Genomic DNA, 72,089 nt, shown 5'->3' on the forward strand with positions numbered 1-72,089 from the left:
AAAAACCATGAGACTTCCCGCTCGCCGCGATATGAGGCCCGATTCCTCTGCAATGCGTGCAGAGCAATTCCTTGTTGCACATCACACATGAAAGGAGCCTTGATTTCCTTGGTGGCACTCCAGAGAAACCCCAAGAACACTGTTTCAAGGCTAGAGGGATCCTGAGGTCACTGTAGCAACACGAAAGAGCTCCGAGGACCAAAAATCAACTCGAGATGAGAGGTTAGTCCCTGGCTTCGACTCCAGAGGAATACCACCTCACCACAAGCACCTCAAGAGGAGGCTTCTCTCAGCTCTAGGTATGTGAGAGGGACCCTGACTTTGCGGCCTCAAGTGGAATGGATACTGCGATGCCCTGACGCAAAATAAGGTGGGATATCCCTGCAATGACTTGAATGCAGGCTCGTCTTGAATCTCCCAAGACGAAACGATGTTTGAATCCCCTGTGGAGACCACAGAGAAAGACCTAGTTCCCCACTTCATCGCGACCGGAGACCTCACATCCTTGGAAAACTCCAGAGGTACGCGGAGATCAGTTCCTCCAAAGGAGACGATGCCTGACTCCTCGTGAAACTTGATAGGAGTCCCAGGATTCCTGTGGCACGTGGAAAGGGACCCTTGGTCTCCCGCCTCAGCTGGAGAGGCGTCCCAATTGCCCTGCCAAGCCTCGAGGAGAATCCCGAGTTGTCCCTCACAACTAGGCAGGAGTCCTGACGTCGTTGAACAAACACGTGGGTGGATGGGCCATCCCCGTCGTAACTCGAGATTATACCCCAGGTTCCCGCCGCAAGTCGAGCAAAACCATGAGACTTCCCCCTCGCCGCGAGATGAGGCCTGATTGCCCTGCCCTGCATGCAGAGCAATTCCGTGTTGCACATCACACATGAAAGGAGCCTTGATTTCCTTGATGGCACTCCAGAGAAACCCCAAGAACACTGTTTCAAGGCTAGAGGGATCCTGAGGTCACTGTAGAAACAAGAAAGAGCTCCGTGGACCAAAAATCAACTCGAGATGAGAAGTTAGTCCCTGGCTTCGACTCCAGAGGAATACCACCTTACCACAAGCACCTCAAGAGGAGGCTTCTCTCAGCTCTAGGTATGTGAGAGGGACCCTGAGTTTGCGGCCTCAATTGGAATGGACACCGCGATGCCCTGACTCGAAATAAGGCCGGATATCCCTGCAGTGACTTGAATGCAGGCTCGTCTTGCATCTCCCAAGACGAAAGGATGTCTGAATCCCCTGTGGAGACCACAGAGAAAGACCTAGTTCCCCACCTCATCGCGACCGGAGGCCTCACATCCTTTGAAAATTCCAGAGGTACGCAGAGATCAGTGCCGCCAAAGGAGACGATGCCTGACTCCTCGTGAAACTTGATAGGAGTCCCAGGATTCCTGTGGCACGGGGAAAGGGACCCTTGGTCTCCCGCCTCAGCTGGAGAGGCGTCCCAATTGCCCTGCCAAGCCTCGAGGAGCATCCCGAGTTGTCCCTCGCAACTAGGCAGAAGTCCTGACGTGGCTTAACAAACACGTGGGTGGAAGGGCCATCCCCGTCATAACTCGAGAATATACCCCAGGTTCCCGTCGAAACTCGAGAAAAACCAGGAGACTTCCCCCTCGCCGTGAGATGAGGCCCGATTCCCCTGCACTGCGTGCAGAGCAATTCCGTCTTGCACATCACACATCAAAGGAGCCTTGATTTCCTTGATGGCACTCCAGAGAAACCCCAAGAACACTGTTTCAAGGTAGAGGGATCCTGAGGTCACTGTAGCCACACAAAAGAGCTCCGTGAACCAAAAATCAACTCGAGTTGAAAGGTTAGTCCCTGGCTTCGACTCCAGAGGAATACCACCTTACCACAAGCACCTCAAGAGGAGGCTTCTCTCAGCTTTAGGTATGTGAGAGGTACCCTGAGTTTGCAGCCTCAAGTGGAATGGACACCGTGATGCCCTGACTCGAAATAAGGCTGGATATCCCTGCAGTGACTTAAATGCAGGCTCGTCTTGCATCTCCCAAGACGAAAGGATGTCTGAGTCCCCTGTGGAGACCACAGAGAAAACCTACTTCCCCACCTCATCGCGACCGGAGGCCTGACATCCTTTGAAAACTCCAGAGGTACGCGGAGATCAGTGCCTCCAAAGGAGACGATGCCTGACTCCTCGTGAAACTTGATAGGAGTCCCAGGATTCCTGTGGCACGTGGAAAGGGACCCTTGGTCTCCCGCCTCAGCTGGAGAGGCGTCCCAATTGCCCTGCCAAGCCTCGAGGAGCATCCCGAGTTGTCCCTCGCAACTAGGCAGGAGTCCTGACATCGTTGAACAAACACGTGGCTGGAAGGGCCATCCCCGTCGTAACTCGAGAATATACCCCAGGTTCCCGCCGCAAGTCGAGAAAAACCATGAGACTTCCCCCTCGCCGCGAGATGAGGCCTGATTGGCCTGCCCTGCATGCAGAGCAATTCCGTGTTACACATCACACATGAAAGGAGCCTTGATTTCCTTGATGGCACTCCAGAGAAACCCCAAGAACACTGTTTCAAGGCTAGAGGGATCCTGAGGTCACTGAAGCAACACGAAAGAGCTCCGTGGACCAAAAATCAACTCGAGATGAGAGGTTAGTCCCTGGCTTCGACTCCAGAGGAATACCACCTTACCACAAGCACCTCAAGAGGAGGCTTCTCACAGCTCTAGGTATGAGAGAGGGACCCTGAGTTTGCGGCCTCAAGTGGAATGGACACCGCGATGCCCTGACTCGAAATAAGGCCGGATATCCCTGCAGTGACTTGAATGCAGGCTTGTCTTGCATCTCCCAAGATGAAAGGATGTCTGAATCCCCTGTGGAGACCACAGAGAAAGACCTAGATCCCCACCTCATGGCGACCGGAGGCCTCACATCCTTTGAAAACTCCAGAGGTACGCGGAGATCAGTGCCTCCAAAGGAGACGATGCCTGACTCCTCGTGAAACTTGATAGGAGTCCCAGGATTCCTGTGGCACGTGGAAAGGGATCGTTGGTCTCCCGCCTCAGCTTGAGAGGCGTCCCAATTGCCCTGCCAAGCCTGGAGGAGAATCCCGAGTTGTCCCTCGCAACTAGGCAGGAGTCCTGACGTCGTTGAACAAACACGTGGCTGGAAGGGCCATTCCCGTCGTAACTCGAGATTATACCCCAGGTTCCCGCCGCAACTCGAGAAAAACCATGAGACTTCCCCCTCGCCGCGAGATGAGGCCCGATTCCCCTGCACTGCGTGCAGAGCAATTCCCTCTTGCACATCACACATGAAAGGAGCCTTGATTTCCTTGATGGCACTCCAGAGAAACCCCAAGAACACTGTTTCAAGGCTAGAGGGATCCTGAGGTCACTGTAGCAACACGAAAGAGCTGGGTGGACCACAAATCAACTCGAGATGAGAGGTTAGTCCCTGGCTTCGACTCCAGAGGAATACCACCTTACCACAAGCACCTCAAGAGGAGGCTTCTCTCAGCTCTAGGTATGTGAGAGGGACCCTGAGTTTGCGGCCTCAAGTGGAATGGACACCGCGATGCCCTGACTCGAAATAAGGCCGGATATCCCTGCAGTGACTTGAATGCAGGCTCGTCTTGCATCTCCCAAGACGAAAGGATGTCTGAATCCCCTGTGGAGACCACAGAGAAAGACCTAGTTCCCCACCTCATCGCGACCGGAGGCCTCACATCCTTTGAAAACTCCAGAGGTATGCGGAGATCAGTGCCTCCAAAGGAGACGATGCCTGACTCCTCGTGAAACTTGATAGGAGTCCCAGGATTCCTGTGGCACGTGGAAAGGGACCGTTGGTCTCCCGCCTCAGCTGGAGAGGCGTCCCAATTGCCCTGCCAAGCCTCGAGGAGAATCCCGAGTTGTCCCTCGCAACTAGGCAGGAGTCCTGCCGTCGCTGAACAAACACGTGGGTGGAAGGACCATCCCCGTCGTAACTCGAGATTATACCCCAGGTTCCCGCCGCAAGTCGAGCAAAACCATGAGACTTCCCCCTCGCCGCGAGATGAGGCCCGATTCCCCTGCACTGCGTGCAGAGCAATTCCTTGCTGCACATCACACATGAAAGGAGCCTTGATTTCCTTGGTGGCACTCCAGAGAAACCCCAAGAACACTGTTTCAAGGCTAGAGGGATCCTGAGGTCACTGTAGCAACACGAAAGAGCTCCGAGGACCAAAAATCAACTCGAGATGAGAGGTTAGTCCCTGGCTTCGACTCCAGAGGAATACCACCTCACCACAAGCACCTCAAGAGGAGGCTTCTCTCAGCTCTGAGTATGTGAGAGGGAACCTGAGTTTGCGGCCTCAAGTGGAATCGACACCGCGATTCCCTGACTCGAAATAAGGCCGGATATCCCTGCAGTGACTTGAATGCAGGCTCGTCTTGCATCTCCCAAGACGAAAGGATGTCTGAATCCCCTGTGGAGACCACAGAGAAAGACCTAGTTCCCCACCTCATCGCGACCGGAGGCCTCACATCCTTTGAAAACTCCAGAGGTATGCGGAGATCAGTGCCTCCAAAGGAGACGATGCCTGACTCCTCGTGAAACTTGATAGGAGTCCCAGGATTCCTGTGGCACGTGGAAAGGGACCCTTGGTCTCCCGCCTCAGCTGGAGAGGCGTCCCAATTTCCCTGCCAAGCCTCGAGGAGAATCTGGAGTTGTCCCTCGCAACTAGGCAGGAGTCCTGACATCGCTGAACTAACACGGGGCTGGAAGGGCCATCCTCGTCGTAACTCGAGAATATACCCCAGGTTCCAGCCGCAACTCGAGAAAAACCATGAGACTTCCCCCTCGTCGCGATATGAGGCCCGATTCCTCTGCAATGCGTGCAGAGCAATTCCTTGTTGCACATCACACATGAAAGGAGCCTTGATTTCCTTGATGGCACTCCAGAGAAACCCCAAGAACACTGTTTCAAGGCTAGAGGGATCCTGAGGTCACTGTAGCAACACGAAAGAGCTCCGAGGACCAAAAATCAACTCGAGATGAGAGGTTAGTCCCTGGCTTCGACTCCAGAGGAATACCACCTCACCACAAGCACCTCAAGAGGAGGCTTCTCTCAGCTCTAGGTATGTGAGAGGGACCCTGACTTTGCGGCCTCAAGTGGAATGGATACTGCGATGCCCTGACGCAAAATAAGGTGGGATATCCCTGCAATGACTTGAATGCAGGCTCGTCTTGCATCTCCCAAGATGAAAGGATGTCTGAATCCCCTGTGGAGACCACAGAGAAAGACCTAGTTCCCCACCTCATCGCGACCGGAGGCCTCACATCCTTTGAAAACTCCAGAGGTATGCGGAGATCAGTGCCTCCAAAGGAGACGATGCCTGACTCCTTGTGAAAATTGATAGGAGTCCCAGGATTCCTGTGGCACGTGGAAAGGGACCCTTGGTCTCCCGCCTCAGCTGGAGAGGCGTCCCAATTGCCCTGCCAAGCCTCGAGGAGAATCCCGAGTTGTCCCTCGCAACTAGGCAGGAGTCCTGACATGGCTGAACAAACACGTGGGTGGAAGGGCCATCCCTGTCGTAACTCGAGAATATACCCCAGGTTCCCGCCGCAACTCGAGAAAAACCATGAGACTTCCCCCTCGCCGTGATATGAGGCCCGATTCCCCTGCACTGCGTGCAGAGCAATTCCGTGTTGCACATCACACATGAAAGGAGCCTTGATTTCCATGATGGCACTCCAGAGAAACCCCAAGAACACTGTTTCAAGGTTAGAGGGATCCTCAGGTCACTGTAGCAACACGAAAGAGCTGGGTGGACCAAAAATCAACTCGAGATGAGAGGTTAGTCCCTGGCTTCGACTCCAGAGGAATACCACCTTACCACAAGCACCTCAAGAGGAGGCTTCTCTCAGCTCTAGGTATGTGAGAGGGAACCTGAGTTTGTGGCCTCAAGTGGAATCGACACCGCGATGCCCTGACTCGAAATAAGGCCGGATATCCCTGCAGTGACTTGAATGCAGGCTCGTCTTGCATCTACCAAGATGAAAGGATGTCTGAATCCCCTTGGAGACCACAGAGAAAGACCTAGTTCCCCACCTCATCGCGACCGGAGGCCTGACATCCTTTGAAAACTCCAGAGGTACGGGGAGATCAGTGCCTCCAAAGGAGACGATGCCTGACTCCTCGTGAAACTTGATAGGAGTCCCAGGATTCCTGTGGCACGTGGAAAGGGACCCTTGGTCTCCCGTCTCAGCTGGAGAGGCGTCCCAATTTCCCTGCCAAGCCTCGAGGAGAATCCGGAGTTGTCCCTCGCAACTAGGCAGGAGTCCTGACGTCGCTGAACTAACACGTGGCTGGAAGGGCCATCCTCGTCGTACATCGAGAATATACCCCAGGTTCCCGCCGCAACTCGAGAAAAACCATGAGACTTCCCCCTCGCCGCGATATGAGGCCCGATTCCCCTGCACTGCGTGCAGAGCAATTCCTTGTTGCACATCACACATGAAAGGAGACTTGATTTCCTTGGTGGCACTCCAGAGAATCCCCAAGAACACTGTTTCAAGGCTAGAGGGATCCTGAGGTCACTGTTGCAACACGAAGGAGCTCCGAGGACCAAAAATCAACTCGAGATGAGAGGTTAGTCCCTGGCTTCGACTCCAGAGGAATACCACCTCACCACAAGCACCTCAAGAGGAGGCTTCTCTCAGCTCTAGGTATGTGAGAGGGACCCTGACATTGCGGCCTCAAGTGGAATGGATACTGCGATGTCCTGACGCAAAATAAGGTGGGATATCCCTGCAATGACTTGAATGCAGGCTCGTCTTGCATCTCCCAAGACGAAAGGATGTCTGAATCCCCTGTGGAGACCACAGAGAAAGACCTAGTTCCCCACCTCATCGCGACCGGAGGCCTCACATCCTTTGAAAACTGCAGAGGTACGCGGAGATCACTGCCTCCAAAAGAGATGATGCCTGACAACTCATGAAACTTGATAGGAGTCCCAGGATTCCTGTGCACGTGGAAAGGGACACTTGGTCTCCCGCCTCAGCTGGAGAGGCGTCCCAATTGCCCTGCCAAGCCTCGAGGAGAATCCCGAGTTGTCCCTCGCAACTAGGCAGGAGTCCTGACGTCGCTGAACAAACACGTGGTTGGAAGGCCCATCCTAGTCGTAACTCGAGAATATACCCCAGGTTCCCGCCGCAACTCGAGGAAAACCATGAGACTTTCCCCTCGCCGCGAGATGAGGACCGATTCCCCTACACTGCGTGCAGAGCAATTCCGTCTTGCACATCACACATGAAAGGAGCCTTGATTTCCTTGATGGCACTCCAGAGAAACCCCAAGAACACTGTTTCAAGGCTAGAGGGATCCTGAGGTCACTGTCGAAACAAGAAAGAGCTCCGTGGACTAAAAATCAACTCGAGATGAGAAGTTAGTCCCTGGCTTCGACTCCAGAGGAATACCACCTTACCACAAGCACCTCAAGAGGAGGCTTCTCTCAGCTCTAGGTATGTGAGAGGGACCCTGAGTTTGCGGCCTCAAGTGGAATGGACACCGCGATGCCCTGACTCGAAATAAGGCCGGATATCCCTGCAGTGACTTGAATGCAGGCTCGTCTTGCATCTCCCAAGACGAAAGGATGTCTGAATCCCCTGTGGAGACCACAGAGAAAACCTACTTCCCCACCTCATCGCGACCGGAGGCCTGACATCCTTTGAAAACTCCAGAGGTACGCGGAGATCAGTGCCTCCAAAGGAGACGATGCCTGACTCCTCGTGAAACTTGATAGGAGTCCCAGGATTCCTGTGGCATGTGGAAAGGGACCCTTGGTCTCCCGCCTCAGCTGGAGAGGCGTCCCAATTGCCCTGCCAAGCCTCGAGGAGAATCCCGAGTTGTCCCTCGCAACTAGGCAGCAGTCCTGACGTCGCTGAACAAACACGTGGCTGGAAGGGCCATCCCCGTCGTAACTCGAGAATATACCCCACGTTCCCATCGCAATTCGAGAAAAACCATGAGACTTCCCCCTCGCCGCGATATGAGGCCCGATTCCCCTGCACTGCGTGCAGAGCAATTCCGTGTTGCACATCACACATGAAAGGAGCCTTGATTTCCTTGATGGCACTCCAGAGAAACCCCAAGAACACTGTTTCAAGGCTAGAGGGATCCTGAGGTCACTGTAGCAACACGAAAGAGCTGGGTGGACCACAAATCAACTCGAGATGAGAGGTTAGTCCCTGGCTTCGACTCCAGAGGAATACCACCTTACCACAAGCACCTCAAGAGGAGGCTTCTCTCAGCTCTAGGTATGTGAGAGGGAACCTGAGTTTGTGGCCTCAAGTGGAATCGACACCGCGATGCCCTGACTCGAAATAAGGCCGGATATCCCTGCAGTGACTTGAATGCAGGCTCGTCTTGCATCTCCCAAGACGAAAGGATGTCTGAATCCCCTGTGGAGACCACAGAGAAAGACCTAGTTCCCCACCTCATCGCGACCGGAGGCCTCACATCCTTTGAAAACTCCAGAGGTACGCGGAGATCAGTGCCTCCAAAGGAGACGATGCCTGTCTCCTCGTGAAACTTGATAGGAGTCCCAGGATTCCTGTGGCACGTGGAAAGGGACCCTTGGTCTCCCGCCTCAGCTGGAGAGGCGTCCCAATTTCCCTGCCAAGCCTCGAGGAGAATCCCGAGTTGTCCCTCGCAACTAGGCAGGAGTCCTGACGTCGTTGAACAAACACGTGGCTGGAAGGGCCATCCCCGTCGTAACTCGAGAATATACCCCAGGTTCCCGCCGCAAGTCGAGAAAAACCATGAGACTTCCCCCTCGCCGCGAGATGAGGCCTGATTTCCCTGCCCTGCATGCAGAGCAATTCCGTGTTGCACATCACACATGAAAGGAGCCTTGATTTCCTTGATGGCACTCCAGAGAAACCCCAAGAACACTGTTTCAAGGCTAGAGGGATCCTGAGGTCACTGTAGCAACACGAAAGAGCTCCGAGGACCAAAAATCAACTCGAGATGAGAGGTTAGTCCCTGGCTTCGACTCCAGAGGAATACCACCTCACCACAAGCACCTCAAGAGGAGGCTTCTCTCAGCTCTGAGTATGTGAGAGGGAACCTGAGTTTGCGGCCTCAAGTGGAATGGACACCGCGATGCCCTGACTCGAAATAAGGCCGGATATCCCTGCAGTGACTTGAATGCAGGCTCGTCTTGCATCTCCCAAGACGAAAGGATGTCTGAATCCCCTGTGGAGACCACAGAGAAAGACCTAGTTCCCCACCTCATCGCGACCGGAGGCCTCACATCCTTTGAAAACTCCAGAGGTACGCGGAGATCAGTGCCTCCAAAGGAGACGATGCCTGACTCCTCGTGAAACTTGATAGGAGTCCCAGGATTCCTGTGGCACGTGGAAAGGGACCCTTGGTCTCCCGCCTCAGCTGGAGAGGCGTCCCAATTTCCCTGCCAAGCCTCGAGGAGAATCCGGAGTTGTCCCTCGCAACTAGGCAGGAGTCCTGACATCGCTGAACTAACACGGGGCTGAAAGGGCCATCCTCGTCGTAACTCGAGAATATACCCCAGGTTCCCGCCGCAACTCGAGAAAAACCATGAGACTTCCCCCTCGTCGCGATATGAGGCCCGATTCCTCTGCACTGCGTGCAGAGCAATTCCTTGTTGCACATCACACATGAAAGGAGCCTTGATTTCCTTGGTGGCACTCCAGAGAAACCCCAAGAACACTGTTTCAAGGCTAGAGGGATCCTGAGGTCACTGTAGCAACACGAAAGAGCTCCGAGGACCAAAAATCAACTCGAGATGAGAGGTTAGTCCCTGGCTTCGACTCCAGAGGAATACCACCTCACCACAAGCACCTCAAGAGGAGGCTTCTCTCAGCTCTAGGTATGTGAGAGGGACCCTGACTTTGCGGCCTCAAGTGGAATGGATACTGCGATGCCCTGACGCAAAATAAGGTGGGATATCCCTGCAATGACTTGAATGCAGGCTCGTCTTGCATCTCCCAAGATGAAAGGATGTTTGAATCCCCTGTGGAGACCACAGAGAAAGACCTAGTTCCCCACCTCATCGCGACCGGAGGCCTCACATCCTTTGAAAACTCCAGAGGTATGCGGAGATCAGTGCCTCCAAAGGAGACGATGCCTGACTCCTTGTGAAAATTGATAGGAGTCCCAGGATTCCTGTGGCACGTGGAAAGGGACCCTTGGTCTCCCGCCTCAGCTGGAGAGGCGTCCCAATTGCCCTGCCAAGCCTCGAGGAGAATCCCGAGTTGTCCCTCGCAACTAGGCAGGAGTCCTGACATGGCTGAACAAACACGTGGGTGGAAGGGCCATCCCTGTCGTAACTCGAGAATATACCCCAGGTTCCCGCCGCAACTCGAGAAAAACCATGAGACTTCCCCCTCGCCGTGATATGAGGCCCGATTCCCCTGCACTGCGTGTAGAGCAATTCCGTGTTGCACATCACACATGAAAGGAGCCTTGATTTCCTTGATGGCACTCCAGAGAAACCCCAAGAACACTGTTTCAAGGCTAGAGGGATCCTCAGGTCACTGTAGCAACACGAAAGAGCTGGGTGGACCAAAAATCAACTCGAGATGAGAGGTTAGTCCCTGGCTTCGACTCCAGAGGAATACCACCTTACCACAAGCACCTCAAGAGGAGGCTTCTCTCAGCTCTAGGTATGTGAGAGGGAACCTGAGTTTGTGGCCTCAAGTGGAATCGACACCGCGATGCCCTGACTCGAAATAAGGCCGGATATCCCTGCAGTGACTTGAATGCAGGCTCGTCTTGCATCTCCCAAGATGAAAGGATGTCTGAATCCCCTTGGAGACCACAGAGAAAGACCTAGTTCCCCACCTCATCGCGACCGGAGGCCTGACATCCTTTGAAAACTCCAGAGGTACGGGGAGATCAGTGCCTCCAAAGGAGACGATGCCTGACTCCTCGTGAAACTTGATAGGAGTCCCAGGATTCCTGTGGCACGTGGAAAGGGACCCTTGGTCTCCCGTCTCAGCTGGAGAGGCGTCCCAATTTCCCTGCCAAGCCTCGAGGAGAATCCGGAGTTGTCCCTCGCAACTAGGCAGGAGTCCTGACGTCGCTGAACTAACACGTGGCTGGAAGGGCCATCCTCGTCGTACATCGAGAATATACCCCAGGTTCCCGCCGCAACTCGAGAAAAACCATGAGACTTCCCCCTCGCCGCGATATGAGGCCCGATTCCCCTGCACTGCGTGCAGAGCAATTCCTTGTTGCACATCACACATGAAAGGAGCCTTGATTTCCTTGGTGGCACTCCAGAGAATCCCCAAGAACACTGTTTCAAGGCTAGAGGGATCCTGAGGTCACTGTAGCAACACGAAGGAGCTCCGAGGACCAAAAATCAACTCGAGATGAGAGGTTAGTCCCTGGCTTCGACTCCAGAGGAATACCACCTCACCACAAGCACCTCAAGAGGAGGCTTCTCTCAGCTCTAGGTATGTGAGAGGGACCCTGACATTGCGGCCTCAAGTGGAATGGATACTGCGATGTCCTGACGCAAAATAAGGTGGGATATCCCTGCAATGACTTGAATGCAGGCTCGTCTTGCATCTCCCAAGACGAAACGATGTCTGAATCCCCTGTGGAGACCACAGAGAAAGACCTAGTTCCCCACCTCATCGCGACCGGAGACCTGACATCCTTGGAAAACTCCAGAGGTACGCGGAGATCAGTGCCTCCAAAGGAGACGATGCCTGACTGCTCGTGAAACTTGATAAGAGTCCCAGGATTCCTGTGGCACGTGGAAAGGGACCCTTGGTCTCCCGCCTCAGCTGGAGAGGCGTCCCAATTGCCCTGCCAAGCCTCGAGGAGAATCCCGAGTTGTCCCTCGCAAGTAGGCAGGAGTCCTGACGTCGTTGAACAAACACGTGGCTGGAAGGGCCATTCCCGTCGTAACTCGAGATTATACCCCAGGTTCCCGCCGCAACTCGAGAAAAACCATGAGACTTCCCCCTCGCCGCGAGATGAGGCCCGATTCCCCTGCACTGCGTGCAGAGCAATTCCCTCTTGCACATCACACATGAAAGGAGCCTTGATTTCCTTGATGGCACTCCAGAGAAACCCCAAGAACACTGTTTCAAGGCTAGAGGGATCCTGAGGTCACTGTAGCAACATGAAAGAGCTCCGTGAACCAAAAATCAACTCGAGATGAGAGGTTAGTCCCTGGCTTCGACTCCAGAGGAATACCACCTTACCACAAGCACCTCAAGAGGAGGCTTCTCTCAGCTCTAGGTATGTGAGAGGGACCCTGAGTTTGCGGCATCAAGTGGAATGGACACCGCGATGCCCTGACTCGAAATAAGGCCGGATATCCCTGCAGTGACTTGAATGCAGGCTCATCTTGCATCTCCCAAGACGAAAGGATGTCTGAATCCCCTGTGGAGACCACAGAGAAAGACCTAGTTCCCCACCTCATCGCGACCGGAGGCCTCACATCCTTTGAAAACTCCAGAGGTACGCGGAGATCACTGCCTCCAAAGGAGATGATGCCTGACAACTCATGAAACTTGATAGGAGTCCCAGGATTCCTGTGCACGTGGAAAGGGACACTTGGTCTCCCGCCTCAGCTGGAGAGGCGTCCCAATTGCCCTGCCAAGCCTCGAGGAGAATCCCGAGTTGTCCCTCGCAACTAGGCAGGAGTCCTACCGTCGCTGAACAAACACGTGGTTGGAAGGGCCATCCCAGTCGTAATTCGAGAATATACCCCAGGTTCCCGCCGCAACTCGAGGAAAACCATGAGACTTTCCCCTCGCCGCGAGATGAGGACCGATTCCCCTACACTGCGTGCAGAGCAATTCCGTGTTGCACATCACACATGAAAGGAGCCTTGATTTCCTTGATGGCACTCCAGAGAAACCCCAAGAACACTGTTTCAAGGCTAGCGGGATCCTGAGGTCACTGTAGCAACACGAAAGAGCTCCGTGGACCAAAAATCAACTCGAGATGAGAGGTTAGTCCCTGGCTTCGACTCCAGAGGAATACCACCTTACCACAAGCACCTCAAGAGGAGGCTTCTCTCAGCTCTAGGTATGTGAGAGGGACCCTGAGTTTGCGGCCTCAAGTGGAATGGACACCGCGATGCCCTGACTCGAAATAAGGCCGGATATCCCTGCAGTGACTTGAATGCAGGCTCGTCTTGCATCTCCCAAGACGAAAGGATGTCTGAATCCCCTGTGGAGACCACAGAGAAAGACCTAGTTCCCCACCTCATCGCGACCGGAGGCCTCACATCCTTTGAAAACTCCAGAGGTATGCGGAGATCAGTGCCTCCAAAGGAGACGATGCCTGACTCCTTGTGAAACTTGATAGGAGTCCCAGGATTCCTGTGGCACGTGGAAAGGGACCCTTGGTCTCCCGCCTCAGCTGGAGAGGCATCCCAATTGCCCTGCCAAGCCTCGAGGAGAATCCCGAGTTGTCCCTCGCAACTAGGCAGGAGTCCTGCCGTCGCTGAACAAACACGTGGGTGGAAGGACCATCCCCGTCGTAACTCGAGAATATACCCCAGGTTCCCACGGCAACTCGAGAAAAACCATGAGACTTCCCCCTCGCTGCGAGATTAGGCCTGATTCCCCTGCACTGCGTGCAGAGCAATTCCGTCTTGCACATCACACATGAAAGGAGCCTTGATTTCCTTGATGGCACTCCAGAGAAACCCCAAGAACACTGTTTCAAGGCTAGAGGGATCCTGAGGTCACTGTCGAAACAAGAAAGAGCTCCGTGGACTAAAAATCAACTCGAGATGAGAAGTTAGTCCCTGGCTTCGACTCCAGAGGAATACCACCTTACCACAAGCACCTCAAGAGGAGGCTTCTCTCAGCTCTAGGTATGTGAGAGGGACCCTGAGTTTGCGGCCTCAAGTGGAATGGACACCGCGATGCCCTGACTCGAAATAAGGCCGGATATCCCTGCAGTGACTTGAATGCAGGCTCGTCTTGCATCTCCCAAGACGAAAGGATGTCTGAATCCCCTGTGGAGACCACAGAGAAAACCTACTTCCCCACCTCATCGCGACCGGAGGCCTGACATCCTTTGAAAACTCCAGAGGTACGCGGAGATCAGTGCCTCCAAAGGAGACGATGCCTGACTCCTCGTGAAACTTGATAGGAGTCCCAGGATTCCTGTGGCATGTGGAAAGGGACCCTTGGTCTCCCGCCTCAGCTGGAGAGGCGTCCCAATTGCCCTGCCAAGCCTCGAGGAGAATCCCGAGTTGTCCCTCGCAACTAGGCAGGAGTCCTTACATGGCTGAACTAACACGTGTGTGGAAGGGCCATCCCCGTAGTAACTCGAGAATATACCCCAGGTTCCCGCCGCAACTCGAGAAAAACCATGAGACTTCCCCCTCGCCGCGAGATGAGGCCCGATTCCCCTGCACTGCGTGCAGAGCAATTCCGTGTTGCACATCACACATGAAAGGAGCCTTGATTTCCTTGATGGCACTCCAGAGAAACCCCAAGAACACTGTTTCAAGGCTAGAGGGATCCTGAGGTCACTGTAGCAACACAAAAGAGCTCCGTGGACCAAAAATCAACTCGAGATGAGAGGTTAGTCCCTGGCTTCGACTCCAGAGAAATACCACCTTACCACAAGCACCTCAAGAGGAGGCGTCTCTCAGCTCTAGCTATGTGAGAGGGACCCTGAGTTTGCGGCCTGAAGTGGAATGGAGACGCGATGCCCTGACTCGAAAAAAGGCCGGATATCCCTGCAGTGACTTGAATGCAGGCTCGTCTTGCATCTCCCAAGACGAAAGGATGTCTGAATCCCCTGTGGAGACCACAGAGAAAGACCTAGTTCCCCACCTCATCGCGACCGGAGGCCTCACATCCTTAGAAAACTCCAGAGGTATGCGGAGATCAGTGCCTCCAAAGGAGACGATGCCTGACTCCTCGTGAAACTTGATAGGAGTCCCAGGATTCCTGTGGCACGTGGAAAGGGACCCTTGGTCTCCCGCCTCAGCTGGAGAGGCGTCCGAATTGCCCTGCCAAGCCTCGAGGAGAATCCCGAGTTGTCCCTCGCAACTAGGCAGGAGTCCTGACGTCGCTGAACAAACACGTGTGTGGAAGGGCCATCCCCTCGTAACTCGAGAATATTCCCCAGGTTCCCGCCACAACTCGAGAAAAACCATGAGACTTCCCCCTCGCTGCGAGATGAGGCCCGATTCCCCTGCACTGCGTGCAGAGCAATTCCGTGTTGCACATCACACATGAAAGGAGCCTTGATTTCCTTCATGGCACTCCAGAGAAACCCCAAGAACACTGTTTCAAGGCTAGAGGGATCCTGAGGTCACTGTAGCAACACGAAAGAGCCCCGTGGACCAAAAATCAACTCGAGATGAGAGGTTAGTTCCTGGCTTCGATTCCAGAGGAATACCACCTTACCACAAGCACCTCAATAGGAGGCTTCTCTCAGCTCTAGTTATGTGAGAGGGACCCTGAGTTTGCAGCCTCAAGTGGAATGGACACCGCGATGCCCTGACTCGAAGTAAGGCCGGATATCCCTGCAGTGACTTGAATGCAGGCTCGTCTTGCATCTCCCAAGACGAAAGGATGTCTGAATCCCCTGTGGAGACCACAGAGAAAGACCTAGTTCCCCACCTCTTCGCGACCGGAGGCCTCACTTTCTTTGAAAACTCCCGAGGTACGAGGTGATCAGTGCCTCCAAAGGAGACGATGCCTGACTCCTCGTGAAACTTGATAGGAGTCCCAGGATTCCTGTGGCACGTGGAAAGGGACCCTTGGTCTCCCGCCTCAGCTGGAGAGGCGTCCGAATTGCCCTGCCAAGCCTCGAGGAGAATCCCGAGTTGTCCCTCGCAACTAGGCAGGAGTCCTGACGTCGCTGAACAAACACGTGTGTGGAAGGGCCATCCCCTCGTAACTCGAGAATATTCCCCAGGTTCCCGCCACAACTCGAGAAAAACCATGAGACTTCCCCCTCGCTGCGAGATGAGGCCCGATTTCCCTGTACTGCGTGCAGAGCAATTCCGTGTTGCACATCACACATGAAAGGAGCCTTGATTTCCTTCATGGCACTCCAGAGAAACCCCAAGAACACTGTTTCAAGGCTAGAGGGATCCTGAGGTCACTGTAGCAACACGAAAGAGCCCCGTGGACCAAAAATCAACTCGAGATGAGAGGTTAGTTCCTGGCTTCGATTCCAGAGGAATACCACCTTACCACAAGCACCTCAATAGGAGGCTTCTCTCAGCTCTAGTTATGTGAGAGGGACCCTGAGTTTGCAGCCTCAAGTGGAATGGACACCGCGATGCCCTGACTCGAAATAAGGCCGGATATCCCTGCAGTGACTTGAATGCAGGCTCGTCTTGCATCTCCCAAGACGAAAGGATGTCTGAATCCCCTGTGGAGACCACAGAGAAAGACCTAGTTCCCCACCTCTTCGCGACCGGAGGCCTCACTTTCTTTGAAAACTCCCGAGGTACGAGGTGATCAGTGCCTCCAAAGGAGACGATGCCTGACTCCTCGTGAAACTTGATAGGAGTCCCAGGATTCCTGTGGCACGTGGAAAGGGACGCTTGGTCTCCCGCCTCAGCTGGAGAGGCGTCCCAATTGCCCTGCCAAGCCTCGAGGAGACTCCCGAGTTGTCCCTCGCAACTAGGCAGGAGTCCTGACGTCGTTGAACAAACACGTGTGTGGAAGGGCCATCCCCTCGTAACTCGAGAATATTCCCCAGGTTCCCGCCGCAACTCGAGAAAAACCATGAGACTTCCCCCTCGCCGCGAGATGAGGCCCGATTCCCCTGCACTGCGTGCAGAGCAATTCCGTGTTGCACATCACACATGAAAGGAGCCTTGATTTCCTTGATGGCACTCCAGAGAAACCCCAAGAACACTGTTTCAAGGCTAGAGGGATCCTGAGGTCACTGTAGCAACACGAAAGAGCTCCGTGGACCAAAAATCAACTCGAGATGAGAGGTTAGTCCCTGGCTTCGACTCCAGAGGAATACCACCTTGCACAAGCACCTCAAGAGGAGGCTTCTCTCAGCTCTAGGTATGTGAGAGGGACCCTAAGTTTGCGGCCTCAAGTGGAATGGACACCGCGATGCCCTGACTCGAAATAAGGCCGGATATCCCTGCAGTGACTTGAATGCAGGCTCGTCTTGCATCTCCCAAGATGAAAGGATGTCTGAATCCCCTGTGGAGACCACAGAGAAAGACCTAGTTCCCCACCTCATCGGGACCGGAGGCCTCACATCCTTTGAAAACTCCAGAGGTACGCGGAGATCAGTGCCTCCAAAGGAGACGATGCCTGACTCCTCGTGAAACTTGATAGGATTCCCAGGATTCCTGTGGCACGTGGAAAGGGACCCTTGGTCTCCCGCCTCAGCTGGAGAGGCGTCCCAATTGCCCTGCCAAGCCTCGAGGAGAATCCCGAGTTGTCCCTCGCGAGTAGGCAGGAGTCCTGACGTCGCTGAACAAACACGTGTGTGGAAGGGCCATCCCCTCGTAACTCGAGAATATTCCCCAGGTTCCCGCCGCAGCTCGAGAAAAACCATGAGACTTCCCCCTCGCCGCGAGATGAGGCACGATTCCCCTGCACTGCGTGCAGAGCAATTCCGTGATGCACATCACACATGAAAGGAGCCTTGATTTCCTTGATGGCACTCCAGAGAAACCCCAAGCACACTGTTTCAAGGCTAGAGGGATCCTGAGGTCACTGTAGCAACACGAAAGAGCTCCGTGGACCAAAAATCAACTAGAGATGAGAGGTTAGTCCCTGGCTTCGACTCCAGAGGAATACCACCTTACCACAAGCACCTGAAGAGGAGGCTTCTCTCAGCTCTAGCTATGTGAGAGGGACCATGAGTTTACGGCCTCAAGTTGAAAGTAGACCGCGATGCCCTGACTCGAAATAAGGCCGGATATCCCTGCAGTGACTTGAATGCAGGCTCTTCTTGCATGTCCCAAGATGAAAGGATGTCTGAATCCCCTGTGGAGACCACAGAGAAAGACCTAGTTCCCCACCTCATCGCGACCGGAGGCCTCACATCCTTTGAAAACTCAGGAGGTACGCGGAGATCAGTGCCTCCAAAGGAGACGATGCCTGACTCCTCGTGAAACTTGATAGGAGTCCCAGGATTCCTGTGGCACGTGGAAAGGGACCCTTGGTCTCCCGCCTCAGCTGGAGAGGCGTCCCAATTGCCCTGCCAAGCCTCGAGGAGAATCCCGAGTTGTCCCTCGCAACTAGGCAGGAGTCCTGACGTCGCTGAACAAACACGTGGGTGAAAGGGCCATCCCCGTCGTAACTCGAGAATATACCCCCAGGTTCCCGCCGCAACTCGAGAAAAACCATGAGACTTCCCCCTCGCTGCGAGATGAGGCCTGATTCCCCTGCACTGCGTGCAGAGCAATTCCGTCTTGCACATCACACATGAAAGGAGCCTTGATTTCCTTGATGGCTCTCCAGAGAAACCCCAAGAACACTGTTTCAAGGCTAGAGGGATCCTGAGGTCACTGTAGCAACACGAAAGAGCTCCGTGGACCAAAAATCAACTCGAGATGAGAGGTTAGTCCCTGGCTTCGACTCCAGAGGAATACCACCTTGCACAAGCACCTCAAGAGGAGGCTTCTCTCAGCTCTAGGTATGTGAGAGGGACCCTGAGTTTGCGGCCTCAAGTGGAATGGACACTGCGATGCCCTGACTCGAAATAAGGCTGGATATCCCTGCAGTGACTTGAATGCAGGCTCGTCTTGCATCTCCCAAGATGAAAGGATGTCTGAATCCCCTGTGGAGACCACAGAGAAAGACCTAGTTCCCCACCTCATCGGGACCGGAGGCCTCACATCCTTTGAAAACTCCAGAGGTACGCGGAGATCAGTGCCTCCAAAGGAGACGATGCCTGACTCCTCGTGAAACTTGATAGGAGTCCCAGGATTCCTGTGGCACGTGGAAAGGGACCCTTGGTCTCCCGCCTCAGCTGGAGAGGTGTCCCAATTGCCCTGCCAAGCCTCGAGGAGAATCCCGAGTTGTCCCTCGCGAGTAGGAAGGAGTCCTGACGTCGCTGAACAAACACGTGTGTGGAAGGGCCATCCCCTCGTAACTCGAGAATATTCCCCAGGTTCCCGCCGCAACTCGAGAAAAACCATGAGACTTCCCCCTCGCCGCGAGATGAGGCACGATTCCCCTGCACTGCGTGCAGAGCAATTCCGTGATGCACATCACACATGAAAGGAGCCTTGATTTCCTTGATGGCACTCCAGAGAAACCCCAAGCACACTGTTTCAAGGCTAGAGGGATCCTGAGGTCACTGTAGCAACACGAAAGAGCTCCGTGGACCAAAAATCAACGAGATATGAGAGGTTAGTCCCTGGCTTTGACTCCAGAGGAATACCACCTTACCACAAGCACCTCAAGGGGAGGCTTCTCTCAGCTCTAGCTATGTGAGAGGGACCATGAGTTTGCGGCCTCAAGTGGAATGTAGACCGCGATGCCCTGACTCGAAATAAGGCCGGATATCCCTGCAGTGACTTGAATGCAGGCTCTTCTTGCATCTCCCAAGACGAAAGGATGTCTGAATCCCCTGTGGAGACCACAGAGAAAGACCTAGTTCCCCACCTCATCGCGACCGGAGGCCTCACATCCTTTGAAAACTCCAGAGGTACGCGGAGATCAGTGCCTCCAACGGAGACGATGCCTGACTCCTCGTGAAACTTGATAGGAGTCCCAGGATTCCTGTGGCACGAGGAAAGGGACCCTTGGTCTCCCGCCTCAGCTGGAGAGGCATCCCAATTGCCCTGCCAAGCCTCGAGGAGAATCCCGAGTTGTCCCTCGCAACTAGGCAGGAGTCCTGACGTCGCTGAACAAACACGTGGGTGGAAGGGCCATCCCCGTCGTAACTCGAGAATATACCCCAGGTTCCCGCCGCAACTCGAGAAAAACCATGAGACTTCCCCCTCGCCGTGAGATGAGGCCCGATTCCCCTGCACTGCGTGCAGAGCAATTCCGTGTTGCACATCAAACAATAAAGGAGCCTTGATTTCCTTGATGGCACTCCAGAGAAACCCCAAGAACACTGTTTCAAGGCTAGAGGGATCCTGAGGTCACTGTAGCAACACGAAAGAGCTCCGTGGACCAAAAATCAACTTGAGATGAGAGGTTAGTCCCTGGCTTCGACTCCAGAGGAATACCACCTTACCAGAAGCACCTCAAGAGGAGGCTTCTCTCAGCTCTAGCTATGTGAGAGGGACCCTGAGTTTGCGGCCTCAAGTGGAATGTAGACCGCGATGCCCTGACTCGAAATAAGGCCGGATATCCCTGCAGTGACTTGAATGCAGGCTCTTCTTGCATCTCCCAAGATGAAAGGATGTCTGAATCCCCTGTGGAGACCACAGAGAAAGACCTAGTTCCCCACCTCATCGCGACCTGAGGCCTCACATCCTTTGAAAACTCCAGAGGTACGCGGAGATCAGTGCCTCCAAAAGAGACGATGCCTGACTCCTCGTGACACTTGATAGGAGTCCCAGGATTCCTGTGGCACGTGGAAAGGGACCCTTGGTTTCCCGCCTCAGCTGGAGAGGCGTCCCAATTGCCCTGCCAAGCCTCGAGGAGAATCCCGAGTTGTCCCTCGCAACTAGGCAGGAGTCCTGACGTCGCTGAACAAACACGTGGGTGGAAGGGCCATCCCCGTCGTAACTCGAGAATATTCCCCAGGTTCCCGCCGCAACTCGAGAAAAACCATGAGACTTCCCCCTCGCCGCGAGATGAGGCCCGATTCCCCTGCACTGCGTGCAGAGCAATTCCGTGTGGCACATCACACATGAAAGGAGCCTTGATTTCCTTGATGGTACTCCAGAGAAACCCCATGAACACTGTTTCAAGGCTAGAGGGATCCTGAGGTCACTGTAGCAACACGAAAGAGCTCCTTGCACCAAAAATCAACTCGAGATGAGCGGTTAGTCCCTGGCTTCGACTCCAGAGGAATACCACCTTACCACAAGCACCTCAAGAGGAGGCTTCTCTCAGCTCTAGGTATGTGAGAGGGACCCTGAGTTTGCGGCCTCAATTGGAATGGACACCGCGATGCCCTGACTCGAAATAAGGCCGGATATCCCTGCAGTGACTTGAATGCAGGCTCGTCTTGCATCTCCCAAGATGAAAGGATGTCTGAATCCCCTGTGGAGACCACAGAGAAAGACCTAGTTCCCCACCTCATCGGGACCGGAGGCCTCACATCCTCTGAAAACTCCAGAGGTACGCGGAGATCAGTGCCTCCAAAGGAGACGATGCCTGACTCCTCGTGAAACTTGATAGGAGTCCCAGGATTCCTGTGGCACGTGGAAAGGGACCCTTGGTCTCCCGCCTCAGCTGGAGAGGCGTCCCAATTGCCCTGCCAAGCCTCGAGGAGAATCCCGAGTTGTCCCTCGCGAGTAGGCAGGAGTCCTGACGTCGCTGAACAAACACGTGTGTGGAAGGGCCATCCCCTCGTAACTCGAGAATATTCCCCAGGTTCCCGCCGCAACTCGAGAAAAACCATGAGACTTCCCCCTCGCCGCGAGATGAGGCACGATTCCCCTGCACTGCGTGCAGAGCAATTCCGTGATGCACATCACACATGAAAGGAGCCTTGATTTCCTTGATGGCACTCCAGAGAAACCCCAAGCACACTGTTTCAAGGCTAGAGGGATCCTGAGGTCACTGTAGCAACACGAAAGAGCTCCGTGGACCAAAAATCAACTAGAGATGAGAGGTTAGTCCCTGGCTTCGACTCCAGAGGAATACCACCTTACCACAAGCACCTGAAGAGGAGGCTTCTCTCAGCTCTAGCTATGTGAGAGGGACCATGAGTTTGCGGCCTCAAGTGGAAAGTAGACCGCGATGCCCTGACTCGAAATAAGGCCGGATATCCCTGCAGTGACTTGAATGCAGGCTCTTCTTGCATCTCCCAAGATGAAAGGATGTCTGAATCCCCTGTGGAGACCACAGAGAAAGACCTAGTTCCCCACCTCATCGCGACCGGAGGCCTCACATCCTTTGAAAACTCCAGAGGTACGCGGAGATCAGTGCCTCCAAAGGAGACGATGCCTGACTCCTCGTGAAACTTGATAGGAGTCCCAGGATTCCTGTGGCACGTGGAAAGGGACCCTTGGTCTCCCGCCTCAGCTGGAGAGGCGTCCCAATTGCCCTGCCAAGCCTCGAGGAGAATCCCGAGTTGTCCCTCGCAACTAGGCAGGAGTCCTGACGTCGCTGAACAAACACGTGGGTGGAAGGGCCATCCCCGTCGTAACTCGAGAATATACCCCAGGTTCCCACGGCAACTCGAGAAAAACCATGAGACTTCCCCCTCGCTGCGAGATTAGGCCTGATTCCCCTGCACTGCGTGCAGAGCAATTCCGTCTTGCACATCACACATGAAAGGAGCCTTGATTTCCTTGATGGCACTCCAGAGAAACCCCAAGAACACTGTTTCAAGGCTAGAGGGATCCTGAGGTCACTGTCGAAACAAGAAAGAGCTCCGTGGACTAAAAATCAACTCGAGATGAGAAGTTAGTCCCTGGCTTCGACTCCAGAGGAATACCACCTTACCACAAGCACCTCAAGAGGAGGCTTCTCTCAGCTCTAGGTATGTGAGAGGGACCCTGAGTTTGCGGCCTCAAGTGGAATGGACACCGCGATGCCCTGACTCGAAATAAGGCCGGATATCCCTGCAGTGACTTGAATGCAGGCTCGTCTTGCATCTCCCAAGACGAAAGGATGTCTGAATCCCCTGTGGAGACCACAGAGAAAACCTACTTCCCCACCTCATCGCGACCGGAGGCCTGACATCCTTTGAAAACTCCAGAGGTACGCGGAGATCAGTGCCTCCAAAGGAGACGATGCCTGACTCCTCGTGAAACTTGATAGGAGTCCCAGGATTCCTGTGGCATGTGGAAAGGGACCCTTGGTCTCCCGCCTCAGCTGGAGAGGCGTCCCAATTGCCCTGCCAAGCCTCGAGGAGAATCCCGAGTTGTCCCTCGCAACTAGGCAGGAGTCCTTACATGGCTGAACTAACACGTGTGTGGAAGGGCCATCCCCGTAGTAACTCGAGAATATACCCCAGGTTCCCGCCGCAACTCGAGAAAAACCATGAGACTTCCCCCTCGCCGCGAGATGAGGCCCGATTCCCCTGCACTGCGTGCAGAGCAATTCCGTGTTGCACATCACACATGAAAGGAGCCTTGATTTCCTTGATGGCACTCCAGAGAAACCCCAAGAACACTGTTTCAAGGCTAGAGGGATCCTGAGGTCACTGTAGCAACACAAAAGAGCTCCGTGGACCAAAAATCAACTCGAGATGAGAGGTTAGTCCCTGGCTTCGACTCCAGAGAAATACCACCTTACCACAAGCACCTCAAGAGGAGGCGTCTCTCAGCTCTAGCTATGTGAGAGGGACCCTGAGTTTGCGGCCTGAAGTGGAATGGAGACGCGATGCCCTGACTCGAAATAAGGCCGGATATCCCTGCAGTGACTTGAATGCAGGCTCGTCTTGCATCTCCCAAGACGAAAGGATGTCTGAATCCCCTGTGGAGACCACAGAGAAAGACCTAGTTCCCCACCTCATCGCGACCGGAGGCCTCACATCCTTAGAAAACTCCAGAGGTATGCGGAGATCAGTGCCTCCAAAGGAGACGATGCCTGACTCCTCGTGAAACTTGATAGGAGTCCCAGGATTCCTGTGGCACGTGGAAAGGGACCCTTGGTCTCCCGCCTCAGCTGGAGAGGGGTCCGAATTGCCCTGCCAAGCCTCGAGGAGAATCCCGAGTTGTCCCTCGCAACTAGGCAGGAGTCCTGACGTCGCTGAACAAACACGTGTGTGGAAGGGCCATCCCCTCGTAACTCGAGAATATTCCCCAGGTTCCCGCCACAACTCGAGAAAAACCATGAGACTTCCCCCTCGCTGCGAGATGAGGCCCGATTCCCCTGCACTGCGTGCAGAGCAATTCCGTGTTGCACATCACACATGAAAGGAGCCTTGATTTCCTTCATGGCACTCCAGAGAAACCCCAAGAACACTGTTTCAAGGCTAGAGGGATCCTGAGGTCACTGTAGCAACACGAAAGAGCCCCGTGGACCAAAAATCAACTCGAGATGAGAGGTTAGTTCCTGGCTTCGATTCCAGAGGAATACCACCTTACCACAAGCACCTCAATAGGAGGCTTCTCTCAGCTCTAGTTATGTGAGAGGGACCCTGAGTTTGCAGCCTCAAGTGGAATGGACACCGCGATGCCCTGACTCGAAATAAGGCCGGATATCCCTGCAGTGACTTGAATGCAGGCTCGTCTTGCATCTCCCAAGACGAAAGGATGTCTGAATCCCCTGTGGAGACCACAGAGAAAGACCTAGTTCCCCACCTCTTCGCGACCGGAGGCCTCACTTTCTTTGAAAACTCCCGAGGTACGAGGTGATCAGTGCCTCCAAAGGAGACGATGCCTGACTCCTCGTGAAACTTGATAGGAGTCCCAGGATTCCTGTGGCACGTGGAAAGGGACGCTTGGTCTCCCGCCTCAGCTGGAGAGGCGTCCCAATTGCCCTGCCAAGCCTCGAGGAGACTCCCGAGTTGTCCCTCGCAACTAGGCAGGAGTCCTGACGTCGTTGAACAAACACGTGTGTGGAAGGGCCATCCCCTCGTAACTCGAGAATATTCCCCAGGTTCCCGCCGCAACTCGAGAAAAACCATGAGACTTCCCCCTCGCCGCGAGATGAGGCCCGATTCCCCTGCACTGCGTGCAGAGCAATTCCGTGTTGCACATCACACATGAAAGGAGCCTTGATTTCCTTGATGGCACTCCAGAGAAACCCCAAGAACACTGTTTCAAGGCTAGAGGGATCCTGAGGTCACTGTAGCAACACGAAAGAGCTCCGTGGACCAAAAATCAACTCGAGATGAGAGGTTAGTCCCTGGCTTCGACTCCAGAGGAATACCACCTTGCACAAGCACCTCAAGAGGAGGCTTCTCTCAGCTCTAGGTATGTGAGAGGGACCCTAAGTTTGCGGCCTCAAGTGGAATGGACACCGCGATGCCCTGACTCGAAATAAGGCCGGATATCCCTGCAGTGACTTGAATGCAGGCTCGTCTTGCATCTCCCAAGATGAAAGGATGTCTGAATCCCCTGTGGAGACCACAGAGAAAGACCTAGTTCCCCACCTCATCGGGACCGGAGGCCTCACATCCTCTGAAAACTCCAGAGGTACGCGGAGATCAGTGCCTCCAAAGGAGACGATGCCTGACTCCTCGTGAAACTTGATAGGAGTCCCAGGATTCCTGTGGCACGTGGAAAGGGACCCTTGGTCTCCCGCCTCAGCTGGAGAGGCGTCCCAATTGCCCTGCCAAGCCTCGAGGAGAATCCCGAGTTGTCCCTCGCGAGTAGGCAGGAGTCCTGACGTCGCTGAACAAACACGTGTGTGGAAGGGCCATCCCCTCGTAACTCGAGAATATTCCCCAGGTTCCCGCCGCAGCTCGAGAAAAACCATGAGACTTCCCCCTCGCCGCGAGATGAGGCACGATTCCCCTGCACTGCGTGCAGAGCAATTCCGTGATGCACATCACACATGAAAGGAGCCTTGATTTCCTTGATGGCACTCCAGAGAAACCCCAAGCACACTGTTTCAAGGCTAGAGGGATCCTGAGGTCACTGTAGCAACACGAAAGAGCTCCGTGGACCAAAAATCAACTAGAGATGAGAGGTTAGTCCCTGGCTTCGACTCCAGAGGAATACCACCTTACCACAAGCACCTGAAGAGGAGGCTTCTCTCAGCTCTAGCTATGTGAGAGGGACCATGAGTTTACGGCCTCAAGTTGAAAGTAGACCGCGATGCCCTGACTCGAAATAAGGCCGGATATCCCTGCAGTGACTTGAATGCAGGCTCTTCTTGCATGTCCCAAGATGAAAGGATGTCTGAATCCCCTGTGGAGACCACAGAGAAAGACCTAGTTCCCCACCTCATCGCGACCGGAGGCCTCACATCCTTTGAAAACTCAGGAGGTACGCGGAGATCAGTGCCTCCAAAGGAGACGATGCCTGACTCCTCGTGAAACTTGATAGGAGTCCCAGGATTCCTGTGGCACGTGGAAAGGGACCCTTGGTCTCCCGCCTCAGCTGGAGAGGCGTCCCAATTGCCCTGCCAAGCCTCGAGGAGAATCCCGAGTTGTCCCTCGCAACTAGGCAGGAGTCCTGACGTCGCTGAACAAACACGTGGGTGAAAGGGCCATCCCCGTCGTAACTCGAGAATATACCCCCAGGTTCCCGCCGCAACTCGAGAAAAACCATGAGACTTCCCCCTCGCTGCGAGATGAGGCCTGATTCCCCTGCACTGCGTGCAGAGCAATTCCGTCTTGCACATCACACATGAAAGGAGCCTTGATTTCCTTGATGGCTCTCCAGAGAAACCCCAAGAACACTGTTTCAAGGCTAGAGGGATCCTGAGGTCACTGTAGCAACACGAAAGAGCTCCGTGGACCAAAAATCAACTCGAGATGAGAGGTTAGTCCCTGGCTTCGACTCCAGAGGAATACCACCTTGCACAAGCACCTCAAGAGGAGGCTTCTCTCAGCTCTAGGTATGTGAGAGGGACCCTGAGTTTGCGGCCTCAAGTGGAATGGACACTGCGATGCCCTGACTCGAAATAAGGCTGGATATCCCTGCAGTGACTTGAATGCAGGCTCGTCTTGCATCTCCCAAGATGAAAGGATGTCTGAATCCCCTGTGGAGACCACAGAGAAAGACCTAGTTCCCCACCTCATCGGGACCGGAGACCTCACATCCTTTGAAAACTCCAGAGGTACGCGGAGATCAGTGCCTCCAAAGGAGACGATGCCTGACTCCTCGTGAAACTTGATAGGAGTCCCAGGATTCCTGTGGCACGTGGAAAGGGACCCTTGGTCTCCCGCCTCAGCTGGAGAGGTGTCCCAATTGCCCTGCCAAGCCTCGAGGAGAATCCCGAGTTGTCCCTCGCGAGTAGGAAGGAGTCCTGACGTCGCTGAACAAACACGTGTGTGGAAGGGCCATCCCCTCGTAACTCGAGAATATTCCCCAGGTTCCCGCCGCAACTCGAGAAAAACCATGAGACTTCCCCCTCGCCGCGAGATGAGGCACGATTCCCCTGCACTGCGTGCAGAGCAATTCCGTGATGCACATCACACATGAAAGGAGCCTTGATTTCCTTGATGGCACTCCAGAGAAACCCCAAGCACACTGTTTCAAGGCTAGAGGGATCCTGAGGTCACTGTAGCAACACGAAAGAGCTCCGTGGACCAAAAATCAACGAGATATGAGAGGTTAGTCCCTGGCTTTGACTCCAGAGGAATACCACCTTACCACAAGCACCTCAAGGGGAGGCTTCTCTCAGCTCTAGCTATGTGAGAGGGACCATGAGTTTGCGGCCTCAAGTGGAATGTAGACCGCGATGCCCTGACTCGAAATAAGGCCGGATATCCCTGCAGTGACTTGAATGCAGGCTCTTCTTGCATCTCCCAAGACGAAAGGATGTCTGAATCCCCTGTGGAGACCACAGAGAAAGACCTAGTTCCCCACCTCATCGCGACCGGAGGCCTCACATCCTTTGAAAACTCCAGAGGTACGCGGAGATCAGTGCCTCCAACGGAGACGATGCCTGACTCCTCGTGAAACTTGATAGGAGTCCCAGGATTCCTGTGGCACGAGGAAAGGGACCCTTGGTCTCCCGCCTCAGCTGGAGAGGCATCCCAATTGCCCTGCCAAGCCTCGAGGAGAATCCCGAGTTGTCCCTCGCAACTAGGCAGGAGTCCTGACGTCGCTGAACAAACACGTGGGTGGAAGGGCCATCCCCGTCGTAACTCGAGAATATACCCCAGGTTCCCGCCGCAACTCGAGAAAAACCATGAGACTTCCCCCTCGCCGTGAGATGAGGCCCGATTCCCCTGCACTGCGTGCAGAGCAATTCCGTGTTGCACATCAAACAATAAAGGAGCCTTGATTTCCTTGATGGCACTCCAGAGAAACCCCAAGAACACTGTTTCAAGGCTAGAGGGATCCTGAGGTCACTGTAGCAACACGAAAGAGCTCCGTGGACCAAAAATCAACTTGAGATGAGAGGTTAGTCCCTGGCTTCGACTCCAGAGGAATACCACCTTACCAGAAGCACCTCAAGAGGAGGCTTCTCTCAGCTCTAGCTATGTGAGAGGGACCCTGAGTTTGCGGCCTCAAGTGGAATGTAGACCGCGATGCCCTGACTCGAAATAAGGCCGGATATCCCTGCAGTGACTTGAATGCAGGCTCTTCTTGCATCTCCCAAGATGAAAGGATGTCTGAATCCCCTGTGGAGACCACAGAGAAAGACCTAGTTCCCCACCTCATCGCGACCTGAGGCCTCACATCCTTTGAAAACTCCAGAGGTACGCGGAGATCAGTGCCTCCAAAAGAGACGATGCCTGACTCCTCGTGACACTTGATAGGAGTCCCAGGATTCCTGTGGCACGTGGAAAGGGACCCTTGGTTTCCCGCCTCAGCTGGAGAGGCGTCCCAATTGCCCTGCCAAGCCTCGAGGAGAATCCCGAGTTGTCCCTCGCAACTAGGCAGGAGTCCTGACGTCGCTGAACAAACACGTGGGTGGAAGGGCCATCCCCGTCGTAACTCGAGAATATTCCCCAGGTTCCCGCCGCAACTCGAGAAAAACCATGAGACTTCCCCCTCGCCGCGAGATGAGGCCCGATTCCCCTGCACTGCGTGCAGAGCAATTCCGTGTGGCACATCACACATGAAAGGAGCCTTGATTTCCTTGATGGTACTCCAGAGAAACCCCATGAACACTGTTTCAAGGCTAGAGGGATCCTGAGGTCACTGTAGCAACACGAAAGAGCTCCTTGCACCAAAAATCAACTCGAGATGAGCGGTTAGTCCCTGGCTTCGACTCCAGAGGAATACCACCTTACCACAAGCACCTCAAGAGGAGGCTTCTCTCAGCTCTAGGTATGTGAGAGGGACCCTGAGTTTGCGGCCTCAATTGGAATGGACACCGCGATGCCCTGACTCGAAATAAGGCCGGATATCCCTGCAGTGACTTGAATGCAGGCTCGTCTTGCATCTCCCAAGATGAAAGGATGTCTGAATCCCCTGTGGAGACCACAGAGAAAGACCTAGTTCCCCACCTCATCGGGACCGGAGGCCTCACATCCTCTGAAAACTCCAGAGGTACGCGGAGATCAGTGCCTCCAAAGGAGACGATGCCTGACTCCTCGTGAAACTTGATAGGAGTCCCAGGATTCCTGTGGCACGTGGAAAGGGACCCTTGGTCTCCCGCCTCAGCTGGAGAGGCGTCCCAATTGCCCTGCCAAGCCTCGAGGAGAATCCCGAGTTGTCCCTCGCGAGTAGGCAGGAGTCCTGACGTCGCTGAACAAACACGTGTGTGGAAGGGCCATCCCCTCGTAACTCGAGAATATTCCCCAGGTTCCCGCCGCAACTCGAGAAAAACCATGAGACTTCCCCCTCGCCGCGAGATGAGGCACGATTCCCCTGCACTGCGTGCAGAGCAATTCCGTGATGCACATCACACATGAAAGGAGCCTTGATTTCCTTGATGGCACTCCAGAGAAACCCCAAGCACACTGTTTCAAGGCTAGAGGGATCCTGAGGTCACTGTAGCAACACGAAAGAGCTCCGTGGACCAAAAATCAACTAGAGATGAGAGGTTAGTCCCTGGCTTCGACTCCAGAGGAATACCACCTTACCACAAGCACCTGAAGAGGAGGCTTCTCTCAGCTCTAGCTATGTGAGAGGGACCATGAGTTTGCGGCCTCAAGTGGAAAGTAGACCGCGATGCCCTGACTCGAAATAAGGCCGGATATCCCTGCAGTGACTTGAATGCAGGCTCTTCTTGCATCTCCCAAGATGAAAGGATGTCTGAATCCCCTGTGGAGACCACAGAGAAAGACCTAGTTCCCCACCTCATCGCGACCGGAGGCCTCACATCCTTTGAAAACTCCAGAGGTACGCGGAGATCAGTGCCTCCAAAGGAGACGATGCCTGACTCCTCGTGAAACTTGATAGGAGTCCCAGGATTCCTGTGGCACGTGGAAAGGGACCCTTGGTCTCCCGCCTCAGCTGGAGAGGCGTCCCAATTGCCCTGCCAAGCCTCGAGGAGAATCCCGAGTTGTCCCTCGCAACTAGGCAGGAGTCCTGACGTCGCTGAACAAACACGTGGGTGGAAGGGCCATCCCCGTCGTAACTCGAGAATATACCCCCAGGTTCCCGCCGCAACTCGAGAAAAACCATGAGACTTCCCCCTCGCTGCGAGATGAGGCCTGATTCCCCTGCACTGCGTGCAGAGCAATTTCGTCTTGCACATCACACATGAAAGGAGCCTTGATTTCCTTGATGGCACTCCAGAGAAACCCCAAGAACACTGTTTCAAGGCTAGAGGGATCCTTAGGTCACTGTAGCAACACGAAAGAGCTCCGTGGACCAAAAATCAACTCGAGATGAGAGGTTAGTCCCTGGCTTCGACTCCAGAGGAATACCACCTTGCACAAGCACCTCAAGAGGAGGCTTCTCTCAGCTCTAGGTATGTGAGAGGGACCCTGAGTTTGCGGCCTCAAGTGGAATGGACACTGCGATGCCCTGACTCGAAATAAGGCCGGATATCCCTGCAGTGACTTGAATGCAGGCTCGTCTTGCATCTCCCAAGATGAAAGGATGTCTGAATCCCCTGTGGAGACCACAGAGAAAGACCTAGTTCCCCACCTCATCGGGACCGGAGGCCTCACATCCTTTGAAAACTCCAGAGGTACGCGGAGATCAGTGCCTCCAAAGGAGACGATGCCTGACTCCTCGTGAAACTTGATAGGAGTCCCAGGATTCCTGTGGCACGTGGAAAGGGACCCTTGGTCTCCCGCCTCAGCTGGAGAGGCGTCCCAATTGCCCTGCCAAGCCTCGAGGAGAATCCCGAGTTGTCCCTCGCAACTAGGCACGAGTCCTGACGTCGCGGAACAAACACGTGGGTGGAAGGGCCATCCCCGTCGTAACTCGAGAATATTCCCCAGGTTCCCGCCGCAACTCGAGAAAAACCATGAGACTTCCCCCTCGCCGCGAGATGAGGCACGATTCCCCTGCACTGCGTGCAGAGCAATTCCGTGTTGCACATCACACATGAAAGGAGCCTTGATTTCCTTCATGGCACTCCAGAGAAACCCCAAGAACACTGTTTCAAGGCTAGAGGGATTCTGAGGTCACTGTAGCAACACGAAAGAGCCCCGTGGACCAAAAATCAACTAGAGATGAGAGTTTAGTCCCTGGCTTCGATTCCAGAGGAATACCACCTTACCACAAGCACCTCAAGAGGAGGCTTCTCTCAGCTCTAGGTATGTGAGAGGGACCATGAGTTTGCAGCCTCAAGTGGAATGGACACCGCGATGCCCTGACTCGAAATAAGGCCGGATATCCCTGCAGTGACTTGAATGCAGGCTCGTCTTGCATCTCCCAAGACGAAAGGATGTCTGAATCCCCTGTGGAGACCATAGAGAAAGACCTAGTTCCCCACCTCATCGCGACCGGAGGCCTCACATCCTTTGAAAACTCCAGAGGTACGCGGAGATCAGTGCCTCCAAAGGAGACGATGCCTGACTCCTCGTGAAACTTGATAGGATTCCCAGGATTCCTGTGGCACGTGGAAAGGGACCCTTGGTCTCCCGCCTCAGCTGGAGAGGCGTCCCAATTGCCCTGCCAAGCCTCGAGGAGAATCCCGAGTTGTCCCTCACAACTAGGCAGGAGTCCTGCCGTCGCTGAACTAACACGTGTGTGGAAGGGCCATCCCCGTAGTAACTCGAGAATATACCCCAGGTTCCCGCCGCAACTCGAGAAAAACCATGAGACTTCCCCCTCGCCGCGAGATGAGGCCCGATTCCCCTGCACTGCGTGCAGAGCAATTCCGTGTTGCACATCACACATGAAAGGAGCCTTGATTTCCTTGATGGCACTCCAGAGAAACCCCAAGAACACTGTTTCAAGGCTAGAGGGATCCTGAGGTCACTGTAGCAACACAAAAGAGCTCCGTGGACCAAAAATCAACTCGAGATGAGAGGTTAGTCCCTGGCTTCGACTCCAGAGAAATACCACCTTACCACAAGCACCTCAAGAGGAGGCGTCTCTCAGCTCTAGCTATGTGAGAGGGACCCTGAGTTTGCGGCCTGAAGTGGAATGGAGACGCGATGCCCTGACTCGAAATAAGGCCGGATATCCCTGCAGTGACTTGAATGCAGGCTCGTCTTGCATCTCCCAAGACGAAAGAATGTCTAAATCCCCTGTGGAGACCACAGAGAAAGACCTAGTTCCCCACCTCATCGGGACCGGAGGCCTCACATCCTTAGAAAACTCCAGAGGTATGCGGAGATCAGTGCCTCCAAAGGAGACGATGCCTGACTCCTCGTGAAACTTGATAGGAGTCCCAGGATTCCTGTGGCACGTGGAAAGGGACCCTTGGTCTCCCGCCTCAGCTGGAGAGGCGTCCGAATTGCCCTGCCAAGCCTCGAGGAGAATCCCGAGTTGTCCCTCGCAACTAGGCAGGAGTCCTGACGTCGCTGAACAAACACGTGTTTGGAAGGGCCATCCCCTCGTAACTCGAGAATATTCCCCAGGTTCCCGCCACAACTCGAGAAAAACCATGAGACATCCCCCTCGCCGCGAGATGAGGCCCGATTCCCCTGCACTGCGTGCAGAGCAATTCCGTGTTGCACATCACACATGAAAGGAGCCTTGATTTCCTTCATGGCACTCCAGAGAAACCCCAAGAACACTGTTTCTAGGCTAGAGGGATCCTGAGGTCACTGTAGCAACACGAAAGAGCCCCGTGGACCAAAAATCAACTCGAGATGAGAGGTTAGTTCCTGGCTTCGATTCCAGAGGAATACCACCTTACCACAAGCACCTCAATAGGAGGCTTCTCTCAGCTCTAGTTATGTGAGAGGGACCCTGAGTTTGCAGCCTCAAGTGGAATGGACACCGCGATGCCCTGACTCGAAATAAGGCCGGATATCCCTGCAGTGACTTGAATGCAGGCTCGTCTTGCATCTCCCAAGACGAAAGGATGTCTGAATCCCCTGTGGAGACAACAGAAAAAGAACTAGTTCCCCACCTCTTCGCGACCGGAGGCCTCACTTTCTTTGAAAACTCCCGAGGTACGAGGTGATCAGTGCCTCCAAAGGAGACGATGCCTGACTGCTCGTGAAACTTGATAGGAGTCCCAGGATTCCTGTGGCACGTGGAAAGGGACGCTTGGTCTCCCGCCTCAGCTGGAGAGGCGTCCCAATTGCCCTGCCAAGCCTCGAGGAGAATCCCGAGTTGTCCCTCGCAACTAGGCAGGAGTCCTGACGTCGTTGAACAAACACGTGTGTGGAAGGGCCATCCCCTCGTAACTCGAGAATATTCCCCAGGTTCCCGCCGCAACTCGAGAAAAACCATGAGACTTCCCCCTCGCCGCAAGATGAGGCCCGATTCCCCTGCACTGCGTGCAGAGCAATTCCGTCTTGCACATCACACATGAAAGGAGCCTTGATTTCCTTGATGGCACTCCAGAGAAACCCCAAGAACACTGTTTCAAGGCTAGAGGGATCCTGAGGTCACTGTAGCAACACGAAAGAGCTCCGTGGACCAAAAATCAACTCGAGATGAGAGGTTAGTCCCTGGCTTCGACTCCAGAGGAATACCACCTTGCACAAGCACCTCAAGAGGAGGCTTCTCTCAGCTCTAGGTATGTGAGAGGGACCCTAAGTTTGCGGCCTCAAGTGGAATGGACACCGCGATGCCCTGACTCGAAATAAGGCCGGATATCCCTGCAGTGACTTGAATGCAGGCTCGTCTTGCATCTCCCAAGATGAAAGGATGTCTGAATCCCCTGTGGAGACCACAGAGAAAGACCTAGTTCCCCACCTCATCGGGACCGGAGGCCTCACATCCTCTGAAAACTCCAGAGGTACGCGGAGATCAGTGCCTCCAAAGGAGACGATGCCTGACTCCTCGTGAAACTTGATAGGAGTCCCAGGATTCCTGTGGCACGTGGAAAGGGACCCTTGGTCTCCCGCCTCAGCTGGAGAGGCGTCCCAATTGCCCTGCCAAGCCTCGAGGAGAATCCCGAGTTGTCCCTCGCAACTAGGCAGGAGTCCTGACGTCGCTGAACAAACACGTGTGTGGAAGGGCCATCCCCGTCGTAACTCGAGAATATTCCCCAGGTTCCCGCCGCAACTCGAGAAAAACCATGAGACTTCCCCCTCGCCGCGAGATGAGGCCCGATTCCCCTGCACTGCGTGCAGAGCAATTCCGTGTTGCACATCACACATGAAAGGAGCCTTGATTTCCTTGATGGTACTCCAGAGAATCCCCATGAACACTGTTTCAAGGCTAGAGGGATCCTGAGGTCACTGTAGCAACACGAAAGAGCTCCTTGCACCAAAAATCAACTCGAGATGAGCGGTTAGTCCCTGGCTTCGACTCCAGAGGAATACCACCTTACCACAAGCACCTCAAGAGGAGGCTTCTCTCAGCTCTAGGTATGTGAGAGGGACCCTGAGTTTGCGGCCTCAATTGGAATGGACACCGCGATGCCCTGACTCGAAATAAGGCCGGATATCCCTGCAGTGACTTGAATGCAGGCTCGTCTTGCATCTCCCAAGATGAAAGGATGTCTGAATCCCCTGTGGAGACCACAGAGAAAGACCTAGTTCCCCACCTCATCGGGACCGGAGGCCTCACATCCTCTGAAAACTCCAGAGGTACGCGGAGATCCGTGCCTCCAAAGGAGACGATGCCTGACTCCTCGTGAAACTTGATAGGAGTCCCAGGATTCCTGTGGCACGTGGAAAGGGACACTTGGTCTCCCGCCTCAGCTGGAGAGGCGTCCCAATTGCCCTGCCAAGCCTCGAGGAGAATCCCGAGTTGTCCCTCGCAACTAGGCAGGAGTCCTGCCGTCGCTGAACTAACACGTGTGTGTTAGGGCCATCCCCGTCGTAACTCGAGAATATACCCCAGGTTTCTGCCGCAACTCGAGAAAAACCATAAGACTTCCCCCTCACCGCGAGATGAGGCCCGATTCCCCTGCACTGCGTGCAGAGCAATTCCGTGTTGCACATCACACATGAAAGGAGCCTTGATTTCCTTGATGGCACTCCAGAGAAACCCCAAGAACACTGTTTCAAGGCTAGAGGGATCCTGAGGTCACTGTAGCAACACGAAAGAGCTCCGTGGACCAAAAATCAACTCGAGATGAGAGGTTAGTCCCTGGCTTCGACTCCAGAGGAATACCACCTTACCAGAAGCACCTCAAGAGGAGGCTTCTCTCAGCTCTAGCTATGTGAGAGGGACCCTGAGTTTGCGGCCTCAAGTGGAATGTAGACCGCGATGCCCTGACTCGAAATAAGGCCGGATATCCCTGCAGTGACTTGAATGCAGGCTCTTCTTGCATCTCCCAAGATGAAAGGATGTCTGAATCCCCTGTGGAGACCACAGAGAAAGACCTAGTTCCCCACCTCATCGCGACCGGAGGCCTCACATCCTTTGAAAACTCCAGAGGTACGCGGAGATCAGTGCCTCCAAAAGAGACGATGCCTGACTCCTCGTGAAACTTGATAGGAGTCCCAGGATTCCTGTGGCACGTGGAAAGGGACCCTTGGTCTCCCGCCTCAGCTGGAGAGGCGTCCCAATTGCCCTGCCAAGCCTCGAGGAGAATCCCGAGTTGTCCCTCGCAACTAGGCAGGAGTCCTGACGTCGCTGAACAAACACGTGTGTGGAAGGGCCATCCCTGTCGTAACTCGAGAATATTCCCCAGGTTCCCGCCGCAACTCGAGAAAAACCATGAGACTTCCCCCTCGCCGCGAGATGAGGCCCGATTCCCCTGCACTGCGTGCAGAGCAATTCCGTGTGGCACATCACACATGAAAGGAGCCTTGATTTCCTTGATGGTACTCCAGAGAAACCCCAAGAACACTGTTTCAAGGCTAGAGGGATCCTGAGGTCACTGTAGCAACACGAAAGAGCTCCTTGCACCAAAAATCAACTCGAGATGAGCGGTTAGTCCCTGGCTTCGACTCCAGAGGAATACCACCTTACCACAAGCACCTCAAGAGGAGGCTCCTCTCAGCTCTAGGTATGTGAGAGGGACCCTGATTTGCGGCCTCAAGTGGAATGGACACCGCGATGCCCTGACTCGAAATAAGCCGGATATCCCTGCAGTGACTTGAATGCAGGCTCGTCTTGCATCTCCCAAGACGAAAGGATGCCTGACTCCGCTGTGGAGACCACAGAAAAAGAACTAGTTCCCCACCTCATCGCGACCGGAAGCCTCACTTTCTTTGAAAACTCCAGATGTACGAGGTGATCAGTGCCTCCAAAGGAGATGATGCCTGACTCCTTGTGAAACTTGATAGGAGTCCAGGATTCCTGTGGCACGTGGAAAGGGACCCTTGGTCTCCCGCCTCAGCTGGAGAGGCGTCTCAATTGCCCTGCCAAGCCTCGAGGAGAATCCCGAGTTGTCCCTCGCAACTAGGCAGGAGTCCTGACGTGGCTTAACAAACACGTGGGTGGAAGGGCCATCCCCGTCATAACTCGAGAATATACCCCAGGTTCCCGCCACAACTCGAGAAAAACCATGAGACTTCCCCCTCGCCGCGAGATGAGGCCCGATTCCCCTGCACTGCGTGCAGAGCAATTCCGTCTTGCACATCACACATCAAAGGAGCCTTGATTTCCTTGATGGCACTCCAGAGAAACCCCAAGAACACTCATTCAAGGCTAGAGGGATCCTGAGGTCACTGTAGCAACAAGAAAGAGCTCCGTGGACCAAAAATCAACTCGAGATGAGAGGTTAGTCCCTGGCTTCGACTCCAGAGGAATACCACCTTACCACAAGCACCTCAAGAGGAGGCTTCTCTCAGCTCTAGGTATGTGAGAGGGACCCTGAGTATGCGGCCTCAAGTGGAATGGACACCGCGATGCCCTGACTCGAAATAAGGCCGGATATCCCTGCAGTGACTTAAATGCAGGCTCGTTTTGCATCTCCCAAGACGAAGGATGTCTGAATCCCCTGTGGAGACCACAGAGAAAGCCATAGTTCCCCACTTCATCGCGACCGGAGGGCTCACATCCTTTGAAAACTCCAGAGGTACGCGGAGATCAGTGCCACCAAAGGAGACGATGCCTGACTCCTCGTGAAACTTGATAGGAGTCCCAAGATTCCTGTGGCACGTGGAAAGGGACCCTTGGTCTCCCGCCTCAGCTGGAGAGGCGTCCCAATTGCCCTGCCAAGCCTCGAGGAGAATCCCGAGTTGTCCCTCGCAACTAGGCAGGAGTCCTAACGTCGCTGAACAAGCACGTGTGTGGAAGGGCCATCCCCGTCGTAACTCGAGAATATACCCCAGGTTCCCGCCGCAACTTGAGAAAAACCATGAGACTTCCCCCATGCCGCAAAATGAGGCCCGATTCCCCTGCACTGCGTGCAGAGCAATTCCGTGTTGCACATCACACATGAAAGGAGCCTTGATTTCCTTGATGGCACTCCAGAGAAACCCCAAGAACAATGTTTTAAGGCTAGAGGGATCCTGAGGTCACTGTAGCAACACGAAAGAGCTCCGTGGACCAACAATCAACTCGAGATGAGAGGTTAGTCCCTGGCTTCGACTCCAGAGGAATACCACCTTACCACAAGCACCTCAAGAACAGTCTTCTCTCAGCTCTAGGTATGTGAGAGGGACCCTGATTTTGCGGCCTCAAGTGGAATGGACACCGCGATGCCCTGACTCGATATAAGGCCGGATATCCCTGCAGTGACTTGAATGCAGGCTCGTCTTGCATCTCCCAAGATGAAAGGATGACTGAATCCCCTGTGGAGACCACAGAGAAAGACCTACTTCCCCACCTCATCGCGACCGGAGGCCTCACATCCTTTGAAAACTCCAGAGGTATGCGGAGATCAGTGCCTCCAAAGGAGACGATGCCTGACTCCTCGTGAAACTTGATAGGAGTCCCAGGATTCCTGTGGCACGTGGAAAGGGACCCTTGGTCTCCCGCCTCAGATTGAGAGGAGTCCCAATTGCCCTGCCAAGCCTCGAAGAGAATCCCGAGTTGTCCCTCGCAACTAGGCAGGAGTCCTGCCGTCGCTGAACAAACACGTGTGTGGAAGGGCCATCCCCGTCGTAAATCGAGAATATACCCCAGGTTCCCGCAGCAACTCGAGAAAAACCATGAGACTTCCCCCTCGACGCAAAATGAGGCCCGATACCCTGCACTGCGTGCAGAGCAATTCCCTGTTGCACATCACACATGAAAGGAGCCTTGATTTCCTTGATGGCACTCCAGAGAAACCCCAAGAACACTGTTTCAAGGCTAGAGGGAAACTGAGGTCACTGTAACAACACAAAAGAGCTCCGTGGACCAAGAATCAACTCGTGATGAGAGGATAGTCCCTGGCTTCGACTCCAGAGGAATACCACCTTACCACAAGCACCTCAAGAGGAGGCTTCTCTCAGCTCTAGGTATGTGAGAGGGACCCTGAGTTTGCGGCCTCAAGTGGAATGGACACCGCGAAGCCCTGACTCGATATAAGGCCGGATATCCCTGCAGTGACTTGAATTCAGGCTCGTCTTGCATCTCCCAAGATGAAAGGATGTCTGAATCCCCTGTGGAGACCACAGAGAAAGACCTACTTCCCCACCTCATCGCGACCGAAGGGCTCAGATCTTTTGAAAACTCAAGAGGTACGCGGAGATCCGTGCCTCCAAAGGAGACGATGCCTGACTCCTCGAGAAACTTGATAGGAGTCCAAGGATTCCTGTGGCACGTGGAAAGGGACCCTTGGTCTCCCGCCTCAGCTGGAGAGGCGTCCCAATTGCCCTGCCAAGCCTCGAGGAGAATCCCGAGTTGTCCCTCGCAACTAGGCAGGAGTCCTGACGTCGGTGAACAAACACGTGGGTGGAAGGGCCATCCCCGTCGTAACTCGAGAATATACCCCAGGTTCCCGACGCAACTCGAGAAAAACCATGAGACTTCCCCCTTGCCGCGAGATGAGGCCCGATTCCCCTGCTCTGCATGCAGAGCAATTCCGTGTTGCACATCAAACATGAAAGGAGTTTGATTTCCTTGATGGCAATCCAGGGAAACCCCAAGAACACTGTTTCAAGGCTAGAGGGATCCTGAGGTCACTGTAGCAACACGAAAGAGCTCCGTGGACCAAAAATCAACTCGAGATGAGAGGTTAGTCCCTGGCTTCGACTCCAGAGGAATACCACCTTACCACAAGCACCTGAAGAGGAGGCTTCTCTCAGCTCTAGGTATGTGAGAAGGACCCTGAGTTTGCGGCCTCTAGTGGAATGTACACCGCGATGCCCTGACGCGAAATAAGGCCAGATATCCCTGCAGTGACTTGAATGCAGGCTCGTCTTGCATCTCCCAAGATGAAAGGATGTCTGAATCCCCTTTGAAGACCACAGAGAAAGACCTAGTTCCCCACCTCATCGCGACCGGAGGCCTCACATCCTTTGAAAACACCAGAGGTACGCGGAGATCAGTGCCTCCAAAGGAGACGATGCCTGACTCCTCGTGAAAGTTGATAGGAGTCCCAGGATTGCTGTGGCACGTGGAAAGGGACACTTGGTCTCCCGCCTCAGCTGGAGTGGCGTCCCAATTGCCCTGCCAAGCCTCGAGGAGAATCCCGAGTTGTCCCTCGCAACTAGGCAGGAGTCCTGACATCGCTGAACAAACACGTGGGTGGAAGGGCCATCACCGTCGTAACTCGAGAATATACCCCAGGTTCCCGCCGCAACTTGAGAAAAACCATGAGACTTCCCCCTCGCCGCGAGATGAGGCCCGATTCCCCTGCACTGCATGCAGAACAATTCCGTGTTCTACATCAAAAATGAAAGGAGCCTTGATTTCCTTGATGGCACTCCAGAGAAACCCCAAGAACACTGTTTCAAGGCTAGAGGGATCCTGAGGTCACTCTAGCAACAAGAAAGAGCTCCGTGGACCAAAAATCAACTCGAGATGAGAGGTTAGTCCCTGGCTTCGACTCCAGAGGAATACCACCTTACCACAAGCACCTCAAGAGGAGGCTTCTCTCAGCTCTAGGTATGTGAGAGGGACCCTGAGTTTGCGGCATCAAGTGGAATGGACACCGCGATTCCCTGACTCGAAATAAGGCCGGATATCCCTGCAGTGACTTGAATGCAGGCTCGTCTTGCATCTCACAAGACGAAAGGATGTCTGAATCCCCTGTGGAGACCACAGAGAAAGACCAAGTTCCCCACCTCATCGCGACCGGAGGCCTCACATCCTTTGAAAATTCCAGAGGTACGCAGAGATCAGTGTCTCCAAAGGAGGCGATGCCTGACTCCTCGTGAAACTTGATAGAAGTCCCAGGATTCCTGTGGCACGTGGAAAGGGACCCTTGGTCTCCCGCCTCAGATTGAGAGGAGTCCCAATTGCCCTGCCAAGCCTCGAGGAGAATCCCGAGTTGTCCCTCGCAACTAGGAAGGAGTCTTGACGTCGCTGAACAAACACGTATGTGGAAGGGCCATCCCCGTCGTAACTCGAGAATATACCCCAGGTTCCCGCCGCAACTCGAGAAAAACCATGAGACTTCCCCCTCGCTGCGAGATGAGGCCGGATTCCCCTGCACTGCGTGCAGAGCAATTCCGTGTTGCACATCACACATGAAAGGAGCCTTGATTTCCTTGATGGCACTCCAGAAAAACCCCAAGAACACTGTTTCAAGGCTAGAGGTATCCTGAGATCACTGTAGCCACACGAAAGAGCTCCGAGGACCAAAAATCAACTCGAGATGAGAGGTTAGTCCCTGGCTTCGACTCCAGAAGAATATCACCTTACCAGAAGCACCTCAAGAGGAGGCTTCTCTCAGCTCTAGGTATGTGAGAGGGACCCTGATTTGCGGCCTCAAGTGGAATGGACACCGCGATGCCCTGACTCGAAATAAGGCCGGATATCCCTGCAGTGACTTGAATGCTGGCTCGTATTGCATCTCCCAAGACGACAGGATGTCTGAATCCACTGTGGAGACCACAGAAAAAAAACTAGTTCCCCACCTCATCGCGACCGGAGGCCTCACATCCTTTGAAAACTCCAGAGGTACGCGGAGATCAGTGCCTCCAAAGGAGACGATGCCTGACTCCTCGTGAAACTTGATAGGAGTCCCAGGATTACTGTGGCACGTGGAAAGGGACACTTGGTCTCCCGCCTCAGCTGGAGAGGCGTCCCAATTGCCCTGCCAAGCCTCGAGGAGAATCCCGAGTTGTCCCTCGCAACTAGGCAGGAGTCCTGCCGTCGCTGAACAAACACCTGTGTGGAAGGGCCATCCCCGTCGTAACTTGAGAATATACCCCAGGTTCCCGCCGCAACTCGAGAAAAACCATGAGACTTCCCCCTCGACGCAAAATGAGGCCCGATACCCTGCACTGCATGCAGAGCAATTCCCTGTTGCACATCACACATGAAAGGAGCCTTGATTTCCTTGATGGCACTGCAGAGAAACCCCAAGAACACTGTTTCAAGGCTAGCGGGATCCTGAGGTCACTGTAGCAACACGAAAGAGCTCCGTGGACCAAGAATCAACTCGAGATGAGAGGTTAGTCCCTGGCTTCGACTCCAGAGGAATACCACCTTACCACAAGCACCTCAAGAGGAGGCTTCTCTCAGCTCTAGGTATGTGAGAGGGACCCTGATTTTGCGGCCTCAAGTGGAATGGACACCGCAATGCCCTGACTCGATATAAGGCCGGATATCCCTACAGTGACTTGAATGCAGGCTCGTCTTTCATCTCCCAAGATGAAAGGATGTCTGAATCCCCTGTGGAGACCACAGAGAAAGACCTACTTCCCCACCTCATCGCGACCGGAGGCCTCACATCCTTTGAAAACTCCAGAGGTACGCGGAGATCTGTGCCTCCAAAGGAGACGATGCCTGAATCCACGTGAAACTTGATAGGAGTCCCAGGATTCCTGTGGCACGTGGAAAGGGACCCTTGGTCTCCCGCCTCAGCTGGAGAGGCGTCCCAATTGCCCTGCCAAGCCTCGAGGAGAATCCCGAGTTGTCCCTCGCAACTAGGCAGGAGTCCTGACGTCGCTGAACAAACACGTGGGTGGAAGGGCCATCCCCGTCGTAAATCGAGAATATACCCCAGGTTCCCGCCGCAACTCGAGAAAAACCATGAGACTTCCCCCTTGCCGCGAGATGAGGCCCGATTCCCCTGCTCTGCATGCAGAGTAATTCCGTGTTGCACATCAAACATGAAAGGAGTTTGATTTCCTTGATGGCACTCCAGGGAAACCCCAAGAACACTGTTTCAAGGCTAGAGGGATCCTGAGGTCACTGTAGCAACATGAAAGAGCTCCGTGGACCAAAAATCAACTCGAGATGAGAGGTTAGTCCCTGGCTTCGACTCCAGAGGAATACCACCTTACCACAAGCTCCTCAAGAGAAGGATTCTCTCAGCTCTATGTATGTGAGAGGGACCGTGAGTTTGCGGCCTCAAGTGGAATGGACACCGCGATTACCTGACTCGAAATAATGCCGGATATCCCTGCAGTGACTTGAATGCAGGCTCGTCTTGCATCTCCCAAGACGAAAGGATGTCTGAATCCCCTGTGGAGACCACAGAGAAACACCTAGTTCCCCACCTCATCGCGACCGGAGGCCTCACATCCTTTGAAAACTCCAGAGGTACGCGGAGATCAGTGCTTCCAAAGGAGACGATGCCTGACTCCTCGTGAAACTTGATAGGAATACCAGGATTGCTGTGGAACGTGGAAAGGGACCCTTGGTCTCCCGCCTCAGCTGGAGAGGCGTCCCAATTGCCCTGCCAAGCCTCGAGGAGAATCCTGAGTTGTCCCTCGCAAATAGGCAGGAGTCCTGACATGGCTGAACAAACACGCGGGTGGAAGGGCCATCCCCGTCTTAACTCGAGAATATAACCCAGGTTCCCGCCGCAACTCGAGAAAAACCATGAGTCTTCCCCCTCGCCACGAGATGAGGCCCGATTCCCCTGCACTGCGTGCAGAGCAATTCCGTGTTGCACATCACACATGAAAGGAGCCTTGATTTCCTTGATGGCACTCCAGAGAAACCCCAAGAACACTGTTTCAAGGCTAGAGGGATCCTGAGGTCACTGTAGCAACACGAAAGAGCTCCGTGGACCAAAAATCAACTCGAGAAGAGGGGTTAGTCCCTGGCTTCGACTCCAGAGGAATACCACCTTACCACAAGCACCTCGAGAGGAGGCTTCTCTCAGCTCTAGGTATGTGAGAGGGACCCTGAGATTGCAGCCTCAACTGGAATGGACACCGCGATGCCCTGACTCGAAATAAGGCCGCATATCCCTGCATTGACTTGAATGCAGGCTCGTCTTGCATCTCCCAAGACGAAAGGATGTCTGAATCCCCTGTGCAGACCACAGAGAAAGACCTAGTTCCCCACCTCATCGCGACCGGAGGCCTCAAATCCTTTGAAAACTCCAGAGGTACGCGGAAATCAGTGCCTCCAAAGGAGACGATGCCTGATTCCTGGTGAAACTTGATAGGAGTCCCAGGATTCTTGTGGCACGTGGAAAGGGACCCTTGGTCTCCTGCCTCAGCTGGAGAGGCGTCCCAATTGCCCTGCCAAGCCTCAAGGAAAATCCCGAGTTGTCCCTCGCAACTAGGCAGGAGTCCTAACGTCGCTGAACAAACACGTGTGTGGAAGGGCCATCCCCGTCTTAACTCGAGAATATACCCCAGGTTCCCGCCGCAACTCGAGAAAAACCATGAGACTTCCCCCTCGCCACGAGATGAGGCCCGATTCCCCTGCACTGCGTGCAGAGCAATTCCGTGTTGCACATCACACATGAAAGGAGCCTTGATTTCCTTGATGGCACTCCAGAGAAACCCCAAGAACACTGTTTCAAGGCTAGAGGGATCCTGAGGTCACTGGAGCAACACGAAAGAGCTCCGTGGACCAAAAATCAACTCGAGATGAGAGGTTAGTCCCTGGCTTCGACTCCAGAGGAAAACCACCTTACCACAAGCACCTCAAGAGGAGGCTTCTCTCAGCTCTAGGTGTGTGAGAGGGACCCTGGGTTTGCGGCCTCAAGTGGAATGGACACCACGATGCCCTGACTCGAAATAAGGCCGGATATCCCTGCAGTGACTTGAATGCAGGCTGGTATTACATCTCCCAAGACGAAAGGATGTCTGAATCCTCTTTGGAGACCACTGAGAAAGACTTAGTTCCCCACCTCATGGCGACCGGAGGCCTCACATCCTTTGAAAACTCCAGAGGTTCGCGGAGATGAGTGCCTCCAAAGGAGACGATGCCTGACTTCTCGGGAAACTTGATAGGAGTCCCAGGATTCCTGTGGCACGTGGAAAGGGATCCTTGGTCTCCCGCCTCAGCTGGAGAGGCGTCCCAATTGCCCTGCCAAGCCTCGAGGAGTATCCCGAGTTGTCCCTCGCAACTAGGCAGGAGTTCTGACGTCGCTGAAGAGACACGTGTGTGGAAGGGCCATCCCCGTCGTAACTCGAGAATATACCCCAGGTTCCCACCACAACTCGAGAAAAACCATGAGACTTCCCCCTCGCCGCGAGATGAGGCCCGATTCCCCTGCACTGCATGCAGAGCAATTCCGTGTTGCACATCACACATGAAAGGAGCCTTGATTTCCTTGATGGCACTCCAGAGAAACCCCAAGAACACTGTTCCAAGGCTAGAGGGATCCTGAGGTCACTGTAGCCACACTAAAGAGCTACGTGGACCAAAAATCAACTCGAGATGAGAGGTTAGTCCCTGGCTTCGACTCCAGAGGAATACCACCTTACCACAAGCACCTCAAGAGGAGACTTCTCTCAGCTCTAGGTATGTGAGAGGGACCCTGAGTTTGTGGCCTCAAGTGGAATGGACAGAGTGATGCCCTGAATTGAAATAAGGCCGGATATCCGTGCAGTGACTTGAATGCAGGCTCGTCTTGCATCTCCCAAGACGAAAGGATGTCTGAATCCCCTGTGGAGACCACAGAGAAAGACCTAGATCCCCACCTCATCGCGACCGGAGGCCTCACATCCTTTGAAAACTCCAGAGGTACGGGGAGATCAGTGCTTCCAAAGGAGACGATGCCTGACTCCTCGTGAAATTTGATAGGAATACCAGGATTGCTGTGGCACGTGGAAAGGGACCCTTGGTCTCCCGCCTCAGCTGGGGAGGCATCCCAATGGCCCTGCCAAGCCTCGAGGAGAATCCCGAGTTGTCCCTCGCAACTAGGCAGGAGTCCTGACATGGCTGAACAAACACGTGGGTGGAAGGGCCATCCCCGTCTTAACTCGAGAATATACCCCAGGTTCCCTCCGCAACTCGAGAAAAACCATGAGACTTCCCCCTCGCCACGAGATGAGGCCCGATTCCCCTGCACTGCGTGCAGAGCAATTCCGTGTTGCACATCACACATGAAAGGAGCCTTGATTTCCTTGATGGCACTCCAGAGAAACCCCAAGAACACTGTTTCAAGGCTAGAGGGATCCTGAGGTCACTGTAGCAACACGAAAGAGCTCCGTGGACCAAAAATCAACTCGAGAAGAGGGGTTAGTCCCTGGCTTCGACTCCAGAGGAATACCACCTTACCACAAGCACCTCAAGAGGAGGCTTCTCTCAGCTCTAGGTATGTGAGAGGGACCCTGAGGTTGCAGCCTCAACTGGAATGGACACCGCGATGCCCTGACTCGAAATAAGGCCGGATATCCCTGCAGTGACTTGAATGCAGGCTCTTCTTGCATTTCCCAAGATGAAAGGATGTCTGAATCCCCTGTGGAGACCACAGAGAAAGACCTAGTTCCCCACCTCATCGCGACCGGAGGCCTCACATCCTTTCAAAACTCCAGAGGTACGCGGAGATCAGTGCCTCCAAAGGAGACGATGCCTGACTCCTCGTGAAACTTGATAGGAGTCCCAGGATTCCTGTGGCACGTGGAAAGGGACCCTTGGTCTCCCGCCTCAGCTGGAGAGGCGTCCCAATTGCCCTGCCAAGCCTCGAGGAGAATCCCGAGTTGTCCCTCGCAACTAGGCAGGAGTCCTGACGTCGCTGAACAAACACGTGGCTGGAAGGGCCATCCCCGTCGTAACTCGAGAATATACCCCAGGTTCCCGCCCCAACTCGAGAAAAACCATGAGACTTCCCCCTTGCCGTGAGATGAGGCCCGATTCCCCTGCACTGCATGCAGAGCAATTCCGTGTTGCACATCAAACAATAAAGGAGCCTTGATTTCGTTGATGGCACTCCAGAGAAAACCCAAGAACACTGTTTCAAGGCTAGAGGGATCCTGAGGTCACTGTAGCAACACGAAAGAGCTCCGTGGACCAAAAATCAACTCGAGATGAGAGGTTAGTCCCTGGCTTCGACTCCAGAGGAATACCACCTTACCACAAGCACCTGAAGAGGAGGCTTCTCTCAGCTCTAAGTATGTGAGAGGGACCCTGAGTTTGCGGCCTCAAGTGGAATGGACACCGCGATGCCCTGACTCGAAATAAGGCCGAATATCCCTGCAGTGACTTGAATGCAGGCTCGTCTTGCATCTCCCAAGATGAAAGGATGTCTGAATCCCCTGTGGAGACCACAGAGAAAGACCTAGTTCCCCACCTTATCGCGACCGGAGGCCTCACATCCTTTGAAAACTCCAGAGGTACGCGGAGATCAGTGCCTCCAAAGGAGACGATGCCTGACTCCTCGTGAAACTTGATAGGAGTCCCAGGATTCCTGTGGCACGTTGAAAGGGACCATTGGTCTCCCGCCTCAGCTGGAGAGGCGTCACAATTGCCCTGCCAAGCCTTGAGGAGAATCCCGAGTTGTCCCTCGCAATTAGGCAGGAATCCTGACGTCGCTGAAGAAACACGTGGGTGGAAGGGCCATCCCCGTCGTAACTCGAGAATATACCCCAGGTTCCCGCCGCAACTCGAGAAAAACCATGAGACTTCCCCCTCGCCGTGAGATGAGGCCCGATTCCCCTGCACTGCGTGCAGAGCAATTCCGTCTTGCACATCACACATGAAAGGAGCCTTGATTTCCTTGATGGCACTCCAGAGAAACCCCAAGAACACTGTTTCCAGGCTAGAGGGATCCTGAGGTCACTGTAGCAACACGAAAGAGCTCCGTGGACCAAAAATCAACTCGAGATGAGAGGTTAGTCCCTGGCTTCGACTCCAGAGGAATACCACCTTACCACAAGCACCTCGAGAGGAGGCTTCTCTCAGCTCTAGGTATGTGAGAGGGATCCTGAGTTTGCGGCCTCAAGTGGAATGGACACCGCGATGCCCTGACTCGAAATAAGGCCGGATATCCCTGCAGTGACTTGAATGCAGGCTCGTCTTGCATCTCCCAAGACGAAAGGATGTCTGAATCCCCTGTGGAGACCACAGAGAAAGACCTACTTCCCCACCTTATCGCGACTGGAGGCCTCACATCCCTTGAAAACTCCAGAGGTACGCGGAGATCAGTGCCTCCAAAGGAGAAGATGCCTGACTCCTCGTGAAACTTGATAGGAGTCCCAGGATTGCTGTAGCACGTGGAAAGGGACACTTGGTCTCCCGCCTCAGCTGGAGAGGCGTCCCAATTGCCCTGCCAAGCCTCGAGGAGAATCCCGAGTTGTCCCTCGCAACTAGGCAGGAGTCCTGCCGTCGCTGAACTAACACGTATGTGTTAGGGCCATCCCCGTCGTAACTCGAGAATATACCCCAGGTTCCCGCCGCAACTCGAGAAAAACCATGAGACTTCCCCCTCGCCGCGAGATGAGGCCCGATTCCCCTGCACTGCGTGCAGAGCAATTCCGTGTTGCACATCACACATGAAAGGAGCCTTGATTTCCTTGATGGCACTCCAGAGAAACCCCAAGAACACTGTTTCAAGGCTACAGGGATCCTGAGGTCACTGTAGCAACACGAAAGAGCTCCGTGGACCAAAAATCAACTCGAGATGAGAGGTTAGTCCCTGGCTTCGACTCCAGAGGAATACCACCTTACCAGAACCACCTCAAGAGGAGGCTTCTCTCAGCTCTAGCTATGTGAGAGGGACCCTGAGTTTGCGGCCTCAAGTGGAATGTAGACCGCGATGCCCTGACTCGAAATAAGACCGGATATCCCTGCAGTGACTTGAATGCAGGCTCTTCTTGCATCTCCCAAGATGAAAGGATGTCTGAATCCCCTGTGGAGACCACAGAGAAAGACCTAGTTCCCCACCTCATCGCGACCGGAGGCCTCACATCCTTTGAAAACTCCAGAGGTACGCGGAGATCAGTGCCTCCAAAAGAGACGATGCCTGACTCCTCGTGAAACTTGATAGGAGTCCCAGGATTCCTGTGGCACGTGGAAAGGGACCCTTGGTCTCCCGCCTCAGCTGGAGAGGCGTCCCAATTGCCCTGCCAAGCCTCGAGGAGAATCCCGAGTTGTCCCTCGCAACTAGGCAGGAGTCCTGACGTCGCTGAACAAACACGTGTGTGGAAGGGCCATCCCCGTCGTAACTCGAGAATATTCCCCAGGTTCCCGCCGCAACTCGAGAAAAACCATGAGACTTCCCCCTCGCCGAAAAATGAGGCCCGATACCGTGCACTGCTTGCAGAGCAATTCCCTGTTGCACATCACACATGAAAGGAGCCTTGATTTCCTTGATGGCACTCCAGAGAAACCCCAAGAACACTGTTTCAAGGCTAGAGGGAAACTGAGGTCACTGTAGCAACACGAAAGAGCTCCGTGGACCAAGAATCAACTCGAGATGAGAGGTTAGTCCCTGGCTTCGACTCCAGAGGAATACCACCTTACCACAAGCACCTCAAGAGGAGGCTTCTCTCAGCTCTAGGTATGTGAGAGGGACCCTGATTTGTGGCCTCAAGTGGAATGGACACCGCGAAGCCCTGACTCGATATAAGGCCGTATATCCCTGCAGTGACTTGAATGCAGGCTCGTCTTGCATCTCCCAAGATGAAAGGATGTCTGAATCCCCTGTGGAGACCACAGAGAAAGACCTACTTCCCCACCTCATCGCGACCGGAGGGCTCAGATCTTTTGAAAATTCACGAGGTACGCGGAGATCCGTGCCTCCAAAGGAGACAATGCCTGACTCCACATGAAACTTGATAGGAGTCCCAGGATTCCTGTGGCACGTGGAAAGGGACCCTTGGTCTCCCGCCTCAGCTGGAGAGGCGTCCCAATTGCCCTGCCAAGCCTCGAGGAGAATCCCGAGTTGTCCCTCGCAACTAGGCAGGAGTCCTGACGTCGGTGAACAAACACGTGGGTGGAAGGGCCATCCCCGTCGTAAATCGAGAATGTATCCCAGGTTCCCGCCGCAACTCGAGAAAAACCATGAGACTTCCCCCTTGCCGCGAGATGAGGCCCGATTCCCCTGCTCTGCATGCAGAGCAATTCCGTGTTGCACATCAAACATGAAAGGAGTTTGATTTCCTTGATGGCACTCCAGGGAAACCCCAAGAACACTGTTTCAAGGCTAGAGGGATCCTGAGGTCACTGTAGCAACAAGAAAGAGCTCCGTGGACCAAAAATCAACTCGAGATGAGAGGTTAGTCCCTGGCTTCGACTCCAGAGGAATACCCCCTTACCACAAGCACCTGAAGAGGAGGCTTCTCTCAGCTCTAGGTATGTGAGAAGGACCCTGAGTTTGCGGCCTCAATTGGAATGGACACCGCGATGCCCTGACGCGAAATAAGGCCAGATATCCCTGCAGTGACTTGAATGCAGGCTCGTCTTGCATCTCCCTTGATGAAAGGATGTCTGAATCCCCTGTGAAGACCACAGAGAAAGACCTAGTTCCCCACCTCATCGCGACCGGAGGCCTCACATACTATGAAAACACCAGAGGTACACGGAGATCAGTGCCTCCAAAGGAGACGATGCCTGACTCCTCGTGAAAGTTGATAGGAGTCCCAGGATTGCTGTGGCACGTGGAAAGGGACACTTGGTCTCCCGCCTCAGCTGGAGAGGCGTCCCAATTGCCCTGCCAAGCCTCGAGGAGAATCCCGAGTTGTCCCTCGCAACTAGGCAGGAGTCCTGACGTCGCTGAACAAACACGTGTGTGGAAGGGCCATCCCCGTCGTAACTCGAGAATATACCCCAGGTTCCCGCCGCAACTCGAGAAAAAGCATGAGACTTCCCCCTCGCTGCGAGATGAGGCGCGATTCCCCTGCACTGCGTGCAGAGCAATTCCGTGTTGCACATCACACATGAAAGGAGCCTTGATTTCCTTGATGGCACTCCAGAAAAACCCCAAGAACACTGTTTCAAGGCTAGAGGTATCCTGAGAACACTGTAGCCACACGAAAGAGCTCCGAGGACCAAAAATCAACTCGAGATGAGAGGTTAGTCCCTGTCTTCGACTCCAGAAGAATATCACCTTACCAGAAGCACCTCAAGAGGAGGCTTCTCTCAGCTCTAGGTATGTGAGAGGGACCCTGATTTGCGGCCTCAAGTGGAATGGACACCGCGATGCCCTGACTCAAAATAAGGCCGGATATCCCTGCAGTGACTTGAATGCTGGCTCGTCTTGCATCTCCCAAGACGACAGGATGTCTGAATCCCCTGTGGAGACCACAGAAAAAAAACTAGTTCCCCACCTCTTCGCGACCGGAGGCCTCACATCCTTTGAAAACTCCAGAGGTATGCGGAGATCAGTGCCTCCAAAGGAGACGATGCCTGACTCCTCGTGAAACTTGATAGGAGTCCCAGGATTCCTGTGGCACGTGGAAAGGGACACTTGGTCTCCCGCCTCAGCTGGAGAGGCGTCCCAATTGCCCTGCCAAGCCTCGAGGAGAATCCCGAGTTGTCCCTCGCAACTAGGCAGGAGTCCTGCCGTCGCTGAACAAACACGTGTGTGGAAGGGCCATCCCCGTCGTAACTCGAGAATATACCCCAGGTTCCCGCCGCAACTCGAGAAAAACCATGAGACTTTCCCCTCGACGCAAAATGAGGCCCGATACCCTGCACTGCATGCAGAGCAATTCCGTGTTGCACATCACACATGAAAGGAGCCTTGATTTCCTTGATGGCATTCCAGAGAAACCCCAAGAACACTGTTTCAAGGCTAGAGGGATCCTGAGGTCACTGTAGCAACACGAAAGAGCTCCGTGGACCAAAAATCAACTCGAGATGAGAGGTTAGTCCCTGGCTTCGACTCCAGAGGAATACCACCTTACCACAAGCAACTCAAGAGGAGGCTTCTCTCAGCTCTAGGTATGTGAGAGGGACCCTGATTTTGTGGCCTCAAGTGGAATGGACACTGCGATGCCCTGACGCGAAATAAGGCCGGATATCCCTGCAGTGACTTGAATGCAGGCTCGTCTTGCATCTCCCAAGACGAAAGGATGGCTGAATCCCCTGTGGAGGCCACAGAGAAAGAACTAGGTCCCCACCTCATCGCGACCGGAGGCCTCATATCCTTTGAAAACTCCAGAGGTACGCGGAGATCAGTGCCTCCAAAGGAGACGATGTCTGACTCCTCGTGAAACTTGATAGGAGTCCCAGGATTCCTGTGGCACGTGGAAAGGGACCCTTGGTCTCCCGCCTCAGCTGGAGAGGCATCCCAATTGCCCTGCCAGGATTCTAGGAGAATCCCGATTTATCCCTCGCAACTAGGCAGGAGTCCTGACGTGGCTGAACAAACACGTGGGTGGAAGGGCATCCCCGTCGTAACTCGAGAATATACCCCAGGTTCCCGCCGCAACTCGAAAAAAACCATGAGACTTCCCCCTCGCCGCGAGATGAGGCCCGATTCCCCTGCACTGCGTGCAGAGCAATTCCGTGTTGCACATCACACAGGAAAGGAGCCTTGATTTCCTTCATGGCACTCCAGAGAAACCCCAAGAACACTGTTTCAAGGCTAGAGGGATCCTGAGGTCACTGTAGCAACACGAAAGAGCTCCGTGGACCACAAATCAACTCGAGATGAGAGGTTAGTCCCTGGCTTCGACTCCAGAGGAATACCACCTTACCACAAGCACCTCAAGAGGAGGCTTCTCTCACCTCTAGGTATGTGATAGGGGCCCTGAGTGTGTGGCCTCAAGTGGAATGGACACCCCGATTCCCTGACTTGAAATAAGGCCGCATATCCCTGCAGTGACTTGAATGCAGGCTCGTCTTGCATCTCCCAAGATGAAAGGATGTTTGAATCCCCTGTTTAGACCACAGAGAAAGAACTAGTTCCCCACCTCATCGCGACTGGAGGCCTCAAATCCTTTGAAAACTCCAGAGGTACGCAGAGATCAGTGCCTCCAAAGGAAACGATGCCTGACTCCTCGTGAAAATTGATAGGAGTCCCAGGATTCTTGTGGCACGTGGAAAGGGACCCTTGGTCTCCTGCCTCAGCTGGAGAGGCGTCCCAATTGCCCTGCCAAGCCTCAAGGAAAATCCCGAGTTGTCCCTCGCAACTAGGCAGGAGTCCTAACGTCGCTGAACAAACACGTGTGTGGAAGGGCCATCCCCGTCGTAACTCGAGAATATACCCCAGGTTCCCGCCGCAACTCGAGAAAAACCATGAGACTTCCCCCTCGCCGCGAGATGAGGCCCGATTCCCCTGTACTGCGTACAGAGCAATTCCGTGTTGCACATCACACATGAAAGGAGCCTTGATTTCCTTGATGGCACTGCAGAGAAACCCCAAGAACACTGTTTCAAGGCTAGAGGGATCCTGAGGTCACTGTAGCAACAAGAAAGAGCTCCGTGGACCAAAAATCAACTCGAGATGAGAGGTTAGTCCCGGGCTTCGACTCCAGAGGAATACCACCTTACCACAAGCTCCTCAAGAGGAGGCTTCTCTCAGCTCTAGGCATGTGAGAGGGACCGTGAGTTTGCGTCCTCAAGTAGAATGGACACCTCGATTACCTGACTCGAAATAATGCCGGATATCCCTGCAGTGACTTGAATGCAGGCTCGGCTTGCATCTCCCAAGACGAAAGGATGTCTGAATCCCCTGTGGAGACCACAGAGAAACACCTAGTTCCCCACCTCATCGCGACCGGAGGCCTCACATACTTTGAAAATTCCAGAGGTACGCGGAGATCAGTGCCTCCAAAGGAGACGATGCCTGACTCCTAGTGAAACTTGACAGGAGTCCCAGGATTCCAGTGGCACGTGGAATGGGACTCCTGGTCTCCCGCCTCAGCTGGAGAGGCGTCCCAATTGCCCTGCCAATCCTCGAGGAGAATCCCGAGTTGTCCCTCGCAACTAGGCAGGAGTCCTGTCGTCGCTGAACAAAGACGTGTGTGGAAGGGCCATCCCCGTCGTAACTTGAGAATATACCCCAGGTTCCCGCCGCAACTCGATAAAAACCATGAGACTTCCCCCTCGCCGCGAGATGAGGCCCGATTCCCCTGCACTGCGTGCAGAGCAATTCCCTCTTGCACATCACACATGAAAGGAGCCTTGATTTCCTTGATGGCACTCCAGAGAAACCCCAAGAACACTGTTCCAAAGCGAGAGGGATCCTGAGGTCACTGTAGCCACACTAAAGAGCTACGTGGACCAAAAATCAACTCGAGATGAGAGGTTAGTCCCTGGCTTCGACTCCAGAGGAATACCACCTTACCACAAGCACCTCAAGAGGAGGCTTCTCTCAGCTCTAGGTATGGGAGAGGGACCCTGAGTTTGTGGCCTCAAGTGGAATGGACAGAGCGATGCCCTGAATTGAAATAAGGCCGGATATCCGTGCAGTGACTTGAATGCAGGCTCGTCTTGCATCTCCCAAGAAGAAAGGATGTCTGAATCCCCTGTGGAGACCACAGAGAAAGACCTAGATCCCCACCTCATCGCGACCGGAGGACTCACATCCTTTGAAAACTCAAGAGGTACGGGGAGATCAGTGCTTCCAAAGGAGACGATGCCTGACTCCTCGTGAAACTTGATAGGAATACCAGGATTGCTGTGGCACGTGGAAAGGGACCCTTGGTCTCCCGCCTCAGCTGGGGAGGCATCCCAATTGCCCTGCCAAGCCTCGAGGAGAATCCCGAGTTGTCCCTCGCAACTAGGCAGGAGTCCTGACATGGCTGAACAAACACGTGGGTGGAAGGGCCATCCCCGTCTTAACTCGAGAATATACCCCAGGTTCCCGACGCAACTCGAGAAAAACCATGAGACTTCCCCCTCGCCACGAGATGAGGCCAGATTCCCCTGCACTGCGTGCAGAGCAATTCCGTGTTGCACATCACACATGAAAGGAGCCTTGATTTCCTTGATGGCACTCCAGAAAAACCCCAAGAACACTGTTTCAAGGCTAGAGGTATCCTGAGATCACTGTAGCCACACGAAAGAGCTCCGAGGACCAAAAATCAACTCGAGATGAGAGGTTAGTCCCTGGCTTCGACTCCAGAAGAATATCACCTTACCAGAAGCACCTCAAGAGGAGGCTTCTCTCAGCTCTAGGTATGTGAGAGGGACCCTGATTTGCGGCCTCAAGTGGAATGGACACCGCGATGCCCTGACTCAAAATAAGGCCGGATATCCCTGCAGTGACTTGAATGCTGGCTCGTCTTGCATCTCCCAAGACGAAAGGATGTCTGAATCCCCTGTGGAGACCACAGAAAAAAAACTAGTTCCCCACCTCATCGCGACCGGAGGCCTCACATCCTTTGAAAACTCCAGAGGTATGCGGAGATCAGTGCCTCCAAAGGAGACGATGCCTGACTCCTCGTGAAACTTGATAGGAGTCCCAGGATTCCTGTGGCACGTGGAAAGGGACACTTGGTCTCCCGCCTCAGCTGGAGAGGCGTCCCAATTGCCCTGCCAAGCCTCGAGGAGAATCCCGAGTTGTCCCTCGCAACTAGGCAGGAGTCCTGCCGTCGCTGAACAAACACGTGTGTGGAAGGGCCATCCCCGTCGTAACTCGAGAATATACCCCAGGTTCCCGCCGCAACTCGAGAAAAACCATGAGACTTCCCCCTCGACGCAAAATGAGGCCCGATACCCTGCACTGCATGCAGAGCAATTCCGTGTTGCACATCACACATGAAAGGAGCCTTGATTTCCTTGATGGCATTCCAGAGAAACCCCAAGAACACTGTTTCAAGGCTAGCGGGATCCTGAGGTCACTGTAGCAACACGAAAGAGCTCCGTGGACCAAAAATCAACTCGAGAAGAGGGGTTAGTCCCTGGCTTCGACTCCAGAGGAATACCACCTTACCACAAGCTCCTCAAGAGAAGGATTCTCTCAGCTCTATGTATGTGAGAGGGACCGTGAGTTTGCGGCCTCAAGTGGAATGGACACCGCGATTACCTGACTCGAAATAAGGCCGGATATCCCTGCAGTGACTTGAATGCAGGCTCGTCTTGCATCTCCCAAGACGAAAGGATGTCTGAATCCCCTGTGGAGACCACAGAGAAACACCTAGTTCCCCACCTCATCGCGACCGGAGGCCTCACATCCTTTGAAAACTCCAGAGGTACGCGGAGATCAGTGCTTCCAAAGGAGACGATGCCTGACTCCTCGTGAAACTTGATAGGAATACCAGGATTGCTGTGGAACGTGGAAAGGGACCCTTGGTCTCCCGCCTCAGCTGGAGAGGCGTCCCAATTTCCCTGCCAAGCCTCGAGGAGAATCCTGAGTTGTCCCTCGCAAATAGGCAGGAGTCCTGACATGGCTGAACAAACACGTGGGTGGAAGGGCCATCCCCGTCTTAACTCGAGAATATAACCCAGGTTCCCGCCGCAACTCGAGAAAAACCATGAGACTTCCCCCTCGCCACGAGATGAGGCCCGATTCCCCTGCACTGCGTGCAGAGCAATTCCGTGTTGCACATCACACATGAAAGGAGCCTTGATTTCCTTGATGGCACTCCAGAGAAACCCCAAGAACACTGTTTCAAGGCTAGAGGGATCCTGAGGTCACTGTAGCAACACGAAAGAGCTCCGTGGACCAAAAATCAACTCGAGAAGAGGGGTTAGTCCCTGGCTTCGACTCCAGAGGAATACCACCTTACCACAAGCACCTCGAGAGGAGGCTTCTCTCAGCTCTAGGTATGTGAGAGGGACCCTGAGATTGCAGCCTCAACTGGAATGGACACCGCGATGCCCTGACTCGAAATAAGGCCGCATATCCCTGCATTGACTTGAATGCAGGCTCGTCTTGCATCTCCCAAGACGAAAGGATGTCTGAATCCCCTGTGCAGACCACAGAGAAAGACCTAGTTCCCCACCTCATCGCGACCGGAGGCCTCAAATCCTTTGAAAACTCCAGAGGTACGCGGAGATCAGTGCCTCCAAAGGAGACGATGCCTGATTCCTGGTGAAACTTGATAGGAGTCCCAGGATTCTTGTGGCACGTGGAAAGGGACCCTTGGTCTCCTGCCTCAGCTGGAGAGGCGTCCCAATTGCCCTGCCAAGCCTCAAGGAAAATCCCGAGTTGTCCCTCGCAACTAGGCAGGAGTCCTAACGTCGCTGAACAAACACGTGTGTGGAAGGGCCATCCCCGTCTTAACTCGAGAATATACCCCAGGTTCCCGCCGCAACTCGAGAAAAACCATGAGACTTCCCCCTCGCCACGAGATGAGGCCCGATTCCCCTGCACTGCGTGCAGAGCAATTCCGTGTTGCACATCACACATGAAAGGAGCCTTGATTTCCTTGATGGCACTCCAGAGAAACCCCAAGAACACTGTTTCAAGGCTAGAGGGATCCTGAGGTCACTGGAGCAACACGAAAGAGCTCCGTGGACCAAAAATCAACTCGAGATGAGAGGTTAGTCCCTGGCTTCGACTCCAGAGGAAAACCACCTTACCACAAGCACCTCAAGAGGAGGCTTCTCTCAGCTCTAGGTATGTGAGAGGGACCCTGGGTTTGCGGCCTCAAGTGGAATGGACACCGCGATGCCCTGACTCGAAATAAGGCCGGATATCCCTGCAGTGACTTGAATGCAGGCTGGTATTACATCTCCCAAGACGAAAGGATGTCTGAATCCTCTTTGGAGACCACTGAGAAAGACTTAGTTCCCCACCTCATGGCGACCGGAGGCCTCACATCCTTTGAAAATTCCAGAGGTTCGCGGAGATGAGTGCCTCCAAAGGAGACGATGCCTGACTTCTCGGGAAACTTGATAGGAGTCCCAGGATTCCTGTGGCACGTGGAAAGGGATCCTTGGTCTCCCGCCTCAGCTGGAGAGGCGTCCCAATTGCCCTGCCAAGCCTCGAGGAGTATCCCGAGTTGTCCCTCGCAACTAGGCAGGAGTTCTGACGTCGCTGAAGAGACACGTGTGTGGAAGGGCCATCCCCGTCGTAACTCGAGAATATACCCCAGGTTCCCGCCGCAACTCGAGAAAAACCATTAGACTTCCCCCTCGCCGCGAGATGAGGCCCGATTCCCCTGCACTGCATGCAGAGCAATTCCGTGTTGCACATCACACATGAAAGGAGCCTTGATTTCCTTGATGGCACTCCAGAGAAACCCCAAGAACACTGTTCCAAGGCTAGAGGGATCCTGAGGTCACTGTAGCCACACTAAAGAGCTACGTGGACCAAAAATCAACTCGAGATGAGAGGTTAGTCCCTGGCTTCGACTCCAGAGGAATACCACCTTACCACAAGCACCTCAAGAGGAGACTTCTCTCAGCTCTAGGTATGTGAGAGGGACCCTGAGTTTGTGGCCTCAAGTGGAATGGACAGAGCGATGCCCTGAATTGAAATAAAGCCGGATATCCGTGCAGTGACTTGAATGCAGGCTCGTCTTGCATCTCCCAAGACGAAAGAATGTCTGAATCCCCTGTGGAGACCACAGAGAAAGACCTAGATCCCCACCTCATCGCGACCGGAGGCCTCACATCCTTTGAAAACTCCAGAGGTACGGGGAGATCAGTGCTTCCAAAGGAGACGATGCCTGACTCCTCGTGAAATTTGATAGAAATACCAGGATTGCTGTGGCACGTGGAAAGGGACCCTTGGTCTCCCGCCTCAGCTGGGGAGGCATCCCAATGGCCCTGCCAAGCCTCGAGGAGAATCCCGAGTTGTCCCTCGCAACTAGGCAGGAGTCCTGACATGGCTGAACAAACACGTGGGTGGAAGGGCCATCCCCGTCTTAACTCGAGAATATACCCCAGGTTCCCTCCGCAACTCGAGAAAAACCATGAGACTTCCCCCTCGCCACGAGATGAGGCCCGATTCCCCTGCACTGCGTGCAGAGCAATTCCGTGTTGCACATCACACATGAAAGGAGCCTTGATTTCCTTGATGGCACTCCAGAGAAACCCCAAGAACACTGTTTCAAGGCTAGAGGGATCCTGAGGTCACTGTAGCAACACGAAAGAGCTCCGTGGACCAAAAATCAACTCGAGAAGAGGGGTTAGTCCCTGGCTTCGACTCCAGAGGAATACCACCTTACCACAAGAACCTCAAGAGGAGGCTTCTCTCAGCTCTAGGTATGTGAGAGGGACCCTGAGGTTGCAGCCTCAACTGGAATGGACACCGCGATGCCCTGACTCGAAATAAGGCCGGATATCCCTGCAGTGACTTGAATGCAGGCTCTTCTTGCATTTCCCAAGATGAAAGGATGTCTGAATCCCCTGTGGAGACCACAGAGAAAGACCTAGTTCCCCACCTCATCGCGACCGGAGGCCTCACATCCTTTCAAAACTCCAGAGGTACGCGGAGATCAGTGCCTCCAAAGGAGACGATGCCTGACTCCTCGTGAAACTTGATAGGAGTCCCAGGATTCCTGTGGCACGTGGAAAGGGACCCTTGGTCTCCCGCCTCAGCTGGAGAGGCGTCCCAATTGCCCTGCCAAGCCTCGAGGAGAATCCCGAGTTGTCCCTCGCAACTAGGCAGGAGTCCTGACGTCGCTGAACAAACACGTGGCTGGAAGGGCCATCCCCGTCGTAACTCGAGAATATACCCCAGGTTCCCGCCGCAACTCGAGAAAAACCATGAGACTTCCCCCTTGCCGTGAGATGAGGCCCGATTCCCCTGCACTGCATGCAGAGCAATTCCGTGTTGCACATCAAACAATAAAGGAGCCTTGATTTCTTTGATGGCACTCCAGAGAAAACCCAAGAACACTGTTTCAAGGCTAGAGGGATCCTGAGGTCACTGTAGCAACACGAAAGAGCTCCGTGGACCAAAAATCAACTCGAGATGAGAGGTTAGTCCCTGGCTTCGACTCCAGAGGAATACCACCTTACCACAAGCACCTGAAGAGGAGGCTTCTCTCAGCTCTAAGTATGTGAGAGGGACCCTGAGTTTGCGGCCTCAAGTGGAATGGACACCGCGATGCCCTGACTCGAAATAAGGCCGGATATCCCTGCAGTGACTTGAATGCAGGCTCGTCTTGCATCTCCCAAGACGAAAGGATGTCTGAATCCCCTGTGGAGACCACAGAGAAAGACCTACTTCCCCACCTTATCGCGACTGGAGGCCTCACATCGCTTGAAAACTCCAGAGGTACGCGGAGATCAGTGCCTCCAAAGGAGAAGATGCCTGACTCCTCGTGAAACTTGATAGGAGTCCCAGGATTCCTGTAGCACGTGGAAAGGGACACTTGGTCTCCCGCCTCAGCTGGAGAGGCGTCCCAATTGCCCTGCCAAGCCTCGAGGAGAATCCCGAGTTGTCCCTCGCAACTAGGCAGGAGTCCTGCCGTCGCTGAACTAACACGTGTGTGTTAGGGCCATCCCCGTCGTAACTCGAGAATATACCCCAGGTTCCCGCCGCAACTCGAGAAAAACCATGAGACTTCCCCCTCGCCGCGAGATGAGGCCCGATTCCCCTGCACTGCGTGCAGAGCAATTCCGTGTTGCACATCACACATGAAAGGAGCCTTGATTTCCTTGATGGCACTCCAGAGAAACCCCAAGAACACTGTTTCAAGGCTACAGGGATCCTGAGGTCACTGTAGCAACACGAAAGAGCTCCGTGGACCAAAAATCAACTCGAGATGAGAGGTTAGTCCCTGGCTTCGACTCCAGAGGAATACCACCTTACCAGAAGCACCTCAAGAGGAGGCTTCTCTCAGCTCTAGCTATGTGAGAGGGACCCTGAGTTTGCGGCCTCAAGTGGAATGTAGACCGCGATGCCCTGACTCGAAATAAGGCCGGATATCCCTGCAGTGACTTGAATGCAGGCTCTTCTTGCATCTCCCAAGATGAAAGGATGTCTGAATCCCCTGTGGAGACCACAGAGAAAGACCTAGTTCCCCACCTCATCGCGACCGGAGGCCTCACATCCTTTGAAAACTCCAGAGGTACGCGGAGATCAGTGCCTCCAAAAGAGACGATGCCTGACTCCTCGTGAAACTTGATAGGAGTCCCAGGATTCCTGTGGCACGTGGAAAGGGACCCTTGGTCTCCCGCCTCAGCTGGAGAGGCGTCCCAATTGCCCTGCCAAGCCTCGAGGAGAATCCCGAGTTGTCCCTCGCAACTAGGAAGGAGTCCTGACGTCGCTGAACAAACACGTGTGTGGAAGGGCCATCCCCGTCGTAACTCGAGAATATTCCCCAGGTTCCCGCCGCAACTCGAGAAAAACCATGAGACTTCCCCCTCGCCGAAAAATGAGGCCCGATACCGTGCACTGCTTGCAGAGCAATTCCCTGTTGCACATCACACATGAAAGGAGCCTTGATTTCCTTGATGGCACTCCAGAGAAACCCCAAGAACACTGTTTCAAGGCTAGAGGGAAACTGAGGTCACTGTAGCAACACGAAAGAGCTCCGTGGACCAAGAATCAACTCGAGATGAGAGGTTAGTCCCTGGCTTCGTCTCCAGAGGAATACCACCTTACCACAAGCACCTCAAGAGGAGGCTTCTCTCAGCTCTAGGTATGTGAGAGGGACCCTGATTTGCGGCCTCAAGTGGAATGGACACCGCGAAGCCCTGACTCGATATAAGGCCGGATATCCCTGCAGTGACTTGAATGCAGGCTCGTCTTGCATCTCCCAAGATGAAAGGATGTCTGAATCCCCTGTGGAGACCACAGAGAAAGACCTACTTCCCCACCTCATCGCGACCGGAGGGCTCAGATCTTTTGAAAATTCACGAGGTACGCGGAGATCCGTGCCTCCAAAGGAGACGATGCCTGACTCCACGTGAAACTTGATAGGAGTCCCAGGATTCCTGTGGCACGTGGAAAGGGACCCTTGGTCTCCCGCCTCAGGTGGAGAGGCGTCCCAATTGCCCTGCCAAGCCTCGAGGAGAATCCCGAGTTGTCCCTCGCAACTAGGCAGGAGTCCTGACGTCGGTGAACAAACACGTGGGTGGAAGGGCCATCCCCGTCGTAAATCGAGAATATATCCCAGGTTCCCGCCGCAACTCGAGAAAAACCATGAGACTTCCCCCTTGCCGCGAGATGAGGCCCGATTCCCCTGCTCTGCATGCAGAGCAATTCCGTGTTGCACATCAAACATGAAAGGAGTTTGATTTCCTTGATGGCACTCCAGGGAAACCCCAAGAACACTGTTTCAAGGCTAGAGGGATCCTGAGGTCACTGTAGCAACACGAAAGAGCTCCGTGGACCAAAAATCAACTCGAGATGAGAGGTTAGTCCCTGGCTTCGACTCCAGAGGAATACCCCCTTACCACAAGCACCTGAAGAGGAGGCTTCTCTCAGCTCTAGGTATGTGAGAAGGACCCTGAGTTTGCGGCCTCAATTGGAATGGACACCGCGATGCCCTGACGCGAAATAAGGCCAGATATTCCTGCAGTGACTTGAATGCAGGCTCGTCTTGCATCTCCCTTGATGAAAGGATGTCTGAATCCCCTGTGAAGACCACAGAGAAAGACCTAGTTCCCCACCTCATCGCGACCGGAGGCCTCACATACTATGAAAACACCAGAGGTACACGGAGATCAGTGCCTCCAAAGGAGACGATGCCTGACTCCTCGTGAAACTTGATAGGAGTCCCAGGATTGCTGTGGCACGTGGAAAGGGACACTTGGTCTCCCGCCTCAGCTGGAGAGGCGTCCCAATTGCCCTGCCAAGCCTCGAGGAGAATCCCGAGTTGTCCCTCGCAACTAGGCAGGAGTCCTGACATCGCTGAACAAACACGTGGGTGGAAGGGCCATCACCGTCGTAACTCGAGAATATACCCCAGGTTCCCGCCGCAACTCAAGAAAAACCATGAGACTTCCCCCTCGCCGCGAGATGAGGCCCGATACCCTGCACTGCATGCAGAGCAATTCCGTGTTGCACATCACACATGAAAGGAGCCTTGATTTCCTTGATGGCATTCCAGAGAAACCCCAAGAACACTGTTTCAAGGCTAGAGGGATCCTGAGGTCACTGTAGCAACACGAAAGAGCTCCGTGGACCAAAAATCAACTCGAGAAGAGGGGTTAGTCCCTGGCTTCGACTCCAGAGGAATACCACCTTACCACAACCACCTCGAGAGGAGGCTTCTCTCAGCTCTAGGTATGTGAGAGGGACCCTGAGATTGCAGCCTCAACTGGAATGGACACCGCGATGCCCTGACTCGAAATAAGGCCGCATATCCCTGCAGTGACTTGAATGCAGGCTCGTCTTGCATCTCCCAAGACGAAAGGATGTCTGAATCCCCTGTGGAGACCACAGAGAAAGACCTAGTTCCCCACCTCATCGCGACCGGAGGCCTCACATCCTTTGAAAACTCCAGAGGTATGCGGAGATCAGTGCCTCCAAAGGTAACGATGCCTGACTCCTGGTGAAACTTGATAGGAGTCCCAGGATTCTTGTGGCACGTGGAAAGAGACCCTTGGTCTCCCGCCTCAGCTGGAGAGGCGTCCCAATTGCCCTGCCAAGCCTCGAGGAGAATCCCGAGTTGTCCCTCGCAACTAGGCAGGAATCCTGACGTCGCTGAACAAACATGTGGGTGGAAGGGCCATCCCCGTCGTAACTCGAGAATATACCCCAGGTTCCCGCCGCAACTCGAGAAAAACCAAGAGACTTTCCCCTCGCCATGAGATGAGGCCCGATTCCCCTGCACTGCGTGCAGAGCAATTCCGTGTTGCACATCAAACATGAAAGTAGCCTTGATTTCCTTGATGGCACTCCAGAGAAACCCCAAGAACACTGTTTCAAGGCTAGAGGGATCCTGAGGTCACTGTAGCAACACGAAAGAGCTCCGTGGACCAAAAATCAACTCGAGATGAGAGGTTAGTCCCTGGCTTCGACTCCAGAGGAATACCACCTTACCACAAGCACCTCAAGAGGAGGCTTCTCTCAGCTCTAGGTATGTGAGAGGGACCCTGATTTTGTGGCCTCAAGTGGAATGGACACTGCGATGCCCTGACGCGAAATAAGGCCGGATATCCCTGCAGTGACTTGAATGCAGGCTCGTCTTGCATCTCCCAAGACGAAAGGATGGCTGAATCCCCTGTGGAGGCCACAGAGAAAGAACTAGGTCCCCACCTCATCGCGACCGGAGGCCTCATATCCTTTGAAAACTCCAGAGGTACGCGGAGATCAGTGCCTCCAAAGGAGACGATGTCTGACTCCTCGTGAAACTTGATAGGAGTCCCAGGATCCCTGTGGCACGTGGAAAGGGACCCTTGGTCTCCCGCCTCAGCTGGAGAGGTATCCCAATTGCCCTGCCAGGATTCTAGGAGAATCCCGATTTATCCCTCGCAACTAGGCAGGAGTCCTGACGTGGCTGAACAAACACGTGGGTGGAAGGGCATCCCCGTCGTAACTCGAGAATATACCCCAGGTTCCCGCCGCAACTCGAGAAAAACCATGAGACTTCCCCCTCGCCGCGAGATGAGGCCCGATTCCCCTGCACTGCGTGCAGAGCAATTCCGTGTTGCACATCACACAGGAAAGGAGCCTTGATTTCCTTCATGGCACTCCAGAGAAACCCCAAAAACACTGTTTCAAGGCTAGAGGGATCCTGAGGTCACTGTAGCAACACGAAAGAGCTCCGTGGACCAAAAATCAACTCGAGATGAGAGGTTAGTCCCTGGCTTCGACTCCAGAGGAATACCACCTTACCACAAGCACCTCAAGAGGAGGCTTCTCTCACCTCTAGGTATGTGATAGGGGCCCTGAGTGTGTGGCCTCAAGTGGAATGGACACCCCGATTCCCTGACTTGAAATAAGGCCGCATATCCCTGCAGTGACTTGAATGCAGGCTCGTCTTGCATCTCCCAAGATGAAAGGATGTTTGAATCCCCTGTTTAGACCACAGAGAAAGAACTAGTTCCCCACCTCATCGCGACCGGAGGCCTCAAATCCTTTGAAAACTCCAGAGGTACGCAGAGATCAGTGCCTCCAAAGGAAACGATGCCTGACTCCTCGTGAAAATTGATAGGAGTCCCAGGATTCTTGTGGCACGTGGAAAGGGACCCTTGGTCTCCTGCCTCAGCTGGAGAGGCGTCCCAATTGCCCTGCCAAGCCTCAAGAAAAATCCCGAGTTGTCCCTCGCAACTAGGCAGGAGTCCTAACGTCGCTGAACAAACACGTGTGTGGAAGGGCCATCCCCGTCGTAACTCGAGAATATACCCCAGGTTCCCGCCGCAACTCGAGAAAAACCATGAGACTTCCCCCTCGCCGCGAGATGAGGCCCGATTCCCCTGTACTGCGTACAGAGCAATTCCGTGTTGCACATCACACATGAAAGGAGCCTTGATTTCCTTGATGGCACTGCAGAGAAACCCCAAGAACACTGTTTCAAGGCTAGAGGGATCCTGAGGTCACTGTAGCAACAAGAAAGAGCTCCGTGGACCAAAAATCAACTCGAGATGAGAGGTTAGTCCCGGGCTTCGACTCCAGAGGAATACCACCTTACCACAAGCTCCTCAAGAGGAGGCTTCTCTCAGCTCTAGGCATGTGAGAGGGACCGTGAGTTTGCGTCCTCAAGTAGAATGGACACCTCGATTACCTGACTCGAAATAATGCCGGATATCCCTGCAGTGACTTGAATGCAGGCTCGGCTTGCATCTCCCAAGACGAAAGGATGTCTGAATCCCCTGTGGAGACCACAGAGAAACACCTAGTTCCCCACCTCATCGCGACCGGAGGCCTCACATACTTTGAAAGTTCCAGAGGTACGCGGAGATCAGTGCCTCCAAAGGAGACGATGCCTGACTCCTAGTGAAACTTGACAGGAGTCCCAGGATTCCAGTGGCACGTGGAATGGGACTCCTGGTCTCCCGCCTCAGCTGGAGAGGCGTCCCAATTGCCCTGCCAATCCTCGAGGAGAATCCCGAGTTGTCCCTCGCAACTAGGCAGGAGTCCTGTCGTCGCTGAACAAAGACGTGTGTGGAAGGGCCATCCCCGTCGTAACTTGAGAATATACCCCAGGTTCCTGCCGCAACTCGATAAAAACCATGAGACTTCCCCCTCGCCGCGAGATGAGGCCCGATTCCCCTGCACTGCGTGCAGAGCAATTCCGTGTTGCACATCACACATGAAAGGAGCCTTGATTTCCTTGATGGCACTCCAGAGAAACCCCAAGAACACTGTTCCAAAGCGAGAGGGATCCTGAGGTCACTGTAGCCACACTAAAGAGCTACGTGGACCAAAAATCAACTCGAGATGAGAGGTTAGTCCCTGGCTTCGACTCCAGAGGAATACCACCTTACCACAAGCACCTCAAGAGGAGGCTTCTCTCAGCTCTAGGTATGTGAGAGGGACCCTGAGCTTGTGGCCTCAAGTGGAATGGACAGAGCGATGCCCTGAATTGAAATAAGGCCGGATATCCGTGCAGTGACTTGAATGCAGGCTCGTCTTGCATCTCCCAAGAAGAAAGGATGTCTGAATCCCCTGTGGAGACCACAGAGAAAGACCTAGATCCCCACCTCATCGCGACCGGAGGACTCACATCCTTTGAAAACTCAAGAGGTACCGGGAGATCAGTGCTTCCAAAGGAGACGATGCCTGACTCCTCGTGAAACTTGATAGGAATACCAGGATTGCTGTGGCACGTGGAAAGGGACCCTTGGTCTCCCGCCTCAGCTGGGGAGGCATCCCAATTGCCCTGCCAAGCCTCGAGGAGAATCCCGAGTTGTCCCTCGCAACTAGGCAGGAGTCCTGACATGGCTGAACAAACACGTGGGTGGAAGGGCCATCCCCGTCTTAACTCGAGAATATACCCCAGGTTCCCGCCGCAACTCGAGAAAAACCATGAGACTTCCCCCTCGCCACGAGATGAGGCCAGATTCCCCTGCACTGCGTGCAGAGCAATTCCGTGTTGCACATCACACATGAAAGGAGCCTTGATTTCCTTGATGGCACTCCAGAAAAACCCCAAGAACACTGTTTCAAGGCTAGAGGTATCCTGAGATCACTGTAGCCACACGAAAGAGCTCCGAGGACCAAAAATCAACTCGAGATGAGAGGTTAGTCCCTGGCTTCGACTCCAGAAGAATATCACCTTACCAGAAGCACCTCAAGAGGAGGCTTCTCTCAGCTCTAGGTATGTGAGAGGGACCCTGATTTGCGGCCTCAAGTGAAATGGACACCGCGATGCCCTGACTCAAAATAAGGCCGGATATCCCTGCAGTGACTTGAATGCTGGCTCGTCTTGCATCTCCCAAGACGACAGGATGTCTGAATCCCCTGTGGAGACCACAGAAAAAAAACTAGTTCCCCACCTCATCGCGACCGGAGGCCTCACATCCTTTGAAAACTCCAGAGGTATGCGGAGATCAGTGCCTCCAAAGGAGACGATGCCTGACTCCTCGTGAAACTTGATAGGAGTCCCAGGATTCCTGTGGCACGTGGAAAGGGACACTTGGTCTCCCGCCTCAGTTGGAGAGGCGTCCCAATTGCCCTGCCAAGCCTCGAGGAGAATCCCGAGTTGTCCCTCGCAACTAGGCAGGAGTCCTGCCGTCGCTGAACAAACACGTGTGTGGAAGGGCCATCCCCGTCGTAACTCGAGAATATACCCCAGGTTCCCGCCGCAACTCGAGAAAAACCATGAGACTTCCCCCTCGACGCAAAATGAGGCCCGATACCCTGCACTGCATGCAGAGCAATTCCGTGTTGCACATCACACATGAAAGGAGCCTTGATTTCCTTGATGGCATTCCAGAGAAACCCCAAGAACACTGTTTCAAGGCTAGCGGGATCCTGAGGTCACTGTAGCAACACGAAAGAGCTCCGTGGACCAAAAATCAACTCGAGAAGAGGGGTTAGTCCCTGGCTTCGACTCCAGAGGAATACCACCTTACCACAAGCACCTCGAGAGGAGGCTTCTCTCAGCTCTAGGTATGTGAGAGGGACCCTGAGATTGCAGCCTCAACTGGAATGGACACCGCGATGCCCTGACTCGAAATAAGGCCGCATATCCCTGCAGTGACTTGAATGCAGGCTCGTCTTGCATCTCCCAAGACGAAAGGATGTCTGAATCCCCTGTGGAGACCACAGAGAAAGACCTAGTTCCCCACCTCATCGCGACCGGAGGCCTCACATCCTTTGAAAACTCCAGAGGTATGCGGAGATCAGTGCCTCCAAAGGTAACGATGCCTGACTCCTGGTGAAACTTGATAGGAGTCCCAGGATTCTTGTGGCACGTGGAAAGAGACCCTTGGTCTCCCGCCTCAGCTGGAGAGGCGACCCAATTGCCCTGCCAAGCCTCGAGGAGAATCCCGAGTTGTCCCTCGCAACTAGGCAGGAATCCTGACGTCGCTGAACAAACATGTGGGTGGAAGGGCCATCCCCGTCGTAACTCGAGAATATACCCCAGGTTCCCGCCGCAACTCGAGAAAAACCATGAGACTTTCCCCTCGCCGCAAGATGAGGCCCGATTCCCCTGCACTGCGTGCAGAGCAATTCCGTGTTGCACATCAAACATGAAAGTAGCCTTGATTTCCTTGATGGCACTCCAGAGAAACCCCAAGAACACTGTTTCAAGGCTAGAGGGATCCTGAGGTCACTGTAGCAACACGAAAGAGCTCCGTGGACCAAAAATCAACTCGAGATGAGAGGTTAGTCCCTGGCTTCGACTCCAGAGGAATACCACCTTACCACAAGCACCTCAAGAGGAGGCTTCTCTCAGCTCTAGGTATGTGAGAGGGACCCTGATTTTGTGGCCTCAAGTGGAATGGACACTGCGATGCCCTGACGCGAAATAAGGCCGGATATCCCTGCAGTGACTTGAATGCAGGCTCGTCTTGCATCTCCCAAGACGAAAGGATGGCTGAATCCCCTGTGGAGGCCACAGAGAAAGAACTAGGTCCCCACCTCATCGCGACCGGAGGCCTCATATCCTTTGAAAACTCCAGAGGTACGCGGAGATCAGTGCCTCCAAAGGAGACGATGTCTGACTCCTCGTGAAACTTGATAGGAGTCCCAGGATTCCTGTGGCACGTGGAAAGGGACCCTTGGTCTCCCGCCTCAGCTGGAGAGGCATCCCAATTGCCCTGCCAGGATTCTAGGAGAATCCCGATTTATCCCTCGCAACTAGGCAGGAGTCCTGACGTGGCTGAACAAACACGTGGGTGGAAGGGCATCCCCGTCGTAACTCGAGAATATACCCCAGGTTCCCGCCGCAACTCGAGAAAAACCATGAGACTTCCCCCTCGCCGCGAGATGAGGCCCGATTCCCCTGCACTGCGTGCAGAGCAATTCCGTGTTGCACATCACACAGGAAAGGAGCCTTGATTTCCTTCATGGCACTCCAGAGAAACCCCAAGAACACTGTTTCAAGGCTAGAGGGATCCTGAGGTCACTGTAGCAACACGAAAGAGCTCCGTGGACCACAAATCAACTCGAGATGAGAGGTTAGTCCCTGGCTTCGACTCCAGAGGAATACCACCTTACCACAAGCACCTCAAGAGGAGGCTTCTCTCACCTCTAGGTATGTGATAGGGGCCCTGAGTGTGTGGCCTCAAGTGGAATGGACACCCCGATTCCCTGACTTGAAATAAGGCCGCATATCCCTGCAGTGACTTGAATGCAGGCTCGTCTTGCATCTCCCAAGATGAAAGGATGTTTGAATCCCCTGTTTAGACCACAGAGAAAGAACTAGTTCCCCACCTCATCGCGACCGGAGGCCTCAAATCCTTTGAAAACTCCAGAGGTACGCAGAGATCAGTGCCTCCAAAGGAAACGATGCCTGACTCCTCGTGAAAATTGATAGGAGTCCCAGGATTCTTGTGGCACGTGGAAAGGGACCCTTGGTCTCCTGCCTCAGCTGGAGAGGCGTCCCAATTGCCCTGCCAAGCCTCAAGGAAAATCCCGAGTTGTCCCTCGCAACTAGGCAGGAGTGCTGACGTCGCTGAACAAACACGTGTGTGGAAGGGCCATCCCCGTCGTAACTCGAGAATATACCCCAGGTTCCCGCCGCAACTCGAGAAAAACCATGAGACTTCCCCCTCGCCGCGAGATGAGGCCCGATTCCCCTGTACTGCGTACAGAGCAATTCCGTGTTGCACATCACACATGAAAGGAGCCTTGATTTCCTTGATGGCACTGCAGAGAAACCCCAAGAACACTGTTTCAAGGCTAGAGGGATCCTGAGGTCACTGTAGCAACAAGAAAGAGCTCCGTGGACCAAAAATCAACTCGAGATGAGAGGTTAGTCCCGGGCTTCGACTCCAGAGGAATACCACCTTACCACAAGCTCCTCAAGAGGAGGCTTCTCTCAGCTCTAGGCATGTGAGAGGGACCGTGAGTTTGCGTCCTCAAGTAGAATGGACACATCGATTACCTGACTCGAAATATTACAGGATATCCCTGCAGTGACTTGAATGCAGGCTCGGCTTGCATCTCCCAAGACGAAAGGATGTCTGAATCCCCTGTGGAGACCACAGAGAAACACCTAGTTCCCCACCTCATCGCGACCGGAGGCCTCACATACTTTGAAAATTCCAGAGGTACGCGGAGATCAGTGCCTCCAAAGGAGACGATGCCTGACTCCTAGTGAAACTTGACAGGAGTCCCAGGATTCCAGTGGCACGTGGAATGGGACTCCTGGTCTCCCGCCTCAGCTGGAGAGGCGTCCCAATTGCCCTGCCAATCCTCGAGGAGAATCCCGAGTTGTCCCTCGCAACTAGGCAGGAGTCCTGTCGTCGCTGAACAAAGACGTGTGTGGAAGGGCCATCCCCGTCGTAACTTGAGAATATACCCCAGGTTCCCGCCGCAACTCGATAAAAACCATGAGACTTCCCCCTCGCCGCGAGATGAGGCCCGATTCCCCTGCACTGCGTGCAGAGCAATTCCGTGTTGCACATCACACATGAAAGGAGCCTTGATTTCCTTGATGGCACTCCAGAGAAACCCCAAGAACACTGTTCCAAAGCGAGAGGGATCCTGAGGTCACTGTAGCCACACTAAAGAGCTACGTGGACCAAAAATCAACTCGAGATGAGAGGTTAGTCCCTGGCTTCGACTCCAGAGGAATACCACCTTACCACAAGCACCTCAAGAGGAGGCTTCTCTCAGCTCTAGGTATGTGAGAGGGACCCTGAGCTTGTGGCCTCAAGTGGAATGGACAGAGCGATGCCCTGAATTGAAATAAGGCCGGATATCCGTGCAGTGACTTGAATGCAGGCTCGTCTTGCATCTCCCAAGAAGAAAGGATGTCTGAATCCCCTGTGGAGACCACAGAGAAAGACCTAGATCCCCACCTCATCGCGACCGGAGGACTCACATCCTTTGAAAACTCAAGAGGTACCGGGAGATCAGTGCTTCCAAAGGAGACGATGCCTGACTCCTCGTGAAACTTGATAGGAATACCAGGATTGCTGTGGCACGTGGAAAGGGACCCTTGGTCTCCCGCCTCAGCTGGGGAGGCATCCCAATTGCCCTGCCAAGCCTCGAGGAGAATCCCGAGTTGTCCCTCGCAACTAGGCAGGAGTCCTGACATGGCTGAACAAACACGTGGGTGGAAGGGCCATCCCCGTCTTAACTCGAGAATATACCCCAGGTTCCCGCCGCAACTCGAGAAAAACCATGAGACTTCCCCCTCGCCACGAGATGAGGCCAGATTCCCCTGCACTGCGTGCAGAGCAATTCCGTGTTGCACATCACACATGAAAGGAGCCTTGATTTCCTTGATGGCACTCCAGAAAAACCCCAAGAACACTGTTTCAAGGCTAGAGGTATCCTGAGATCACTGTAGCCACACGAAAGAGCTCCGAGGACCAAAAATCAACTCGAGATGAGAGGTTAGTCCCTGGCTTCGACTCCAGAAGAATATCACCTTACCAGAAGCACCTCAAGAGGAGGCTTCTCTCAGCTCTAGGTATGTGAGAGGGACCCTGATTTGCGGCCTCAAGTGAAATGGACACCGCGATGCCCTGACTCAAAATAAGGCCGGATATCCCTGCAGTGACTTGAATGCTGGCTCGTCTTGCATCTCCCAAGACGACAGGATGTCTGAATCCCCTGTGGAGACCACAGAAAAAAAACTAGTTCCCCACCTCATCGCGACCGGAGGCCTCACATCCTTTGAAAACTCCAGAGGTATGCGGAGATCAGTGCCTCCAAAGGAGACGATGCCTGACTCCTCGTGAAACTTGATAGGAGTCCCAGGATTCCTGTGGCACGTGGAAAGGGACACTTGGTCTCCCGCCTCAGTTGGAGAGGCGTCCCAATTGCCCTGCCAAGCCTCGAGGAGAATCCCGAGTTGTCCCTCGCAACTAGGCAGGAGTCCTGCCGTCGCTGAACAAACACGTGTGTGGAAGGGCCATCCCCGTCGTAACTCGAGAATATACCCCAGGTTCCCGCCGCAACTCGAGAAAAACCATGAGACTTCCCCCTCGACGCAAAATGAGGCCCGATACCCTGCACTGCATGCAGAGCAATTCCGTGTTGCACATCACACATGAAAGGAGCCTTGATTTCCTTGATGGCATTCCAGAGAAACCCCAAGAACACTGTTTCAAGGCTAGCGGGATCCTGAGGTCACTGTAGCAACACGAAAGAGCTCCGTGGACCAAAAATCAACTCGAGAAGAGGGGTTAGTCCCTGGCTTCGACTCCAGAGGAATACCACCTTACCACAAGCACCTCGAGAGGAGGCTTCTCTCAGCTCTAGGTATGTGAGAGGGACCCTGAGATTGCAGCCTCAACTGGAATGGACACCGCGATGCCCTGACTCGAAATAAGGCCGCATATCCCTGCAGTGACTTGAATGCAGGCTCGTCTTGCATCTCCCAAGACGAAAGGATGTCTGAATCCCCTGTGGAGACCACAGAGAAAGACCTAGTTCCCCACCTCATCGCGACCGGAGGCCTCACATC

The sequence above is a fragment of the Cervus elaphus genome, chromosome 22, assembly GCF_910594005.1.
Source record: "Cervus elaphus chromosome 22, mCerEla1.1, whole genome shotgun sequence".
In the NCBI taxonomy this organism is placed as follows: domain Eukaryota; kingdom Metazoa; phylum Chordata; class Mammalia; order Artiodactyla; family Cervidae; genus Cervus; species Cervus elaphus.